Raw genomic sequence first — 72089 nt, 5'->3', positions numbered from 1 at the left:
TGTAAAATTTTGTTAAAGATAATGACAACAATGAGACAACACACCAAAATTCTTCCATTGCAGACAAATTATATATCTCTGAATGCTTATATCAGTAAAAGAGAGGATAAGCAGATAAATGAATTAGACATGCAACAACAACAAAAACTAAAAAAAGAACAAATTTAAATTCCCTATTAAAAGTCAAAATAGAAATCCTGAAAATTAAAAGAGAAATTAATAAAATTGAATAAAAAATTAATCTAATAAATGAAACTGGGATCTGGTATTGTGAAAAATTTTTTTTTCAATGAATAAAATAGAAAAAATGGTTAAAAAAAGAAAACCAAATTATCAATATCAAATATGAATAGGGTAAATCTGCAACCAGTAAACATTATGTTAAAGAAATTATTAAGAGCAATTTCGCCCAATTATATTCCAATAAAACCAACCATCTAAATTACATGGATAAATATTTACAAAAATATAAGTTGTGCATATAACAGAAAGGGAAATAAATACATAAATAATCCTAACTTAGAAAAAGAAATTGAACAAGCCATAAATGATGTTCCTGAGAAAAATATCTGAAGACCAGATGAATTTGCCAATTAATTCTACCAAACATTTGATATGGTAGGACTGGACCACCTTCCTTCACTGTTTTTTTAAATTGATTTCCTTGATATTCTTGAACTTTTGTCATCCCAGAGTATTTTGTTATTATTTTTTTTCTAGCTCTACAAAAATAATTTTTGGTAGTTTGATTGATATGTCACTTAAAAACACTAATTTAGGTAGAATTGTTATATTTATTATATTGGTTTGGTCTACCCATGAATAATCAATATTTTTTCCAATTGTTTAGATTTGACTATTTGTAGGAAAAATGTTTTATAATTGTGTTCATATACTTCCTGGGTTTGTCTAGGCAGGTAGATTGTCAAATAGTTTAGATTGTCTACAGTTATTTTAAATGGAATTTCTCTTTCTGTTGCTTGCTGTTGGACTTTGTTGCTTATGTATAGAAATGCTGATGATTTATGTGAGTTTATTTTATATCCTGCAACTTTGCAAAAGTTATTAATTATTTCAATTAGTTTTTAGTTGGTTCTCTAGGATTCTCTAAGTAAACTATTATATCATCTGCAAAGATTGATAGTTTTATTTCCTAATTGCCTATTCAAATGCCTTCAATTTCTTTTTCTTTTCTTATTGCTTTAGCTAGTATTTCCAGTACAATATTGAATAATGGTGGCAATAATGGACATTCTTGCTTCACCTCTGATTGTATTTGGAAGAGTTCTAACTTATGACCAGGAAAGATAATGCATGTTGATCATTTAAGATGAATATTATTTATCATTTTAATGTAAGCTCCATTTATTCCTGTGTTCTGTAGTGTTGTTTTTTTTTTTTAAGTAGGAATGGGTATTGTATTTTGTCAAAATGGGAGTTGTATTTTTTCTGCATCTATTGAGATATGATTTCTGTTGGCTTTGTTATTGATATAGCCAATTATATTGATATCTTAATATTGAACCAGGCTTGTGTTCCTGGTATAAATCCTATATGGTCATAGTATATGATCCTTGTGATATATTGCTGTAATCTCCTTGCTGGTATTTTATTTATAATTCTTGCATCAATATTTATTGGAGAAATTGACTATAATTTTCCTTGTTTTAGCTCTTCCTGGTTTAGGTATTTGTGTCAAAAAGGAATTTGGTAGGATTCCATCTATTTTTCCAAATAGTTTATATACTATTGGAATTAGTTGTTCTTTAAATGTTTGGTTGAATTCACTTGTGGATCCAACTGGCCATGGGGATTTTTTCTGAGGAAACTCACTGAAGACTTGTTCAATTTCTTTTTCTAAGATTAGGCTATTTAAATATTCTATTTCCTCTTCTGTTAATCTGGGCAAAATATATTTTTGTAGATATTCATCTATTTCATTTAGATTGTCAAATTTAGGGGCATATAATTGGGCAAAATAGCTCCTAAAAATGTTTTAATTTTTTCTTTATTGGTGGTCAATTCACTCATTTCATTTTTGATACTAGCAATATGGTTTTCTTCCTTCCTTTTTTAATCAAATTAACCAATGGTTTATATATTTTATTGACTTTTTTCATAAAACTAGCTTCTAATTTTATATATTAGTTCAATGGTTTTCTTTCAATTTTATTCATCTCTCCTTTGATTTTCAGTGTTTCCAATTTGGTGCTCAATCAAGAATTTTTACTTTAGTCTTTTTCTGGTTTTTTTTTAGTTGCAAGTCCAATTCATTTATCTACTCTTTATCTATTTCATTGATGTAAGCAATTAGAGATATAACTTTCCCCCTAAGTACTGGTTTGGCTGCATCCCATAAATTATGTTGTCTCATTGTTCTCATACTCCTTAATGAAATTATTGATTGTTTCTATGATTTGTTGTTTGATCCACTTATTTTTTAGGATTAGATTATTTAGTTTCCAATTATTTTTAGTCTATCTTTCCATTGCCAGCTATTTAATGTAATTTTTAATGTATTATGATCTGAAAAGGATGCATTTACTATTTCTGCTTTTCTGCATTGCGTTGTGAGGTCTTATGCTCTAAAAGATGGTCAGTTTTTGTGTGGGTGCCATGTTCTCCTAAGAAAAGGTATACTCCTCTCTATTCCCACTCAATTTTCTCCAGAGATCTGTCATATATAACTTTTCCAGAATTCTATTCACCCCTTAACTTTTTTTGTTCATTTTTGTTAGATTTATCTAGCTCTAAGAGGGGCAAGTTGGGGTCCCCCACTAGTATAGTTTTAGTTTCTATTTCATTTTGTAACTCATTCAACTTTCTCAAAACTTTAGATGCTATGCCATATGGTACGTATACGTTTAATATTGATATTACTTCATTGTCTATGATGCCTTTAAGCCAGATATAGTTTCCTCCCATATCTCTTTTAGTTAGATTCAGTTTTGCTTTTGCTTTGTCTGAGATCATGATTGGTACTCCTGTTTTGTTTTGTTTTTTTGCTTTAGCTGAAGTGTCATAGATTCCACTCTAACACTTTACCTTTGCCCTGCATGTGTGTTTCTGTGCTTCAAATGTGTTTTCTGTAAACAACATATTGTAGGATTCTAGTTTTTAATCCATTCTGCTATCTGCTTCCATTTAATGGGTAAGTTCATCCTATTTACATTCAAAGTTATGATAACTATGTGTTTCCCTCCATCCTATTTTTCCCTTGTATATCCTTCTCTCTCTCTTGCCTTCACTCTATCCCTCCTCACAAGTGTTTTACTTCTAATCACTGCCTCCCCCAACCTGCCATCCCTTATATTAGTCTCCCTTCTTCTCTTATCCCTGTTCCTTTTTGATTCTCTATATGGTTAAATAGATTTTTGTATCCTATTGAGCGTATATGTTATTTCCTCTTTGAGCCAATTCTGTTGAGAATATGGTTCAGATTTTGCCCATTGCCTCCCAATTTACCCACCCATTATAATAGCTCTTTCATGCCTCTTTTATGTAAAATAATTTATCCCATTCTATCTCACCCCCTCCTTCTTCTCCCAGTACAATCTTCCTTCTCATCCCTTTATTTTGTTTTTTGGGTATCACCCCATCAAAGTCATTTTATACCATGCCCTCTGCCTACATATACTCCTTCTAATTGTTCTTATGGTAATAAAGTTCCAACAGAATAGCAACAGACTCCTAATAAAATACAGAAAGGCTCATAATTACTTGACAATTGATGATAATTGTTTTGGCCACAACAACCTGTGAAACAAAGAAAAATACAAAGTGTTTCTTGGTTGATGAGAAAGAGATACAAAGACAGAGAAAGACAGAGACAAAAAGCAACAGAGAAGAAAGAAGAAAGAACAAAGGCATGCAATACAGCACTCAGCTAACAGGAAACAGACTGAAGATGGCAAAATCAATTAAATATTGTTTCATCTACTGAATGTCTTAAGTTTGAGCAAGCCTAGTAAGAGCAGAAGTACATACACATGATTGCTGTCCCCAATGGAACCATATCAAAATTAGTGTTTGTCTGAAGTAATCCCTACAAAACTGCAAAATTCCTTTCCTACTCTGACATTCTATAATTCTATTCTCCATTGTGGATTGTGGTATGACATTCTACAATAACTATTAGTAAGTAAGTAGTAACTAAGTAGTTTGAACTTGACTCAGTAGCTAATAGGAAGTTACTTAAGGTTGTGAGCTGAGGAATTAAATGACCAGTTCTATGCATAAGGAATACACACACACACACACACACACACACACACACACACACACGTACATACATATATACATACATATATTCCTATGATGGATGGTTTGGGGGGAATGTGGAACATATAGGTAATAGGGGTAATTAATAGGTGTTTGCTTATATCAGAATTAAAAAGGGCCAGTACTATTATGATAATACTCCAGGTCCCACTTCTACCACTTTCACCTTATGGAAGTTACTTAGTCTTTATGGAGCTCAGATTCTCATTGATAAAATGACTTAGACCATATGTTTTTTTTATTACAGAAATTCTCAGTTTTGGTCAAGACTGTGATTTCATCAACAGAGGGCATTCCTGGTGAGGAATCTTACCTCAGCCAATGCAAATGAGCAACTATTCTGTAATATACAGTCTTGGAGAGCTATCTGTGGTGCTACATATTTTCCCATTTTTGGTTGAATATTCCCTAATTCTAATCTTTTATTAGGTTGGGATCATCATACTATCCTAAATGCTAATCATTTAAAAGTAGTATTTAAAATTGATTTTTTTATTTTTCAAAAAACCTTGTTGTTTGGATTCTGTACAAAACAGAAATTTAATGTTTAATTATGACCATGAGTTTTTCTCTGGTAATTCAAATTTGATCACATCTTTATTTTTATAACTGGGCTTTGATCATGCCCAGGACACATAAGCTGGAGGGACTTGCTTCTGAGAGAAGAAATTCTTCATTTCCCTACCACATGAGTGGAAGCAGCCTCTTCCCATTGGCTGCATAGTTGCAACAGGCAGAATCTAGAAAATTACCAGACTAGGACAGTCTCATTCTTTTGTCCATCTGGGGTCAGAGAAGGTAAAGGTCCTATTCATCCACATCAAGGACACTGTGAATTGAACTGGATGAGTTGAAAAACTACCTCTTTCACTCCCACTTTTAGGCCCTGTAGACCCAAGAAACAGTCTTAAAGCTTTGTTTTGTTCATCTTTTTTTTTAATTCTAGGCTCAAGCAATGGAGTCACAGGACCCAGACCCTAGCTATATTGACCTTGGAGTCATTATTTCAATCTGAATGTCAATGCAATCCCAGTAAGGAAACCCTTAAAACCTGGGTACCTAGGGTCCCAGTCCAAGGGGTGGCTTTGGTCTTGGAACTTGGTGGGGCTAAGCTTTACAGGAACTAAACTAAGCTGTAAACCTAATTCTCTTTCTCCTCCCAGGAATTAAAAGTGTTGAAAGAGGGTGTTATGAATAATATATAGTGAGATGGTGTTGTTTGTATGTGTTCTTGCTATACATTTAAGGTAAGGATTCCTCTGTAAAAGATAATATGACTGTTGTGTTTAAATTAAAATGGTATCTGAAAGATCCCCTAAAATTAAGGGAATACAATGGGTGCAGGCTAGTGTCAAGGGCAGAGAGATTAGATATCTCTAACATCCCTATAAGTTAACTGGAGAATTGTAAAGGGGAGGTGAAATGTAAGCACCTTGCCTTCAGGTAATGGGTAGTCACAGTTATATGTTCATTGCCTGCCATTGTAGGAATGGAAAGTAATTATTGCCTTTTGACAATGGAGAAACTGAGGTCCAGAGAGACCTCAACAAAACCAAATGCCAGGGGGATAAATCATCCCTGTTTACTTGGGATTTTATTTTGGTTTGTGCTCCTCAACTACTAACAGATCTGTGACTTGATTCCTCATGGACCGTGGCACTGGAGTTTGCTTTCATTATATGTCCATAATAGACCTAATCTCATCCTTCCTTCAATAGAACTCTCTTACAGAAAACTCTGAGCACCTACCATGTTGCAATTGCTTGAAAGATTGCATTAACATTTCTAAAACTGTCCCTGATTCCCATTTTAGAAGATCATCATGTACTACCTGAAGAACCTGAATCTTCTTGCCCTTTAAATTACCCTTGTGTTCCCATTCTCTACATTATCTGCACAGAAAGGAAGAGTACAGGCTTCCTCCACTTAGATTATTCAGTTTCATTAGCACTAGCTACAAGGTGCAAAATCTTCCCTATTTCTCCTTTGATAAAGAATTATCCACAGTGCTGAAAGGTATCTGGAGGGTACAGACCTTGTTCTGGAAAGGTTTGCAAGCATACAGTATTCTTTTAATGAAAAGAGAAAATTTCCCAGTAATAGAGAAAAATTCTTACTAGAACAATGGGAAAGTGTGGCTATCTGAACAGGACCTCAAACTGACAACATGATCATATAATTTGGAACTTCTTAAAAAGGTATTGCATGTGATTTTAAAGATTTCTTTCTTTTTTAAAGTCAATGAGTTTTTATTTTATTTTTTCCCAATTATATGTAAGCAAAAATGTTTAGCATTTTTTTTAGCATTTTGAGTTCAAAATTAATTTCCTTCTTCCCCCTACTCAAGAAAGCAAGCAATTTAATATAAACTATAAGTGTATAGTCATGGAAAACATTTTCATATTAGCCATGTTGCAAAAAAAATTCAGACCAAGAAAAAAAAACAAGAATAATACGGAAAGTAAAAAAAAAAAATAATGCTTCAATCTGCATTCAGACTCCATTGATTTTCCTCTAGAGGTGAATAGCATTTTTCATCATAAGTCTTTTGGAATTGTCTTAGATTGTTGTATTGTCCAGAATAGCGAAGTTATTCACAGTTGATCATTGGACAATATTGCTATTACTATGTACAATGTTTTCCTGGTCCTGCTCACTTCATATTGTATCAGTTTGTATATGAATTAAAAAAAAATTTCTTGATGTGCTGAATTTGGACTCTGCCATTCATTTCTTCTCCTCTCACTTTTCAGAATCAAAGCCAAGAAATTTCAAATCTCTATAGATAGAAACACAACCAAGAGAAAGAACAGAAAATATCTTCAGGTAAGACACAAATTCACAAATGTCATTTTTTTTATTTCAAAGAAATGATTAACATTTTTTTAAAATGTTTCCCTTCTATGTGCTACATGCTGTATTAAGAAATAGTCTAGAGTTCAAATCTTGTTTTGATCTTGATTATACTATTTTGGAATTTGATAGTTGGGACTGACCTTGAGAAATCATATGGTCCATCACCTTGGTCTGGATTGGACCTCACTTAAGTTGACCCAGACAGGAGACTCAATCTTGTTTTGAAAATAACCAAATAGAAAGAGAATCTATAATTTCCTTCAAATCTCCCATTTCAAAGTTGAGTGACCCTCTTGGATAGATAATTCTTGCCAATGTATATTAATTTAAATTCTGTGTGTTTATATAAAGAACATTTTTAGCAGATTAAAGATGACTTTTAACTGTTCTCTGTCTAACAAATTTTACCTGATGTGAAGTGTTTATGAAGACTAGGTATATCCTTGGTTCAGGCCTCTGTTTTGATTTTTTAGAATCTTCATTCCTTCTGTTTTCTATATAATTTTTCCTAACCTTTTACCATCTATATGAGAAATCTACAAAATGTTAACTTCTGTAGCCTTTGGACTTTTCAAAATGACTTGAGAGTTCAGGATCATAGGTTTCAAACAGAGAGATAACTTAGAAAGAATGGAGCTCAACCTGCTCACTTTACAGATGAACAAACTGAAGACAAGAGGAGTTAAGTGACTTGACACAGGTCACACAGGTAATTCAGTGGCAGAGATCAAGGTTTTAGCCCAGATCTTTGGACCCCAGGTCAAGTGCTCTTCCCATGTCAATATGATGGTTTAGTAGGAATAAAAGGAGGGTTACTCAGTGAATTTAAAGAAAGGAATGAAATTCACTGCCAAAAAAATATATCTTTCTAAATTTTAAGACTGGTCTTACATTTCAGGGTAGTGGTTGAATTTATGTGTATGATATATCTATATCTATATCTATATCTATATCTATATATACATATATTCGTGTTAGGTAGCCATACATACATGGTGTGTGTGTGTGTGTGTGTGTGTGTGTATGAGAAAGAGAGAGAGAGAGAAAGGGAGAGAGAGATCCTTTCCTCTAAGACAAACAGCTAGTTCTGAGCTTTAGAAAGCAACATATACTTATATACATATATGTTAAACATATATGTACATGTATGCTTAACATACATATGTATATTGTATAATAGACTAGATAACTTCCATCATCCCAGACAAAAGAGACTCCAAAGAAAGAAATTCTTCAACTTCCTCCAATTTTCAGAGTTGCCAACCAGACTCTGAAGGTCTCCATTTTCTATTTGCTGCCTAAAATTTCCCTGCTAGAATGTCTTCCCCTTATAGAGGCAGCAGAGAGAACAAGGGTGACCATTGAATTTGGAATTAAGAGAAACATAGGTATGAATCTAACCTCTGACACTTTCTGTAGGGCTCACAGCTAGTAAGTTTCAAGTGTCTGAGGCTGGATTTGAACTCAGGCCCTCCTGACTCTAAGGTTGGAGCTCTATTGCACCACCTAGCTGTCCCTCAGTCTCCTCTTCTATATAATGGAAATAATATCAACCTCACAGCATAGCAAAGATCAAATGAGATAATGCATTTGAAATGTCACATACATCTCATTTTCTCTTACTTAGCTTAAGGCTTAGATCTCTAGTAAAATGAAAATATCCCTGTACAAAAGCTTATATCAAAATAGCACATTCATCTTACTTAAATTTTGAAAGGATTTTAATAGTCCTAGAGTGGCATTCTGATGTCCTAGAAGGGACAATACTGTGCAATAGCCTGTTATCAGACAATTAACTTCCTTACTCAGGGTACCTTTCAGTTCTTTTTCTGGAAATAGAATCATAGAATATTATGGATGGATGACACTTTAGAGACTGCTTGTTTCAAAACCCTCACTTTACAAAGAAAGAAATTGATACTCAGAAAGATTAAACAATGGTCTATGGATCAAGCCACTCCAGTCCTTCATCAGGATGAATAAATGACAGTCAATGTGTGCCATAAGAATATATGATGTAGTAAAGTAACCCTTCAGTTCAGCAGGTCAACAGACATTATAAAAAAAACAACTATTGGTAAAACTCTGCACTAGGCACTGAGAATGTTATACTATAACCAGTTCTATAAATCCATTAGGAAAAATTTATATATTCCTTAAAGCAAGAAGTTATATTTTCTGGGGATTTGATTGTGTGACTATTAGTAATAATAATTATCATTATGATAATGATAATAATGTTATCTAGCATTTATATAGCACCTAATCGTTGTCAGACATTGTATTAAGTGCTTTAAAAATATTATCTCATCTGATCCTCACAACAATGCTGGTGGTATTATTATCCTTATTTTATAGTTGAGGAAACTGAGGGAACAGTTAAGTGACTTGCCAAGGGTCACACAACTAGTAAATGTCTGAGGCCAGATTTGGACTCAGGTCTTCCTGACTCTAGGCCCAACACTCTATCCTCTGGGCCACCATGATGATGATGGTGATAGTGATGATGATGAAGATGATGATATATTAAAGAAGCTTAGTGCAATGGAAAGAGAGCTGGATTTGAAATTGGATAACTGGCTCTGTCTACACTTGCTACCCATGGGACTTTGGACAAATCACACAGCTGTAAGGACTATAACATATTGGAATCCAAGCCTTCTGATTCCAGGTATGGTGCGATTCCCATTATATCATTTCCCCTTCTTTAGAAAAATTACAAAATGATGGTCATACTAAATATCATCTTTTGAAGTCCCTCCTTTACTTAGGAACTGGCATATTATTATTCAAAGCTCAAAATAGTGACATATCTTTTTTCAGTTCTGTGGAGCTCACTTTATTTTCCCTTGGTTGCATTGATGACCAAGTGAAAGGATCCATAAATTTCTCAGAGACAGGAGTTCTCAACCCTCTTATCTTTAGTCAAAGCAACACCTAATCAGCTTGGAGATTTCCAGTTCTAAAAAAAAGGTGATTCCTTAAACTGTCTTGAGTCCAAACCAGTTTTGGAGTCAGACAACCTGTTTGCAAATCCTGACTTTGTAATTTACATCTTGTCTTTCGTTAGGCAAATTATTTTCTATCACTGGACTCAGTTTCCTCACCTGGTCATTGTACTGAATTATTTCAAATGTTTCTTCCAAGTTAAACCATTGTTTCTGTGTCTCTCTCTCTCCACTGTCTCTCCATCTCTGTGTCAATCTTTTTCTCTGTCTCCATCTTTCTGTGTCTCTGTCTCTCTGCCTCTGTCTCTCTTCATTTTTCTCTCTTGTTTAGTTCTCTCATCTTAACGTTGTCTCCATACTCCTTTTTTTAATCCTCTTCATTTTTCTCTCTTATTTAGTTCTCTCATCTTAACATTGTCTCCATAATTCTTTTTTTTTAATCCTTGGTGTCTAACCTCTAGACCTTTGCAATTTAAGTGCTTACTTCTTTGGTCTTTCTTCTATTTTAAGGTTCAATTCAATTCAACAATTATTTGCTAATCACTTAGTCTTCACAAGGCAACATGTGAGATGCTAAAAACACAAAGATAGAAATAAAACAGTCCCTACCCTCAAGGAGTTTATATTCTATCTGCTGGAATACCATCCTACAGAAGTACATCAACACTAAGTAATGCAAAGTAATTTCACAAGAGAGAGAGAACAAACAGCCAGGAGGATCAGGTAAGTCCTTGTATAGGACATTACATTCAATATATGTTTCAAGGGAAGGGATTCTAAGAAGAGAAAATGCTTTCCAAATAAGGGTGTAAAAGAGTGGAAATAGATAATGTAATGTCAATTATAAGCATGAATGAACAAGCTTGTTTAGCTGCAAAGAAAAATGTATGAAGGTGTATAATATGAATGACTAGAAAGGTAAATGGGTGCCATATTGTGGAAGGACTTAAATGTTAATTTAAATATTTCATATTTTACCTTAGACTGCTTTTGAACATGTTTCAGGAAAGGGATCAAATGGAAAAGGGGATTATTCAAAAGAAAAATTATCATGAAAAATCAATGTTCAAGACAAAAGAGTTTTTTAATTTCTTTTTTTCAACAAAAAAAAATTTTTTTCTCTTTCCAAGATCCACCCACTACCTTGGAAAAAAATAAAAACAAAACTTTTGAAATAAATACACATAGGAAAGACAATCAAACTTCCACATTGGCTACATACAAGGAATATATTACATCTCATTTAGCTCCAAGTTCATTATTTCACTGTCAGGAAGTGGGTAGCTTGTTTTATCATTGTTCAAGAGAACTATTCTTACTAAGGCAAAACAGGAGCATAGGATATGCATAGAGTCACCCTTCTTGGTGAGTTATATGGAGTATTTGCATATATTCTCTATCTTTCTCAAATTAATGCTTTAGAAGCTTTGGGGATCTGTTTCTATCCCTTCATGACTCAGGGGCTTGAAATGAAGATGATGAAGAATTCCTTATGTGGAGCAGCTAGGGGGCACAGTGAATAGAGCATTGACCCTGGAGTCAGGAGGACCTGAGTTCAAATCCGACCTCAGACACATAATACTTCCTAGCTGTGCGACTGTGGGCAGGTGACTTAACCCCAAGTGACTCATTAAAAAAAGAGAATCCCTTATCTGGATGCTAAGGTAGAAGAGCAGATGATTCAGAAAATGCACAAAATAGTTATTGTTTTCTCTGCTTCTACTTTCCTTTCTGGCTTTGAAGTGTGAGCACTATAGGACAACATCTGGAGATTAAGATAGGGAAGAGAGTGGTCCTTCTATCTTTCATCCACCTTCTAAATATCCATAAGCATCTAATTGACTAGACTCCAAGAGAGAAAATCTGCATAAGTTCTTTTTAAAAGGCACCAGAAATGGCCAAGCTGAACATGTTTCATCCCCTAATATAAAGATGCACAATACATAAGTATATAAAAAGTATTAGGCAAATTAAATGAGATGTTGATACGTATTTAGTGGTATTGATTGAATATTTGTCAGTGGTGATGATATCAGAATCCAAAATGAGAATTCATTTCTTGACCTTGCCTTTCAGCAGGTCTCTTCAATGAGTGAGAGGGGGATAAACAACTATTCAGAAGTGAATGAATTCATTCTCATAGGCTTCCAGGTCCGCCCAGAGCTCCAAATCCTCCTTTTCTTCATATTTCTGCTTACCTATAGCATGGTCCTTCTGGGGAACATTGGTATGATTGTCCTCATCCTGACTGCTTCCCGGCTGAACACACCAATGTATTTCTTCCTAGGCAATCTCTCTTTTATTGATCTTTCCTACTCTTCTGCTGTGGCACCCAAAGCCATAGCCAACTTCTTATCTGACAGTAAAACCATCTCCTTTGCAGGCTGTGTGGCCCAGCTCTTCTTCTTTGCTCTCTTTATTGTGACAGAGGGCTTTCTCTTGGCAGCTATGGCCTATGATCGCTTCATAGCCATCTGTTCTCCACTCTTGTATTCTGCCCAGATGTCAAGACACCTCTGCATCCGACTGGTGGCAGGATGCTACTTTTGTGGCTGTATCACGTCCATCCTTCAAGTTAGCATTACCTTCACTATGTCCTTCTGTGCATCTCATGTTATTGACCTTTTTTACTGTGATGTCCGACCACTGCAGAAGATCTCATGTTCCAATGTCTTTATTAACAAGATGTTATCATATTCCTTGTCTGTCATCATCATTTTGCCCAGCATCATAGTCATCATGGTGTCCTACATCTATATTTTGTCTACTATTCTGAAGATTCATTCCACTGAAGGACAAATGAAAGCATTTTCCACCTGTGGATCCCACCTGATGGTCGTGAGTTTACTCTATGGGACAGTTTCTTTTATGTACCTCACACCTGCCAGTAACCCAGAACTGGGTAAAGTGGCCTCTGTGTGTTACACCATTGTCACTCCTATGTTGAACCCTTTGATTTATTCTCTAAGAAACAAGGATGTCAAAGAAGCTCTGAGAAGTATGCTATGGGGGAAAAAAGGTTTTCTCTGAATTCCTTTGTCTTTACTATCTTGCCCCATTTAATTGATATTGATTCTGTATCTGTGAGCTACCTTTAAAAAAAATTCTCCCCCAAGTCATTTAATCTTCATTCTGGAACTTTACTTGAATGATTTCTACTGAAGATCTAATATTCTGTCTATTTTTCTTTCAGTACAGCAATTGCTATATGTCCTGAACCTCAGAAATCAGTTTTATGGGCACAGTAAAAAAAGAAAAAACAACGACAATAGTAACTCTCATTATATGGTGCTTTAAAGTTTATAAGGCACTTTGCGTATATTATTTCATTTTATTCATACAACAGCCCTGGGATATAGATGTTATTATTGTTATTCCCATTTTACAAATGAGGAAACTGAGGCAGAAAGTGGTTAAGTGACTTTCTCAGTGTCACAGAGTTAGACCAGATCTGACCTCAGACCTTTCTGAAGTCTTGGACTTTGTCTACTACCTGCCTATAAACAGACAAGCAAACATTCAAGAAGCACAGGGGGAAAAACAATTGTCACATATGTAACTCATGTCAGAGAATAATTTAAATTCCAGTGGTCATTGCAGCCTAGAGAGGTGAGTTTGGATGATGAGTTGTTGACAATCTATTTTTGAAGGTACATTTTCTATGTATTTGTTTAGATGTACACTTATTCATTTATTTAGGCATCTATATTTATTTGGAAAATTAGCAAAATTGTGGTGTAAGGGGGGGGTGAAGGGGACCAAAATCATTTTGGGGCCCTCTGAATGGACTGATCTCTTAACTATTTGGTGGCTTAATAATGGAAGGTCACCACTACTATTGATAAATAATAAACCATACAAGGAAACAACAAATCTGGTCTCATCAATTATATGAGTATTTGTTATCCTTTGATAAGATATCTGCAATTTTGTCTAAATGGATTTCTTTAACAGATGTCAAACAATTTGGTCTCCTTCCCTTGAACAGGGAATGTTTTCTCATGCTCTCATTCCAAAAGCAAACTTGACCCATAGTCAATCATTTGACCTCCCACTGACAGATATGTCTCCCAAGAGGTCCATTCCTCTTGGTTGAGAGAATTTCCCAACAATGGGTAGGGTGTGGACCTCTGAGTAAAGAAGACTTTACAGTTTTGCCTCTGACACATACTGGCTATATGACCTTAGACCTTTAACCTCAGTATATCAGACAATACTCCCAGGTTCTAAGTTGCAGTACGATAGCAAATACCCATTGGTTGAAAGGGTTTCCTTGGGAATTCTGCTGACTATTCTATCACAGGTCTAGATAGATAGACTAAATAGCTTTCCCAGACTTGTATTTTATTTGATTGGGATACTGAGTGTGGATGGAATTCCTTCTTTAAGTCAGATGTTATTGAATGGGGGAATGGATTTTTAAGTCATATGATCAACAGGATGGAGAACTAGACATTTCTCTAATCCTTATGACCTCTCATACCTCTACAAAACAGAAATTATGCACTAAAGATAAAATAATTGCAGGTGACTTTATGGTCTAGGACAGCCAGAATATAAAAGTCTCAACTGATACTTACTTTGAGTTCACTCAGCACCTCCCCCACCCATGTTACTGGCGGTATGCATGCACTAGCTGACCAAAAGGCCCCAACCTAGAGGCTCATAACAAAACCCAAGCCCATACTCTCGTCCCCCCTCCCTTTTTCCAGGGTGGTGGAGATCTGGGCTCTAGAAGTTTGTAGAATTTTGTTGGGGCTGTGAAAGCTAGTGCCATATGTAGCAATTATGTGCTGCAAAAGATCTCTGTAGGAGAGAGGAGGAACAGAGTGAAAGAGGAATGACACACATCTATAAGATTACAAGTCATTCTCCAATTGATAAATGGGGATATAAACAGTCAGTTTTCAGGTGAAGAAATTAAAGCTATGTATAGTCATATGAAAAAATGCTCTAAGTCACTATTGATTAGAGAAATGTAAATCAAAACAACTCTGAGGTACCACATCACACCTATCAGATTGGCCAACATGACAAAACAGGAAAATGACAGATGTTGGAGAAGATGTAGGAAAATTGAAACACTAATGCATTGTTGGTGGAGTTTTGAAATGATACAACTATTTTGGAGAGCGATTTGGAACTATGCCCAAAGAGCTATAAAAATCTGCATACCTTTTGACCCAGCAATAGCACTTCTAGGGCTATATCCCAAAGAGATCATAAAAATGAGAAAAGGACCCACATGTACAAAAATATTTATAGCAGCTCTTTTTGTGTTGGCAAAGAATTGGAAATTGAGAGGATGTCCATCAATTGCGGAATGGCTGAACAAGTTGTGGTATATGAATGTAATGGAATACTATTATGCTGTAAGAAATGATGAACAGGCTGACTTCAGAAAAACCTGGTAAGACTTACATGGTCTGATGCTGAGTGAAGTGAGTAGAACCAGGAGAACTGAAGTAGAAGACATACAGTGCCCTAAAAGCTAAAAACTTTTTAAAGAAATAAATTCTTATTAAGGGTGGTTTTTCCAGCACTTTGTGAGGCCCCTCCTGAACTTGAGGGCATTGTAGAGTCTCTTTCCCTTATCTTGAGACACCATAAAACTTCCCCCCATCCTGGACCATAAAACTTCCTTGTCTCCCTCATCCTGAGTCATAAAATTTCCCATCTTCCCTGAGTCCCCTTTCCTGTCATCCATCTTCCTCATCCTGTGTCATGACAACCCCTCCCCTTATCTTGTAAGATAAAACAGACCCCTATCCCTCGGTAAGTTGCAAGTTCTCTTTCCAGGGCTAGTCCACTGCTTTTGCCTCAATAAAGCTCCCAATGGTTACAGAGAAGGTGTAAGTGAATTCTTTCACACCTGAACCAGCTCTCCCAACTCTAAACCTCAACATGAAATGGTGCTGAAACCCGGGAGTCCAAATATTAATTGGGCTCTGCTGATCTTCTCCTGGCCACTGGGATAACAGGTAAGCACCCTCTTCTTTGTTCTCTTCCCCAGACCTTTTCTCCTCCTACTGTCTCCCTGGCTGAGAGACCCCTGGAGTGCCCAGACACTGCCAGCAGCATCTGAAGCTCCACTGACCTCTGGGTGGTCAGTCGGACTGTTGATCCTCATATAAGGGGACGCCCTTGCGCTGGGTCGGTCATATTTTTTCCTCTCAAGTGTCTTGGGATGCCAAGACAAGCGAGAGGCTGCTAGGAGACTGCTAGGATGGGAAATTCAGGGAAGGAGATCTTAAAGAAAAGTGCCTAGTGTTCCGTTGTAATACAGCCTGACATCAATGTAATCTAGAAAAATAATTTGTAAAGGGGATTTCTAAACAAGACAAGCTTAGTAAGAAATTTGGTCTCCAAAACTTAAAGAAAAGGCACTTTGCTCTGTTTGAGCAGACTTTTATTCCTCTGCGCCTTAGTTTACCCTATATTGTTCCTTCCCCTCCCCTGAGGGACTTTGGGGAGGCGGGTAGGTGGGCCTTCACTCCTGGTTTTCTTTGGGGGTCCTTGTGCCCTGTTTCAGGGTGTCTATGCCCTGTGGGCCTTTGAGCCTGATTTTCTTTGGGGTTCCCTGCACCCTGGTTTCAAGGTCTCATTTTCTAGTACATGCAGCTCGAAATTCCCAGGAGGATGGGAATGGAGAGCTGGACTGCTTAAGGCTTATCTGATAAGTCTCAAAGGTAAAAGAGATAAGGAACTACAGCTCTTCTCCAGCCGAGACTGGAAGGTATGTAAGCCTCCTCTCTCTCCCTATCCCTTTTCTCACCTGTAGTTGGGGTGTCTCTCCAAGCACCTAGGAAGTCTGACCTCTCAGGTCCAACCAAATGGGTCAGACAGCTACAAGGCTGTCTCACACTCAGCCTGACCTCTTAGGCTCTCAGTCCAGCAGTTCGAGGCCATGGACCTGGGCACACCTTCCACAGCATAGAGGAAAGACTCTCTATCCAGAAGCTTATGTGCAATTCTTTCAAATCTCTGGGTGATAGGGAATTGGGAAAATTGCAATTACTCCCTTCCCTCTGCACCCCAAGACTCTTGTAAACTCCAGTTTAAAGAAGTAAAAAGTTTTTGGAGCTAGAAATTGTCACCATGTGTCTTCGAAAAAAAAGTATATTTATGGCTAATAATCTTTTCTTTTAAAGTGCTAAGAATACTGGGCCTTAGAAATTAAAATGTTACCGTTAGTGATTATGAATCTAGATCTTATTTGCTCATCCAAATAAATTTAAAGTCACTTGATTGGAAATTAACTGGTTCTGTGTCAAGCTTTAAATACATGATAATTGTTTGTGGTATAGTTATACTTCTAAATTTTCTTGTAGTGTGTAATTTGGTTAGCAATTGTACCACCTGTTAGCAATTGTTAGAAAAGCCATTTCTCTTATAACCTAGACGTTGTTAGATCAAGAATTGTACTGTCAGATTATGAGGTTGTTAACTAAGACAAGGGTTTTTGGAACTATCTAGTCATAATTTCTTATCAACTCTGTGCAAGTCTTCTATAGTGGAATTCCTACTGAGTAAATTTTTAAAGGCCTGGTAAACTTTGTTATTGTGGTAAGGCTAATTTAATTGTGTGTGTGTTCTTGACTTAGGGAAAAAGCTGAAACTTTCCAAGGTAAACACCTTTTGGTGCTTAGGAATTTGTGATTATTGAGAATTTTGGTTTTATGGCACTTTGGGGGTTTGTGATACTTAAAAGACGTTTTACATCAACTTGGTTTTGATAAATTCCAATCTTTAAGGTTTCCAGCTGATTAACTTCATGAAAGTTTAGTGATTATTCCTTCTAACATCAGGATAAGCTGTAAGCTTTTTTTGAGAAAGGGAAACACTTTTTACACAGTAATGTTTTGCAAAATCTTTTTGTGTAGTTTTTAGAAGGTCTACTTGTCCCGTCCCGCGGGACATCAAAGGAGGTCCGGACCTGTAAAAGAAGGAGGGGAGCAGGGGACACAGGAAATGGAGACAAGGCAGGCTTTCTGATCAAGTCTCGTTTATTGAAGGCAAGCTCAGGGTAGTTATACACACAGTAAGAGGGAATGGGGGAGTTCCACCAACGGTATAGGGGCGGGGTATTCCAGGAAGAGATACAGCTTTGTCCATAATTTGTTCTTATCACAAGGAGGCCTTGACAACTGCAACCTAGTAATTTTCCAGAGGTTATACTGGGCCTGTGGTCCCTTACAGGGAAACACTTTTTACACAGTAATGTTTTGCAAAATCTTTTTGTGTAGTTTTTAGAAGGCCTACTAAATTTCCTTTTGAAGCTAATTTGTTGCAGTAATTTGATATTGATAATAATTACGTCCAAATCTACTGTGAATTTTCTAAGTTTCATTCCTAGTTTTGTTGTGTCCTTAGATCAGGTGCTTTCAGAGAGACAGAGTCAATGGTTCATGCCTCAGGTACCATAAGAAAGGGCACTAGTCTTCAGAGTGTAGGTCTGAAAGGTTCAATACCCCACTCTAAATTTTGAAGAGGTGGATGTGAAGAGGGGGGGTTTTGGGGTGCTTTTATATGCACAGAGGCACCCCAAGATCATGGGAAAAAGCCCAAATCATGGTGCAGATCTGCCTGAATGAATTCAACTCAGATCTTCTTCCAGCCAGAGAAAGTTTATTAAAGATAAGCATATAGGCCAGACTCCAAAGGAACCCCAAACATCAGTGATCTAAATAGGGTTCAAGGCAGTCAGGTGATGCTCACAAGAAAGAGCAGCATGAGGCAGTCTAGAAAACTCAGAGTCTGAGTGGGGGCTGGGGCTAGGGTGGTCAGGCCAGGTGATGCCCATCAGGGCGGGCATGAGGGGTCTCAGCTTTTAAGCTTGAGAACAGCTCAGCATCAGACTGGGGGAAAGGTGAGCCTTCAGTACAGACTGATTGGGGAGGGCCCAAGCAGCTTGGAGTGATGGGAGGAGGGGTCTAGGGAGATCTGGATGGGGGTGGCCAGCAAGCTGGGGTGAAAGAAACACTGGCGCCTAGCTAGGATTAAGGGTGGGAATGGCCAGGAAGGTAAAACAATGGGAAAGCCAGTTTATTGGGGAGGTGGACCCTTTGGAAAAGGGTCCAGGTGAGAATTTCTGCTTGAAACATCTGAGTGATTTGAACAGACAATGAGAATAGATAATGAAGGGAGCTGGAAGGGGGAGTTTGCTTTCAAAGGGAAATAAGGAAGTTTTTAAAACTTTAAGGGTTTCCTGTAACTGGTAAACAAAACTGAAGCCAGGTTCTTTTTGTCAAAGAGAGATAAGTGAAGTCTACAAGGAATCCAAAAGTTTTAAGGTTTTTCTGGGAATTGTAGGTAAACCTCTTCAGATGTAGAAGTGAAAAAGTTAGGACAGCTGAAATATCTTAGCAGATTCTGGAAATTTTGAGATTGATCATTAAGGAGTTTTTAAGCACCTCATTTTACAATCTTGTCACTCCCTTCCTCACTCCCTCCCCTTGAGTCAAGAGGGTTTCTCTGTGTGGGAATCCCAAATAACCTCAGGTTTTTCTGTTAACCCCTTTCATCCCAGATCAGATTAGGAAGAGAGTGTTGTCTGATGGATCATAAAAATCCATCCATAATCAATAGTCAGTAATCCACCATCTGAGAAAAATGCCACAAGCTACTCAGAGAGAATGTGACTGTTACAGGTGGAGGTCTGCATCTAGAAAAGCTGAGAGGACAGTCTTAGCCTCAGTCTAGGATGGGATCCTCCTGGCTCAATTTCCCCACCGTGTTCCTTTGAAAAGGAAAGTTTCCCACCTGACTATTCCTGAGTCTGGCCATGAGGTGGAATTGATACTACATGGTTGGAAAACTGTGATGTCCTTGCTTTTCCTTTTCAAGGCAAATTTCTGTAATCAAAGCAAATAGATAGTAAAAGATAGGAGCACAATGCAAGTATGTGAAATCTTGCCATTTTCAATCTGAATGTGTAGTCATCCCGTATCTCAAACAGTTAGGTAAATCAGTACTCCTGCATAGTCATGTGAAAGATTAAATCCCTGGAATAGAACATTCTTTCTGAATGATATGGGAATGATTAGACAAAAGTTTGTGAAACGAAGGTACAAACACAATGCTGAATCATTATCCCATAGACTAAGGCTGGGATACGTCTGAGCTACTATATTAAAGTGTGTGTTTAAGATCTGAGCTATTCAGTCTAAGATTATATTCCTTTCCATTTCTTAAGCAACTTAGGAAATGAATCTTTGGCCTAGACATCTGCCTATTACTAGATATGTTTGTATGGAATAAGGTCTTTAAATGTTTCAAAATGATGTAAGAATAATTGGGTATTGGGACAACTGATTGAGGGACCTAGCTGTTATTCTATTATTACTGAAACTAAATCAGAGACATTTTCAGTTTGGGGAAAAGAATTTCAGTGCAATTTTCTTAGAGGGAGGTAATTTATGGAATATTTTTGCGTTAATGGAAAAGTCAATTTCATTTAAAGTTTACTACTATTGTGGAAATAATACCTGTTTATTCTGTGTGTCCTGTGGTACAAACATGTTTTATTGTAAACAGCTTATGGCATGTACTGTTTTGGAATTAATTACTTAGGGATCTTCCCAGGTCTTTTATGGCAACTAGAGTAAAAGTCAGTCTCTTATAAGCAAATTTATTTGTATAACTACTGAACTCAAGAATAGAAAGCTTCTACCTGCAAAAGTGTTGTTACTTATAATTACACGTATAGAGTCGAATCCTCAATAGCATCTGATTCTCCTAAAAGAATTGGAATCATAGTGGAAACTTTTGAGGAAACAACAAGATCAGATAATCCTCTATGTCAAGAGTAAATAATAGTATCATGGGGCTCTTGGTTTCTTTCTTTGTTTTCCTCTTTTCTGACATCATTTTTAATGCTCATTCTATTTGGGCTCTGCCTATTGAACTTGTTTGTCAGATACAAGGATAACTGTTCTACACTCTCCTCATCCACCAGATGCTGCTTCAGCCTCATTTTACTCCCCTCCCCACCCCACTGAGGCAGGGACAGCTCCTTTGTCCTGAACTGGACGCCCGAGAGAAATCAGAGCATCACACCCAATTGACTTTAATTGAGAGCGCGTTTATTTGAGCCGGCCGGCGACGGACCCCAGGCGTGCATCCCAGGGGCCGTCCCACCGACGGTTTCATCTGAGATATTTATACTGTCCGGTTACAAAACAGGGTCCGGTGGGGTGCCAGGAAGGGAACAGGGTCCGGTGGGGTGCCGGGAAGGGAGCAGGGTCCGGTGGGGTGCCGGGAAGACAGATCAGGTCATTTACAGAACAGGATGTTGCACCCCACCCTTGAGGATTTCACCCAGGGTGTTGTAACAGCCGTTAGGGGAAGCTGAGCCAGAGGCCCCGGGGCGTGGTGCCCCTGGGTCCCTAACGGAGAGTCTATCACATTCCCCCCTTTTCAAGAGCAAGTTATACAGAGGACTCAACAGAGTCCAGGGGTGCTGACTCATCCGAATCCAGGGGTGTATAGGATTTGCGTAGGACAAACAGTTTCAGAGACTGTATACGCTGCTGGATGTAGCGGGAGAGACAATTAATGATGCAAGGGGCGACCAATAATCCTAGGAGGAGAAGAACCAAGGGGCCCATTATAGCAGAAAGTAGAGTGGTGAGCCAGGGGGACCAGTTATACAAGTTCTGGTACCAGGAGGAGCCGCGGGCTCGGGCTCGGTCCCTATCATCTAACCGCTGCCTTAATGCCTGCAGGGATTCCCGGATGACACCTGAACGATTGGTATAGAAACAACAGGTCTCTCCCAGGGCCATACACAACCCCCCCTGTTTCAGGAATAACAGGTCAAGGGCGCGGCAGTTCTGAAGCACCACCTCCGCTAGGGAATCCAGGGAAGTCTCCAGGTGGGAGACTAGTCCCTCCAGAGCTCGTAGGTCCTTATCCACCTGGGTACTGAGGGCCGCATAATCTGCCTTTCCCTGCACTAGGGCGGTTGTTCCCAAGGCTGCAGACCCGGCCACCCCGAGCCCCACCAGCAAGGGCACTAAGATAGGGGCTGCCCTTCTGGAGCGGGGTAGGCCAAAGTCTTCGGTGGCCCCCTCCTCGGAATACACATACACCTGTGGGAACACCCTAACTATCACACAGATCTCAGTGGGGCTGAGGAAGTGGTGATCTTGTATACAGGTGGTGAGGCCCAGAGTGCAGGCGAACCAAGTCTCGGGTGGGGTGGTTATCAGGAAGCCGGGCCTATTGGACGAGGGTGTGACTAAGATAACAGAAGTGCAGGTTGAATTAAATGGGGAAGCTCTCAACGGGTAGTCAGGTCCAAGCAAGCACGTCCCTGTGCCCTGGACGTCATCCAACGTCAATTTAGGCCCATTTGGGTTACAGCGGGCGGGGATTGCTGTGGAGGAGGGGTTCTGCATGGACAAGTTCCCCAGAAATGAACTGTTTAACTCCAAAGCGACCCCTACAAAGTATGGGGGAGCCGGGTTTAGGCACAGCCAGCAGGCGGTAGTGACATTGGGGTCGGAGGAATTCAAGAATGCATGGACCGCAGTAAGGGTGTCAAGTATGGAGGCCCCAGGGGCACCGGGTGTTTCCAGAGTCGCCAACCCTGGTGTAGCCGAGGGCTCAGCAGACGGAATCAGGTCTATCTTGGCCCGTGGGTTGAGGACAGGGTTGGGACCTATGGGAAGGGGCTGAACGGGTAGGGCGACCTTTTGTATTGTGAAAAGGACACCGTTGTCCCATCCAGTCATATACAACCTCAACCCCCATGAATGCCCAAGATTCCATGAATCATCCGTGTACTGTTTGACCGTTAAGATCATGGGGTTGCATTTTCCAGGCCAGCAGGAATACGGGAGAGGTGACTGTCTTTCCAAAGTGATGAGCGGGTCTTTTCCACCCCCAGGAATCCAGTCTGCCACTGTCTCACACCCCCATTCTGCGCAGTGGAAACTGCCGTCTCCACGGCAAGAGAGGCTTCCGGTAGCAGGACAGGCATAGAACTGGATGCCCCTGATATTATATTCACCTTGTCCTGCTCCATGTTGGGTGGCTGGTATGGGAATAGTAGGGCAGTGCCCGCCCCCTCCCGTCACAGGGTCCTGCAGGTGCCTATCTCTATTCCATCCCGATCCTAAGAGGGCACAGAGGTCAAACCTGAAGGTAGGAGGGCCATAGCAAGTTAAGGTCTGTATGATGGTGCCATCATTGGTGCGGGATAGAATCCACCTATGTGGCGTGGGGCGGTAGGGGTTACAGACTGCAGGATATTCCTTATAAGCAAACAGGAGAAGCGAAAGAATCAAGTTTTGGAGAGCCGGAGCCTTAGATCCGACACCGCCTCTGCTTTCCATTTCGCGGGCTCAGGCACCGGAGTCTTCTTGACGTGTGACCGATGTATCCAAGCCTTTCGACCCGCGACTTTCACGGCCGATGGGTTGCAGAGGATCACTTGGTAGGGCCCAGTCCACCGCGGTTCCAGAGCCGATCCGGCAGGCAGTTTGCGGGTGAGGACCCAGTCTCCAGGTGTCAAGGCCCCCGAGGTAGCGGCAGGATCTGAACTTCTCCCCGCAGCCTTTAGGACCGATCGTACCGCGTCTTGGACCTCCCGGAGTGCCTGAAAGGACTTAAGAAGAGTGGGGTTAGTAAAATCCGGGGCTGGGGTCGCCCCCGTTACCTTTGGTAGGACAGGTGGGGGCGCCCCGTAAAGAATCTCATACGGGGAGAGAGAGAGAGTGGAAGAGTTAGGAGTACACTTAGCCCGAAGGAGAGCGAAAGGGAGGAGGCTAACCCAGTTATCGCCAGTTTCCAGTCTGAGCTTAGCAATGTGCTCCTTCAAAGTCCTATTCATCCTTTCTACTTGCCCTGAACTCTGAGGCCGGTATGCACAATGTAGCTTCCACTTCAGTCCCAGCATCTTGGATAAATTCTGAATTGTTGCAGATACGAATGACGGCCCATTGTCGGACCCTATCGAAGCTGGCAAGCCGAATCTGGGAATGATTTCAAAGAACAGTTTTTTTGCAACTACCGTGGCGGTTTCGGCTTTTACTGGGAACACTTCTGGCCACCCGGAGAACGTGTCTATGAATACAAGGAGGAATCGGTACCCCCCCTGTCCAGGTCCCATATCGGTGAAATCAACTTCCCAGTGATCCCCGGGGAAGGTCCCCCGCGGTCTATCAGCCGGCACCCTCGTCGCCGGCCGGGGGTTGATCTTTGCACATGTACTGCATCTCCTGGCCACCTCCTCAGCTGCCTGTTTCATCCCTGGGCTGTAGAAATGCCTACTCACCAGGTCGTAGAGCCTGGTTCCGCCTAAATGGGTGAGGTCATGGAGGGTCATCAATAGAGGGGGCAGGAGGGCTTTGGGCAGGATTAACAGACCGTTCGGGTGTCTTCTCCATCCCCCCTTTTCAGGCACGCCATCCGGATCGCCGGACTGGTAAGAAGGTCGTGCGGGCAATAAGTTTTCCGTCTGGACAGCGAAGGCGGGGAGAGGCGTCCTCCTTGCGGCCGCACGGGCGGCTCTATCTGCGGCTGCATTTCCCTGCGACTGGGGGTCCGTCCCACGGGTGTGAGCTGGGACATGGATGACTGCCACCTCTTTGGGAAGCCAGACAGCATCCAGGAGATCCTGAATCTGCCTCTTATTCCTGATCTCCTTCCCTGTTGAGGTTAGCAGGCCGCGCTGCTGGTACACGAATCCGTGAACATGGACAGTCGCGAATGCATACTTGCTGTCAGTGTAGATATTGACTCTCTTGCCCTTCGCGAGCCGGAGTGCCTGCGTCAAGGCAACCAGCTCTGCCCGCTGGGCAGAAGAACCAGGCAGCAGGGCTGCATCCCAGAGGGTCTCAGTCGGGGTCACCACTGCGGCCCTGGCCCTCCGAATCCCATCCTCCACGAAGCTGCTGCCATCTGTGAAGAGGATCATGTCAGGACTGGTCATAGGTACATCGGTAAGGCCGGGCCGGGAAGTGTGGATGGCGTCAAGGACGTCCAGGCAATCATGCAGCGGTGATGCCGGCGGGGAGCTGGGAAGCAGCGTAGTGGGGTTCAAGGTCACGGGCGCAGAGAAGGTTATGCGGGTTGGATCTAACAGGAGGGACTGGTAGTGAGTCAGACGAGAATTAGAGATCCACCGAGTGGGAGGGGTGTGCAGCAACTGCTCCAGGTGGTGAGATGCAGAAATCTCAAGGGGCTGGCCGAAGGTCAGCTTTGTTGCCTCCCTGACCAGGGTCGCGACAGCCGCAACGGTTCGAAGACATGTAGGCCACCCAGCAGCGACCGAGTCAAGCTGCTTGGAAAGATAGGCCACTGGGCGATTCCAGGGCCCCAAAGGCTGGGTTAGCACTCCCTTGGCCACTGCCTGAGATTCTGAGACATAGAGGCGGAACGGCTTAGTCAGGTCCGGCAGGGCAAGAGCGGGGGTACTAGCTAACGCTCCGCGCAGTTTGTTAAAAGCCTCCTCCTGCCTTGGTCCCCACAGGAACTTGGCAGGCTCACCTGACAGTGCCTCATACAGTGGTTTAGTGATTTCCGCAAATCCTAAGATCCACAGTCGGCAGTACCCGGACATTCCCAAAAATTCACGGAGCCCGCGGCGGGTTGCTGGGGCCCGCATGCCCAGGATGGCTGACACACGTTCCCGCGAAAGCAGCCTTTGTCCGGACTGCAGGGTGAATCCTAGATAGATAACAGACTGTAAGCACAGCTGAGCTTTCTTACCCGAAACCCGATAGCCCGACTTGTCCAATAGCTGCAGGAGGTGCAGCGTAGCATCTCGGCAGGTCGTCTCGGATGAAGCGGCCAACAGCAGGTCATCCACATACTGGAGGAGTGTGACCTCGGGGTGGGATACGCGAAACCTGGCTAGGTCCGAGGCCAGGGCTGAGCCAAAAAGAGTAGGAGAGTTCTTGTACCCTTGAGGCAATCGAGTCCAGGTTAGTTGGGAGGACGTTCCGGTTGAGGGGTTGGTCCATGTGAAAGAGAATATAGGCTGGCTGATAGGGGCCAGCGGGATGGAAAAGAAAGTGTCCTTCAAGTCCAAGACAGTGTACCATGTGCGGGTTGGAGTCAAAGAGGACAACAAGGTATATGGATTAGGCACAGTGGGATGGACCGTCTCCACCCTGGCATTCACCTCCCGCAAGTCCTGGACTGGGCAAAAATCTCCGGATCCGGGCTTACGGACCGGCAACAGGGGAGTGTTCCAAGGACTTTGACATGGCTGTAGTATGCCAGCCTGAAGAAGTCGGTCGATATGGGGTTTGATTCCCAGAAGAGCAGGCCGGGATACCTGATACTGTTGGACCTGCACAGGAGTAGCAGTGGACAGGAGTTGGACCACCACAGGGGCCTGGTGGGCAGCTAGCCCAAAAGGGTTTAACTCAGCCCACACTCCTGGCACTAAACTCCTGTACTGACTCAGCAGTGGGGACGGGGCATCAACCCACGGTCGCCCGGGAGAAAGGAGGCGGGACTCCTCGGAGAGGGGACAGGTCAAGACAAGCTGGGGCACGCTGACCCCCAGGGTGGGAGTAGGTCCCTTAAAAGAAATTACAGCTTGGAGTTTATGCAAGAGGTCTCGACCCAGGAGGGGGTAGGGACAGTCGGGCATGACCAGAAAAGAGTGAGACACCGAGCCTTCCCCTAGCCGGACCTCACGGGCGGTGGTGAAAGGCACTGCTTGGATACGGCCTGTAGCCCCCTGGACCTGTATTTTAGAGGAGGACAGGGGACCTAGTGGAGAGTTCAGAACTGATGCAGCCGCCCCTGAGTCTACGAGGAAAGAGATTGGCCGACCCCCAACAGTGAGTGTCACCCTTGGCTCCAGGGGGTCCAGGGTCATAGTAGACTTGGAGCCAGGGCACCCCTAATCATCCATGTCCAAGGTTAGGACTGGCTCTGGTCTAGTCTTTTGCTGCCGATTTGGGCATTCAGACTTCCAGTGCCCAGTAGCTTTGCAATATGCACATTGGTCTCGGCCTAAGGGGGGCCTGCCCGTATTTCTCCCACGAGGCCGGGGACCAGGTCTTCCCCCTTTCCCGCTTTGCCTGTCCCCCGGGATTTGTGCCAGAGCTGCCACGACCGCCCGTGTCATGGAGCGTGCCTGTTTTTCTTGCAGTTCCTCCCGGGAGTCATAAACCAGCTTGGCTACTTCCATGAGTTCAGTAAGAGTCTTACCCTCGAATCCATCCAATTTTTGCAGTTTTTGCCGGATGTCAGGAGCCGAATTAGACACAAAGTCTATCACCACTGCTCTCCAGTTGTTAGGATCCTCTGGGTCAATGGGGGTATAAGTGCGGTAGGCCTCATACAATCTTTCCAAATAAGCAGCTGGAGATTCACTTTTCCCTTGCCTGATCTCACTAACCTTAGACATATTGGTGGGTTTCCGCGCTGCTGCCCTCAACCCCCCTAACAGTAACTGGAGATACCTGTCCAAAGCCTCTCGCCCTCGATCAGAATTTGGGTCCCAGTCAGGGCGACTTTCGGGAAAAACATGATTCCGGCGGCCTGGATCAGTTGAGGGACGGCCGTCGGGGTCCATAACCCTTTTCCTGGCTTCCAATATGATCTTATCACGCTCCTCAGTGGTGAAAAGAACTCGCAGGAGCTGCTGACAGTCATCCCAACTAGGCTGATGTGTATAGAAGACTGTCTCCAAAAGGGAAATCAGACTTTGGGGCTTGTCCGAAAAGGACGGATTCTGTTGTTTCCAATTGTATAAATCACTGGTTGAAAAGGGGACATAGACCATGAAGGGTCTCCCGGACTCCCCGGGGGCCGTGGGGACCTGTCGCAGGGGAAAGGCAGATACAGTGGAGTCAGGGGAAAACCCGGACCCGGAGGAGCCGTAAGGCGTCCCTGTTTGAGTATGAGGAGGACTTGTCAGAAGCGGGGCCGAAGGGTGGCCCGACCCCTGAACAGGATATGGTGGGGGTCGAGGCTCAGCCGGGTCCAGGGGGTCAGAATCGGAAGGGGGTAAGACCTTGGCTCCTACTTGCGTAGTCCCGGGAACCTTTTGGCCGGATGTTGGCCCCGAGTGCACCCCGACTTTGGACAAAGCTTGAACCCGGAGTGGCTTTGATGGGGGTTTAAAATCTATTCATGCAGTTATATATGGGATCTGATCGGGATGGCCAGGGGTCCCATAAGCAATCTTCCTGACCCTCCCAGTAATGGTCACATCAAATGTCCCTTCCGGGGGCCACCCAACCCCAAATGTAGGCCATTCTTGTTGACAAAAAGTGGACAAATTTTCTTTGGTAACCTGAAACCCATATCCCTTGGCAATACACTGAAACTGTTTGAAATTCTGTAGGACAACTGAGAGAGGGGTCCCCAGTGTGGGGCTTGACGGCCCCTGACCCATCACGGACAGGAAGAGGCGAATCAATTAGGACAATCACAGACGGATAAAACATATAAGACAGACATAAACAGTTAAGACAACACTCCAGACATTAACATGCGGCGCCAGACTGCAGATAATCAGGACTCTCACACGGCGTCCCGTGGAGGTCAGTAAGGGCGTTACAGCTGTGTCCAGCCAGGCCACTTACTTCCGTTGAGTACTCACCGATCAGACTGAGACCAGAGCGCTCGGTGCCCAATTAAGAAATTTAGAGGAAGAATACGGGGTGGGCTGGTTCGCACGGGATAAGTCAGTGTTCGGGGCCGGGGCACATCTTCCCGGTGGCCATCCCCTGAACACGTCCCACCCCAGCCTTCCAGCAACGCCGAAGCAGCTGGCCCAAAGGGCGATCTCGGTGGGACCTCCAAATGAACTGGACGCCCGAGAGAAATCAGAGCATCACACCCAATTGACATTAATTGAGAGCGCGTTTATTTGAGCCGGCCGGCGACGGACCCCAGGCGTGCATCCCAGGGGCCGTCCACCGAGGGTTTTATCTGAAATATTTATACTGTCCGGTTACAAAACAGGGTCCGGTGGGGTGCCGGGAAGAGAACAGGGTCCAGTGGGGTGCCGGGAAGCCAGATCAGGTTATTTACAGAACAGGATGTTGCACCCCACCCTTGAGGATTTCACCCTGGACGTTGCAACAGCCTTTAGGGGAAGCTGAGCCAGAGGCCCCGGGGCGTGGTGCCCCTGGGTCCCTAACGGAGGGTCTATCACAGTCCCTCTCCCAAGAGCATTTGGGTGAATGGTGAGGCAGACAGGAGTGCTGGAGGCAGATGAAGCAAGCAGGTTGTGAGATATGGGATAACATGCAGGGTGGGACCAGCCAGAAAAGTGATTAAAGAAGACTATGCATTGAAGCCCCTCACTGTGGACTTATCTTTGCACTTTCTAGCTATGCTTTGTTCTGGGCCCCACTTTGAACCACTTCTGTTCCTAGCTCACCCTGTGCCTAGGGTTGGGCCTGCTTCCCTGGGACTGGAATTCTAATGCCTTAATTCAACTAGGGAACTCTGTGGCAGAGTATGTGATTGCTGGGTATGACAACTAGCTTACTCCCCCAGCTCTCCCCTTATTCCCTGAAAACCAAGCATGGAATTTATCCTTTGAACATTAGAACTCTACACCCACAGGATACTACAGGCAGCCTCTCGGATGCAGGACATCCACTCCAGCCTGATATCTCCCCCTGTGTCTTCCTGGGGGTGGTAGTGCCTCTATGATTTACTCGCTCTTATATTTGGTCCATGTTTGTTTAACTCTTGGTTTGCTTTGTGTATTATTGCCAGCAGAAATTCTACTTTCAACTCTTGAGATATCAGCCCCTACCCTTGGTGTCCCCGAGTGGTTTGTCTTTCTCCACATTGGACTCAGCTGGCAATGCACCCCACACCTTCACACTGAACTCCCCTCCTCAACCTACTCTAGGCCCTTGAAATGGACTCTTTGCCCCTATTCAACAGGAAGCAGCTACTGAAGATAATGACCTTCCTCCCTTTTTCCCCAAAAGATTTCTCCTGCCTAGTGTTTGAGTGGGAAACGAAGTAGAAGACATACAGTGCCCTAAAAGCTAAAAGCTTTTTAAAGAAACAAATTTTAATTAAGGGTGGTTTTTCCAGCATCTTGTGAGGCCCCTCCTGAACTTGAAGGCATAGTAGAGTCTCTTTCCCTTATCTTGAGACACCATAAAACTTCCCCCCGTCCTGGATCATAAAACCTCCTTGTCTCCCTCATCCTGAGTCATAAAATTTCCCATCTTCCTTATCCTGAGTCCCCTTTCCTGCCATCCATCTTCCTTATCCTGTGTCATGACAACCCCTCCCCTTATCTTGTAAGATAAAACAGACCCCTATCCCTTGGTAAGTTGCAAGTTCTCTTTCCAGAGCTAGTCTGTTGCTTTTGCCTCAGTAAAGCTCTCCATGGTTACAGGGAAGGTCTAAGTGAATTCTTTCACACCTGAACCAGCTCTCCCAACTCTAAACCTCAACAGAACATTGTATACAATAACAGCCACATTGTGTGATGACTAGTATTGATAAACTTAACCCTTCTCAGCAATACAAGGGTCTAAGACCTCTCCAAAGGCCATGTAATGGAAAATGCTATCCAGAAAGGAGAAAGAACTATGGAGTTTGAATGCAGATTGAAGCACGCTAGTTGCTATTTCTATTTTCTTCTCTTGTGTTTTGTTTCCTCTTTCTGGTGGTTCCTCTTATTGATTCTAATTCTTACTTACAACATCACTAATGTGAAAACATGTTTAATAGTAATGCATATGTATAGCCTATATCAGATTGGGGGGGATGTGGGAAAAATTTAAAACTCAAAAGCTTATGGAAGTGATTGTTGATAATTCAAAATAGATTAATTAAAAAAACAAAGAACAACAGCTCAGAGGGGATTAGGTGCTTCCTGACTGAAGACAAGAGGCTTGAATATGAGTTGCCCTTAGGGGTAGTTTAAATTTGCCCTTAGGAGCAGATTAAATTTGAGTACTAACTGAGCCAAGAGTCAGGAGGACCTGAATTCAAATCTGGCCTCAGACACTTTCTAGCTGTGTGACTATGGGAAAGTCATGACCTCTATGTTTCTCAGTTTCATATCTGTAAACTGGGGATAATATAGTACTTACCTCACTTTTTCCTATCTATGCTCTTCTCTCCATTCCCATTGTCATTAACCTAGTTTGGTCACTCATTGTATGAATAAAGCAGATTAGAATATAAACTCATTGAGGTCAGAGACTGTTTGATTTTATGTTTTTATCCCAGTACATCACCCAGTGACTGACACATAATAGGTGCTTGATAAATATAGGTTGAATTTCATTGGATGAAATACATTATTGAATAATCTCTTAACTGACTTCCTGTATTCTCAGTCTCTCCTTAACCTTAATCCATATCAGTCTCCCTAAAAGCATACTTCTAGCTACATTGCTGAAAAACTTTCATTGGCGGGGCAGCTAGGTGGCACAGTGGATACAGCACCAATCCTGAAGTCAGGAGGATGTGAGTTCAAATCCTGACCTCAGACTGAACACTTGACACTTACTAGCTGTGTGACTCTGGGCAAGTCACTTAACCCCAACTGCCTAAGCAAAAAAAAAAAAATTCATTGGCTCCCCACTGCTTATTTCCTTATGTCCTCTCATTATCTCCTTCATTTCCCCTCTACTCCAACTAAACAGGAATGTACACCCACCATTCCTTGAATATCTTCCAATCCCCAGCTATTCTGCCTTTTCTTGATTTTGGATTATAATCTTTTCCTACCTCTCCCACTCTCCATTCCCCTTTATTTTCTATTTGCTTTTTCCTTCAAGACTCAACTTAATTACAATTTCTTCCACAAATTTTTTTTCTAATCTTACACCTGAGAGAGATATCTCATTCTCTGAACATCCAGAGCACTTTGCATCTCTCCTAATTTTACATTTTTCCTACCTTGTATTTATCTGTTAAAGTGTCTTATCTACTGTATTAGCCTATATGACCCATGAAATCAAGGAGTATGTCTTCTTTTTCCTCTTTAACATTCATTCATTCCTTTTATATCCACAATTTTGTTGATATGTGAAAATAATAATATCTGACTATTTTATTTATTTTTTCCTCCAATCATTGTAATCTCTTCTTTCTTTTTTATTTTGGTAACCTAATTTTTTCCTCCCTTTAAAACTCAAATTTGCCAATTTGGGAATCAATTTTAATAGTATTTAAAACTAGTTTTTTGATGTCTTAATTTGTTCCTTGTTTTCTATTTTGTTAAAATTAATTCAAATGATTTGGTTTCATGCTGTCTTTCATATATCAATTTCTTCATTTCCTAATTCCTGATCAATTGAAAGCAATGTATTAAATTGCTCTCTATAGCTTTTATTAATTCAAGGATATAAATTCACCTCTGAGAACTGACTTATCCCATCAATATTGATATGTATTTATTTTTATCCTTATCTTTAACATTTTAATTGTTTCTATTATTTTTATCTTTTACCAAGGAATTATTCAAAAATGCATTTCTAGTCTGCATCATTGACTACATCTTTCAAACATTAGGCCTATTATAAAGTGATGACATTTCTGCCTCCTGAATTTATTTATAGGATTAAAAGATTTTATATATATATGTATGTGTGTGCATACACACACACACACACACAGAGTTTTAGTATGTGAGCACAGATTACAGTATCATAAATTCATAACTAGAAGGTACCTCAAACATCATCTAGCCCAACTCATTGTTTGGTGAGGAAACTGCCATCTATTGTCATTTTAACAAGGCCAGACAGATCTCAAACATTAAAAAAAAGTCAGAATTTTCTGCTAGGTCTTCTGAATAAAAAATCCACCTTTTTTTTCAGTATATCTTAGCCTACTTTTCTAGCCTACTTTGTTTCACAGTACTTTATGTACTCAATATTTAAGTCAGAACAGACAATGAGCTATTTTTCAGTCTTGACATGCTTTCTTCTACCTCCAAGCAGATCATTCCTCATATTTAGATGATACATCCTTGTCTCCACCTGTTGAAACTCTTATTTCTCTATTACTAATTATTATTACTAATAATAGTAAAATCAACAACGATAATAAAATCTTTTAATTTAGTTCAATACTTATGACTTATTTATGTTTGGAAAATGCATAAAATAGACCCAAGTATAGTAAGAATGCTAGAATATTTGATGGCCATGTGGAAAACTGTTTTCTACTTAAAACATATCACCAACTTAATAACATCAATAACAACTTAAATAAAATGCATTATTTTTCTTTTTTGTTTCGTTTTTTAGTGAGGCAATCGGGGTTAAGTGACTTGCCCAAGGACACACAGCTAGCATGTGTCAAGTGTTTGGTCTGAGGCCAGATTTGAACTCAGGTCCACCTGACTTCAGGGCTGGTGCTCTATCCACTGCACCACCTAGCTGCCCCCAAAATGCAGTATTTTTCAAGGAGATAGTTTCAACCTATTATCATTTTGTCTAGGCTTAAATCTACAATCATATCTCTTAAACAGAACCAACTATGGCTTCCAAATTAAAGAGGGTATCAAACTAAAGCATCTTATCAATCATTGCATGCAAAAGAATAGGATTAAACTATGTAACTCAACTGAAAAATGTGCTAGAAAATTGTTATACTCCATGAAATATTTTTCTAATAGTATAAACGTATTATTTACTCACTAAGTGTAAAATTTTCAAGATATATCAGGGACACAGAACCCAAAGGTTTTAAGCTTGTATCTAGAGGTTTCATTGAACCAGTAGATACAGTGCATGTCTGCATATACCTTCGTCTTCTACAGGTAAGACACATCAAACATAAATATGTCAAAGAGAACATTGTGACTAAATGTATAAGAGAAATATTGGTGTCCTGAAATCACAGCTGAGTGATAGGGACTTATTTGTAGATAGAAATACTTGTGCAATGCTGCTCTTAATGTACACATTTTATAAGTTTTACTTTTATTATTAATCTACCCATTGAGGAGGCAAGAAATACAGTTCACACATACACACCTATACATATGTATATATATAGATATATATATACACACATATATATATCATGCAAATCATTTCTACATCAGACATATTGCCCCTCCCCCCAGCCCCCCCCCCAAAAAACCCAGACAAACAAAGTGAAAAAAAAATCTTTCTGTCTATACTCTGAATCCATCATTTCTTTATCTGGAGGTGGATAACATTTTACATCATGAATCCTTTGAAGTTGTATTGGATTGTGATATTGATCAGAATCACTAAGTCTTTCACAGTTGATTATCTGCTGCTATTATGTAGATTGTTCTCCTAGTTCTGTTCACTTCACTTGGCATAAGCTAATATAAGCCTTACCTTTCATTATATCTTATACATTATATCCATCACATTCATGTACCATAACTTGTTCAACTATTCCCCAATTGATGGTCATTCCCTAGGTTTCCAATTCTTTGCCAAAACAAAAAGAGCTGCTATGAATATTTTTGTGTATATATGTAGATATTTTCCCTTTTTCTTTTATTCCTTTGGGGTATAGACCCAGTAGCAGTATTATTAAGTCAAAGGGTATAGACAGTTTTTTAGCCTTTTGGCATAGTTCTATATTTTTCTTCAGAATGGTTCACCACTTCACACCTCCAGTAACAGTGATTAGTGTACCTATTTTCCCACATCCCTTCCAAAATTTAACATTTTCCTTTTCTGTCATCTTCACCAATAAGATGATGTGGTGAGGTGGTACCACAATTATTTCATTAGTATTTCTATAAGTATTAATGATTTTCAGCTTTGATAGCTCTGATTTATTCCTCTGAAGACTGCCTATTCATATCTTTTGATGATTTATCAGTTGGGGAATGGGTACTATTTTTGTAAATTTCATTCATTTTTATAAATTTTGAGAAGACCTTGACTAGGGAAATTAGTTACAAAGTTTTGTCTCCTATGTCCTGCTTTTCTTTTAATTTTATCTTCATTGGTATTATTTGTGAAAAGCCTTTTTAATTTAATGCAATAAAAATTTTTCACTTTACTTCCCATAAACTTCTCTATCTCTTCTTTGGTCATATATTCCTCCATAGATCTGACAGGTAAGTTCTTCTATGCTCCCCTAATTTGCTTAAGATATCACCCTTTATGTCTAAATTATGTACCCATTTTTGAGCTTATGTAGTGTGTGAGTATACAGTGTGAGAAATTGGTCTATGTCTACTTTTTGCCAGACTACATTCTAGTTTTCCAAGCTTTGTCAAATACTCAGTACTTATCCTAATAGGTTAGATCTTTGGGTTTATGAAACATTAGGTTTCATCAGGAAAATTGGTCTATGATTTTCTTTCTCTGTTTTGGCTCTCCCTGGTTTAGATATCAAAACTACATTTCTGTTATAGAAGGGATTTGTCAAGATTGCTTCTTTACTGATTTTTTTCAAACAATTCATATAATATTTGTGTTAAAATTGTATCTCATTCTGGTTTCCCTGACCACAATCCACCTTCTAGTTAGTACAGTTAGTTTTATTAGTAAGTTTATAACTAGCTGGTATAAATCAACAATAGTAGGAAATAAGATTGCAAAGGGGAACCTAGAAATCACTTACAGACTATCTCATAAATTAAGGGAGCATTATGGTCACTTGTAAACTGTTCCATAAATTAGGAGAGCATAAGAGCCATTGGAAACTCTCTCACAAATTACCTAAGGCCACATCCTGAGACTATATACTTGCTAAATCGGGAGAAGCCAGCCAGGCCTTACTCTAAGGGCCCCTGAATTCTGCTAACTGCCCATGGTCTATAAGCCTCAGATAAACTCCACATATGCACAATAAGACCAGCAGAACATCAGGGAATGTTATGCTAATAAGTTAAACCTAAGGTACTGCTGATAACTTTGAGATGATGCAGATACTTTAAGGACCTAACCTTAAGGTGGCATAGATAAGAATTATTCCTTCCCCAACCAAAACCTTATAAAAATAAGACCTCAAACTCTTTCTCCTGCCCATCCCTAGAATTCCATTATCTTCTAAAAGTCCATACTGCCCAAGTGTTCCCAAGTCCAATTCATGCTTATATAGGGGATAATTTATGCCCCTCCTGTCTCCCCATTCTCTTCCTCATGATGCCTGCCTCCCTCTACCACCCTATCCCCTGAATGAATGCCATCTGCCTCTGTAACCCTGTGCTGTTTCTTTCAGTATTTTTTGTGCTTTGCTTCTATACTCTTTGTACCTTATTAAAATGTGATTAAAGTATTACTCCCCACTAGCTTCCATCATGGTCTTTCCTAGCAAGTATCCAAAGAACTTGGAATGCCTACCCTTCACATTACCCAGACAGAACTCTCTGTGGTCTCATTTCCTTAGTCACAATTAATAATTCCATGCATTAATTAACAATTCAAGATTTGAATTAATTGTTCTTTAAATGCTTGGTAGAGGGGACAGAATAAAGATAGTGGAGTAAAGTAAGCATTTTTGTGGAACTCTCTCAACGTTCTCCTCTAAACAACTTTTAAAAGGGCATCAAAACAAATACTATGCAGCATAACCAACAAAAACTCATAATCAGTCATTTTTCCAACCCAAGTAGGTTGAGGAGGACAGAGAGTACTACAGACAATGGAGTGGATGTTTTACAGGGATGTGGCTCAGTGGAAGCAATACCAGTTCTGGACCTTGGAGTTGGCAACAGCAGCAGTACCAGGAAGGCTCAGCACCTAGAGAAAATAATAGGATTGAAAACCTGGTCAGAAAGAGATAACAGAGGATTTCTATGCTAGTACTAGCATACAGTTGTGTAGGTACCAACTGGCAACTCCATTATCCATTACCCGATTCCAGGTTTCAGTTCCAGGGCAAGAAAAAACACTTGCAGTCACAAGAGAACATAAGCCTTGCCTGGAAGTTGTGACTATGAGAGAGTAAGGTCTCTAACTGGGTAAAGACCAAAATGAAGACCAAGAAGACAGTGACCACACTTGTCTCCAGATGACACAATCTTTGAAGCATCAAAAAGTTACAAACCACCAGACCTAGCAGCAAAAACAGTGCAACATAATAGCCTGAAGCTCAATATAATCACCACCCCCAAAGGTAAGTAGACCCCAACTATGACATAAAGTACTGTCAAGAAAAAGGCTGCTAAAATGAGCAAACAACAACAAAAAGAGTTTAACCATAAAAAAAACTACTCTGGTGACAGGCAAGCTCAAGACACAAACTTACAAAAAGACAATGATTTGCAAGCAAAATTTCAAAAATCCCTGCCAATTGGGCACAAGACCAACAAGAATTCCTGGAAAAGTTTTAAAAACAGCAAAAAAAAGATTTATAAAGTCTATAATTTTGTAAAAGATAATGATAACAATGAGACTACACACCAAAATTTGTAGAATGTAGCCAAGTCACATATTTCTAAATGCTTTTATCATTAAAAGAGAATAGAAGCAGATTAATGAATTGGACATGCAACAACAATAACAACAAAAAAAAACTTAAAAAGAACAAATTTTAAATCCCCAATTAAAAGTCAAAATAGAAATTGTGAAAAGCAAAGGAAAAATTAATAAAAACAAAAGTTAAAATAATTAAACTACTAAATAAAACTAAGATCTGGCTTTATGAATAATATATTTTTCAGTGAATTAAATAGAAAAATCATTGGTTAAAAAAAAGAAGCAAACCAAATTACCAATATCAACTATGAAAAGGGAAAATGTACAACCAATAAAGATAAAATTAAAGCAATTATTAGGAGCTATTTTGCCCAATTACTTGCCAGTAAAACTGATCATCTAAATGACATAGATGAATATTTACAAAAATATAAATTGCCCAGATAACAGAAAAGGTAATAGAATACTCAAATAATTTGAACATAGAAAAAAGAAATTGAACAAGCCTTAATTGAACTTTCGGAGTCAGGGGGGAAGAATCTGAAGATCAGATGGACTTGCAAATGAATTCTACCAAACATTTGATCTAGTATGGCTAGACCACCTTTCTTCACATTTTTTCCCATTTATTTCCTTGATGTTCTTGACCTTTTATTTTTCCAGATGTATTTTGTTATTATTTTTTCTAGCTCTATAAAAGCATTATTTTTTGGTAGTTTTATTGGCATGGCACTGAATAAATAGATTAATTTCGGTAGAATTATCATTTTTATCATATTGGCTTCTCCCAACCAGAGTAAATAAAATTTTCCAATTGTATAGCTCTGACTCTATTTGTGTGAAAAGTGTTTCGTAATTGTATTCACATAATTCTTGGGTTTGTCTTGGCAGGTAGCCTTCCATGTAGTTTCTTTTCTTTTCTTTTTTTTAAATTTTCTTTCTATTACTTGCTGCTGGGCTTTGTTGGTTAAATATAGAAATGCTGTTTTTTTTTTTATGTGGGATTATTCATACCCTGCAACTTTGCTAAAGTTATTAATTATTTCAATTAGTTCTTTAGTTGGTTCTCTAGGATCTCTAAGTATACCATCATATCATCTGCAAAGAGTGATACATTTGTTTCCTCATTGTCTATTCTAATGCCTTTGATTTATTTTTCTTCTCTTACTGCTTTAGCCAGCATTTCCAGTACAATATTGAATAATAGTGGTGATTATGGACATTCTTGCTTCACCTCTGATTGTATTTGGAAGGCTTCTAGCTTATGTCCATTATTCATAATGATTGCTGATGATTTTAGATAAATATTTCTTATCACTTTAAGGTAAGCTCCATTTATTCCTATGTTTTCTAGTACTTTTAATACAGGTGTTGCATTTTGTAGAAGATCTTTTCTGTATCTATGGAGATAATCATGTGATTTCGGTATTGATTTATACTAATAGTTTTCCTAATATTGAACCAGCCCTGTGTTTCTGATATAAATTTCATCTGGTATATGATCCTTGTGATGTATTGCTGTAACCTTCTTGCCAATATTTTACTTAAAATTCTTGCATCAGTATTCATTAGGGAAATTGGCTTAATTACTTTTCTCTGTTTTGGCTCTTCCTGGTTTAGGTATCACCGTATTTGTGTCATAAAAAGAATTTGATAGGACTCTACCTATTTTTCCAGATAGTTTATATATTATTGGGATTAATTGTCTTTTAAAGATTTTGGTTGAATTCACTTATGAATCTATCTGGCCATGGGAATATTTTTCTGAAAGAGGTCACTAATAGCTTGTTCAGTTTCTTTTTCTGAAATTGGGTTGTTTAAATATTCTATTTCCTCTTCTGCTAATATAGGCATATTATATTTTTGTAGGTATTTATCCATTTCATATAGATTGTCAAATTTAGTGGCATATAATTGGGCAAAATACTGCCTAATAATTACTTTAATTCCCTCCTCATTGGTGGTCAGTTCACTCATTTCATTTTTGATACCAGCAATTTGTTTTTCTTCTTTTTTTAATCAAATTAACTAATGGTTTATATATGTTATTGACTTTTTCGTAAAAGCAGCTTCTAGATATTTTTATTAGCTTAATGATTTTCTTTCAATTTTACTCATCTCTCCTTTGCTTTTCAGAATTTCCAATTTCATATTCAATGGAGGATTTTTACTTTGTTCTTTTTCTAGTTTTTTTCTTTTTTTTAGTTGCATTCCCAATTCATTGATCTACTCTTTATCTATTTTATTGATGTAAGCAATTAGAGATATAACTTTCTGTCTAAGTACTGCTTCCCCTAAGTATATCCCATAAATCTTTATGGTGTGTCATTGCTGTCATTCTCTTTAATTCTCTTTAATATTCACTATTTCTGTGATTTGTTCTTTGACCCACTTATTTTTTAGGATTAGATTAGGTTCCAATTTTTTAGTCTATTGTTCTACTGCCCATTATTGAATGCAATTTTTATTGTATTATGATATAAAAAGGCTGCATTTATTATTTCTATTTTTCTGCATTGGGTTAGGAGGTTTTTACATCCTAAAACATGGTCAATTTTTGTGTAGGTGCCTTGTATTGCTGAGAAAAGGAATATTCCTTTCTATTCCTACTCAGTTTTCTCCAGAGATCTATCATATCTAACTTTTCCAGAGTTCTATTCACTTCAACTTTTTTGTTTATTTTTTTTGTTAGATTTATCCAGTTCTGAGAGGGGAAAGTTGAGGTCCCACACTAGTATTGTTTTATTGTCTATTTCCTTTTGTAACTCATCAACTTCTTCAGAAATTTAAGGTTTATATAAATATAATATAAATATAATATATATAATATAATATATTATAATATATAATATATAATATAATATATAATATATAATATAATAATATATATAATATATAAATATAATATAAATTTAGGGTTTATAGAAATGCTATACCATTTGGTGCATATGTTTGGTATTGATATTACTTCATTGTCTATGATGCCTTTCAGCAAAATATAGTTTCCTCCTTCATCTCTTTTAATTAGATCTAATTTTCCTTTTGCTTTGTCTGAGATCATTATTGCTTCCCCTGATTTTTTTGCTTCAGCTGAAGCATAATAGATTCTGCTCTAGCTACTTACCTTTACTAAGCAAGTGTTTCTCTGTGCTTCAAATATGTTTCTTGCAAACAACATAGTGTAGGATTTTTAATCCATTCTGCTTTCTGCTTCTGTTTTATGGATGAGTTCATCCTATTCACATTTAAAGTTATGATGACTAACTGTGTAGTTTCCCTTCATCCTATTTTCCCTTATTTATCCTTCTCTCTCTTACCTTTACTCTATCCCTCCTCACAAGTGTTTTACTTTTGATCACTACGTCCTCCAATCTGCGATCCCTTCTATCAATCTTCCTCCTTCTCTTATCCCTGTCCCTTTTCATTTCCCTATATGATAAAATAGATTTCCGTATCCTATGAGTGTTTATGTTATTCCCTCTTTGAGCCAATCCTGATGAAAGTGAGTTTCAAGCTTTGCCCATGACCTCCCCATTTACCCATCTATAATATATGCATGTATGTATGTATGTATGTATATGCCCACATATATAATATATCTCTAATAAAACATATACTTATATATGTAAATATTTTATTATAGGTTATACATTATATATGTACATTATATATAAATATACATATATGTATTCATGCTTCTTTTATGTGAGATAATTTACTTCATTTTATCTCCTTCCCCTCCTTCTCCCAGTGCAATTTTCTTTCTCACCCCTTTATTTTATTTTGGGGAGTATCATCCTATCAAAGTCATCTTATAGACACACCCTCTGTCTACATATACTCCTTCTAATTTTCCTTATAGTAATTCTTAAGAGTAATAAATGTCTTGCCATATAGAAATATAAACAGTTTTACCTTATTGAATCTTTTATGTTTTCTCTTTCTTATCTTTTTATGTTTCCCTTGAGTCCTGTCTTTGAAGATCAAATTTTTTTATTTACCTCTGGTCCTTTAATTAGGAATGCTTGAAACTTCTGTGTTTTACTAAACATCCATTTCATTTCTCTGAAGGATTATTCTCAGTTTTGATGGGTAAGTGATTCTTGATTTTAATCCTAACTCCTTTGCCTTCCAGAATATCATATTCCAAAACCTCTGTTTCTTTAATGTGAAAGCTGCTGGAGCTCCACAGTGTTTGAATTATTTCTTTCTGGCTGCTCACAGTATTTTCTCCTTGACCTAGGAACTCTGAAATTTGGCTATGGTGTTCCTGGGAGTTTTCATTTTGGTGTTTCTTTCAGGTGGTGATCAGTGGATTCTTTCAATTTCTATCTGGACCTTTGTTTCTGGAATATCAGGGCAATTTTCCTTGATAATTTCTTGAAAGATTTTGTCCAGGCTCTTTTTGTTTTTAATCATGGCTTTCAGGTAGTCCAATAAGTCTTAAGTCATATCTCTTGAATCTGTTTTCCAGGTCAACTGTTTTTCCAATGAAAAATTTCATATTTTCTTCTATTTTTTTAAATTCTTTTGATTTTGTTTTTATAATAACTTGATGTATCATGGAGTTGTTAGCTTCCACTTGCTCAGTTCTAATTTTTAAGGAACTGTTTTCTTCAGAGAGCTGTTGTACCTCCTTTACCATTTGATCAATTCTATTTTTTAAGGATTTTTTAAATTTTCTTCAGTGAATTCATCTTTTTTGTTGTTTATTTTCTTCAGTGGTTTTTTGTATCTTTTTTTTATCACTTTTTTGTTTTTCTTTTACCAAGCTGTTGACTCTTTTTTCATGATTCTCTTGCATTATCCTCATTTCTTTTACCAATCTGCTTCTTCTTCTCTAATTTGCTTTATAAAATTCTTTTAAATCTTTACTAGGAGTTTTTTTGATCCTGAAACCAAATTATGTTTTTCTATGAGGCTTCACATGCAGTCATTTTGACACTGTTGTCCTCTTCTAAGTTTGTGCCTTCATCCTCCCTATCACCATAGCAACTTTCTGTAGTCAAAGGTCTTTTTGCTTGTTTGGTTTTTTTGCTCATTTTTCTGCCTATTTCGTGACTCAGTATTTTTATATGAGATTCGGGCTCTGTCTCAAGCTTCTTTGCTGGGGCTAAGGGCCTTGCTGCTGGCTTTCACTGGGCTTCAGGGCCTAGCTTCTGACTTGTACTGGGGTCTGGGGGAGACCACCCTGTTGGCATCCCTTGGATGCGTAGTTTTGTTGCTGATCTTCCCAAAGGGAGGGGCCTTGCTGCTGCGTTTCTATGGAGGCAAAGGCTGTTTGCTGGCCAGCCCTGGGTATGCATCTTGCTATTGGCTGGCCCCAGGGTCATGGTCTCACTGCTGGTCATGAATGTGGGCCAGACCTCACTGGTGACCTGAGGTGGGGGTGTGACCATTGGGGTGGGGCCTTGCTGTCCTGCCCAGACTGCCAGCTTTCCTCCAGGGTGTCTGGTTTACAGGAGGGTAGGGGTTCACTGGTGAATTACCCCAGGGCTTGGGCTGTTGCTGTAGGCCTCTTGCTATACAGCTTGTTTTCTCTTGGACCTTGTTCCCCTCCCACCCCAATGAGACAGACCTTTCCTGCTGAGTTGTTAAGTTGCTTCCCACTCCTAAATCAATTTTGAGGTCATTTTCAAGTTTTTTTGGAGGGGAATTTGGGAGGGATCCAGGGAGTTCCTGCCTCTCTGCCACCTTGTCACTAGAAGTCCAATTTCAATATCTTTTAAGGAAAAACTAGACTATGAATGGTAGATGTGATTGTTATTGCAGGACCATAGCTCTTACAGTTTTCACTATGTTGGAAAGGCTTTAAGTTTAGCCTTAGCAACAGAATCCTAATTAAATATGGAAAGACTCGTAATCACCGGACAATTGGTGATAAATTTTTTTGGCTACAGCAACCCATGGAAAAGAAAGAAAAAAGCCAAATGTGTCTTGGCCACAGAAAGACAGACACAGAGACAGGGAAAGACAAAGACAAAGAGCAACAGAGAAACTCGTTTGTGTGTCTGTCAGCTCTCAGCTGACAGCAAAGAAATTGAAGGTGGTGAAACCAAATCAATACTGTTTCATCTACTGAGCGAGCTATGTTTTGAGCAAGCCTAGTGAGAGTTGAAATACATACATATGATTACTGTCACCAATGAAACAATATCACAATTATTGTTTATCTCAAGTAATCCCAACAAAGCTGCAAATGTTGATTAAATTTCTTTCTTACTCTGACATTCTATAATTCTATTCTCCATGGTGGATTGTGGTAGTTTCCAGGCTATGACATTCTACAATAACTGTTGTGCTCAGTAGTTGAAACTTGACTCAGTAGCTAATAGAAAGTTACTCTGAGCTGAGAAATTAAATGACCAGATCAATGCATAAGGAATATATATATATATATATACACACATATGTATGAATATATGTACACACACATAAATACATATATACACATGTACCTATATAAACATATATGTATATGTATATATACATGCATACACACACATATACATATACAGTCCTATGATGGATGGTTTGGGGAGAGTATGGAGAGTGAAGGCAAGAGAGCTAGTTAATAGGCATTTGCTTATATCAGAAATATAGTAAGAAGGGCCAATACTATTATGCTAATACTCTGGGAACCACTTCTACCACTTTCACCTTATGGAAGTTACTGAGTCTTTATGGAGCTCAGAATCTAATAAATAAAATTACTTGTTTGGATTACATGAATTTTTTTTTATTACAGAAATGTTTGGTTTTGGTTGAGACTATGACTTCTTCAATGGAGTAAACTCCTGGTAAGGAAACCCACCTCGGCCAAGGCAAATGAAAAACTCTTCTGCAATATGTGGTCTTGGAAAGCTCTGTGCAGTGCTACATATCTTCCCTATTTTGGTTGAATATTCCTTAATTCTAATCTTTTACTAAGTTGGGATCATCATACTTTTTTAAATATGAATCACATAAAAGTAGCATTTAAAATTGATTTTTTTTGTTTTTCAAATGATCTTATTTTTTTGGATTCTATACAAATACAAATTTAATGTTTAATTATGACCATGAGTTTTTTTCTACTACTCAAAATTTGATCACATCTTTATTTTTGCAACTGTCTTGATCATGTCCAGATAACTCAAGCTGGAAGGACTTGCTTCTGGGAGAAGAATTTTTGCATTTCCTTACCACATGAGTGGAAGCAGCCTCTTCCCATTGGCTGCATAACTGTAACCGTTAGCACCCAGAAAACTACTAGACTAGGACAGTCTCACTCTTTTGTCCATCTGGGCCAAAGGAGGTAAAGGTCCTGTTCATCCACATCAAGGGCACTGTGAACTGAACTGGATGAGTTGGAAAACTCTCTCTCCATTTCCCTTTTAGGCCCTGTAGCCCCAAGAAACAGACTCAAAGTTTTGTTTTGTTCATTCTCTTTCAGTTCTAGGCTCAAGCAATGGAGTCTCTGGACCTAGACTCTAACTATTTTCACCTTGGAGTCCTGACTTCAAGCTGAATGTCATTGTCACCCCAACAGGGAAGCAAAAATAAAAACAGGTTCAAGCCCAAGGGTTGGCCTTGGGCTTGGAACTTGGGGGGACTAAGCTGTACAAGAACTGTGCCAAGCAACAAACCTAATCCTCTTCTTCTTCCCATAAATTTAAGGTAGTGAAAGAGAGAATTATGGCCCCATATATGAGGATGGTGATTTTGTGTCTGTTGTTGCTATGCTTTTGAGGTAAGAATCCTAATATGACTGTTAAATGTTTAAATGACAATGGCATTTAAGAGAGGCAGCTAGGTGGTACAGTGGATAGAGCACCGGCCCTGAAGTCAGGAGGACCTGAGCTCAAATCCGGTCTCAGACCAGACACTTGACACTTGCTAGCTGTGTGACCCTAGGCAAGTCACTTAACCCCAACTGCCTTAAAAAATAGCATTTAAAAGACCCCCGAAAATTAAGAGAATACAATTGATGCAGGCTGGTGTCAATGGCAGAAAGACTGGATAACTCTAATGTCTCCATAAGTTTAGTGGAGAATTGTAAAGGAGAGGTGAAATGTAATGTACCTTGCCTTCAGGTAACAAAGGCCAGAGTAGTCTGGCCTATTACATTTCTATTGCCTGTCATGATAAGAATAGAAAGGAATTATCTATTCCCTTTTGACAATGGAGAAACTGAGGCCCAGAGAAACCTCAACAAAACCAAATGTCAGGGGGATAAATTATACCTGTTTACTTGTGTTTCTTTATTTTATTATGTGCTTCTCAGCTACTAACAGATCTTTGTCTTGATTCCTCATGGACCATGGCACTGGAGCCTGCTCTCATTAAATCTCCATAATTGACCTAATCTCAACCTTCCTTCAATAGAAGCCCCTTATGGAAAACTGAGAACCCACCATGTTGCAATTACTTTAAAGATTGCATTGACATTTTTAAAACTGCCACTGATTCCCATTTTAGAAGATTATCATGTGCCACCTGAAGAAACTGAATCTTCTTGCCCTTTAAATTGGCCCCGTGTTCCTATTCTCTACATTCTAAGACCTAAAAATGACCCAGATTGGAAGAGAATAGACTTCCTCCACTTAAATTACTCAGGTTCATTAGTACTAGCTGTAAGGTCCAAAATCTTCCCTACTACTGCTTTGATAAAGAATTATCCACAATGCTAGAAGAGATTGGGAAGGTCCAGAACTTTTTCTGGAAAGGGGTATAAATTTACAGTATTCTTTAAAGGAAAAGAGAAAATTTCCTAGGAAAAGAGAAGAATACTAATTAGAACAATGGGAAAGTGTGGCTACATGGGCAGGACTTCAAACTGAAAACATGATCATATAATTTAGAACTTCTGAAAAGGGTATTACATGTGACTTAACTGATTTTTTTCATTTTAAAAAATTCAATGAATTTTTATTTTATTTTCCCCCCAATTATATGTAAAATTTTTTAGCATTTATTTTTTAATATTTTGAGTTTCAATTTTTTTTCCTTCTTCTCCCTCCTTGAGAAGGCAAACAATTTGATATACATTACAAATGTGCAGTCATAAAAAACATTTTCATATATGTATAAAATGCTTCAATCTACTTTCAGACTCCATCAGTTCTTTCTCTGGAGGTGAATAGCATTTTTCATTATAAATCCTTTGAAATTGTCTTGGATTATTGTATTCCTCAGAATATCTAAGTTATTCACAGCTGGTCACTGGACAATGTTGCTGTTATTGTGTATAATGCTCTCCTGGTCCTGCTCAATTCATATTACATCAGTTTGTGTATAACTTAAATGATTTCTTGATGTAGTAAATTTGGACTCTGCTACTCATTTCTTCTCCTCCCTCTTTTCAGAATCAAGAGATTTCAAATTTCTGTGGGTAGAAACATAACCAAGAAAAGGAAGAGAAAATATCTTCAGGTAAGAGACAAATAAACAAATGTCATTTTTATTTCAGTCTAATGATTAACTTTTTTAAAAAAATGTTGTCTCCTTTCTATATGCCATGCACTGTATTAGGAGATAGTCGAGTTCAAATCTTGCTTTAATCTTGAATATATTATTTGAAATTTGAGAATTGGGACAGACCTTGAGAAAGCATGTGGTCCATCACCTTGCTTTGGCCTAGACCTCATTTAAGTTGACCCAGATAGAAGACTCAATCTTGTTTTGAAATAACCAAAGAAAAGGAGATTCTACAACTTCCATGAAATCTCCCATGTCAAAGTTGAGTCACCCTCTTGGCTAGAAAATTCTTACCACTGCATGTTAATCTAAATCCTGTGTGTTTATATAAAGAACATTTTTAGCAGAACAAAAATGACTTTTAACCATTCTCTGTCCAATAATCCTTTCACTGATTTGAAGTCTTTATTAAGTTTAGGCAGGGGGAGAGAGGGAGAAATAGAAGGAGAGGCAGAGAGAGAGAGAGACGGAGACAGAGACAGAGAGACAGAGAGCTATTCCTCTAAGACAAAAAGCTAGTTCTGGGCTTTCAGAAGCAATATATACATACATACATACATACATACATATGTGTATATACATATATGTGTGTGTTTGAACACATCAACTATATATATACATACATATATATATACATATATATATATACACACACATATGTATATTATACAATGGACAAGATAACTTCCAACATCCCAGACAAAAGAATCTCCAAAAAAGAAAATTCTTCAACTTCTTTTAATTTTCAGAGTGCCAAGCAGGAACACTGGACCTTCAGAGTCACCTCCATCTTCTGTTTGCTGCCCAAAATTTCCCTGATAGAATTCCTTCCCTTTATAGAGACAGCAGAGAGAACTGGAGTGAGCATAGAAATTGGAATTAGGAGAAACCTAGGTATGAATCTAACCTTCTGACACTTTCTGTAGGACTATAGGGAAACTTTAACTTCTCTATGCCTCAGTGTCCTCTTCTGTCAAATGGAGATAATATCAACCTCACAGCATGGCAAAGATCAAATGACATAATCCATTCAAGACGTCATATGCATCTCATTTTCTATCACTTCGTTTAGGCCTTAGCTTTCTGTTAAAATGAAAATATCCCTGCACAAAATTAGCTCATACCAAAATAGCACATTCATCTTAATGAAATTTTGAAAGGATTTTAATAGTCCTAGAATGGCATTCTGATGCCCTAGAAGGGGCCATACTGTGCAATAGCCTGTTATCAGACAATTAAACTTCCTTACTCTGGGTACCTTTCAGTTCTTTTTCTGAGAATAGAATCAGAGAGGACTATGGATAAATGACACCACAGAGACTGCCTGTTTCAAAACTCTCACTTTACAAAGAAAGAAATTGATACTCAGAAAGATTAAATGATGGTTTAAGTATCAAGCCACTCCAGTCCTTCATCAGGATGAATAAATGAGAGTCAATGTGTGCCATAAGAATATATGATGTAGAAAAGTCACCCTTCAGTTCAGCAGTTCAACAGACATTATAAATACAACTATGGGTAAAGCTGTGCACTAGGCACTGAGAACTTCATACTAAAACCAGCTCTCTAAATTCATTAGGAAAAATTTACATATCTCTTAAAGCAAGAAGTTATATTTTCTGGGGATTTGACTATGTGACTATTAGTAGTAGTAATAATAATATTAATAACTAGAATTTATATAGCACCTAATACTTGCTAGATGCCATGTGAAGTCCTTTAAAGATATTATCTCATCTGATCCTCACAACAATGCTGGTGCTATTATTATCCTTATTTTATAGTTGAACAAACTGAGGCAACAGAGATAAGTGACTTGCCCAGGGTCACACAACTAATAAGTGTCTGAGGCCAGATTTGGACTCAGGTCTTCCTGACTCTAGGCTCAACACTGTGTCACCATCATGATGATGGTGATAGTGATGATGATGATGATGATGATGATGATGATGATGATGATGATAATGATACATTAAAGAAGCTTGGTGCAATGGGAAGAGAGCTAGATTTGAAGTTGGATAACTGGCTCTGTCTACACTCTCTTTCCATGTGACTTTGGACAGATCACACGGCTGTAACATATTGGAATCCAAGCCTTCTGAGTCCAGGTATGGTGCTATTTCCATTATATTATTTCCCCTGCTTTAGAAAAAATACAAAATGATGGTCATACTAAATACCATCTTTTAAAGTCCTTCCTTTACATAGGAATTGGCATATTATTATTCAAAGCTCAAAATAGTGACGTGTCTTTATTTTAGTACTATGGAGCTTATTTTCCCTTTGGCTGCGTTGATGATGAAGTGAAAAGATCCATAAACTTCTCAGAGACAGGAGGTCTCACCTCGCTTGTGTTTAGTCAAAGCAGCACCTAATCAGTTTCAAGATGGTACTCATGATCTTATCTTTCCAGTTCTAAAGACAAGGTGATTTCATAAACTGTCTTGAGTGCAAACCAGTTTTGGAGTCAGACAACCTGCTTGTAAATCCTGACTTTGTAATTTGCAATTTGTCTGTCATTAGGCAAGTTATTTTCTATCACTGGACTCAGTTTCCTCACCTGGTCATTATACTGAATTATTTCAAATGTTTCTTTCAAGTTAAATCATCATTTCTCTGTCTCTCTCACCACTGACTGTCTCTGTGTCAGTCCTTCTCTGACTGTCTCCATCTCTCTATCTCTGCCTCTGTCTCTCTTTGTTTCTCTCTCTTGCTCTACCTTTATCATCTTGATGTTGTCTCCATACTCTTCTCTTTTTTTCATTCTTGGTGTCTAACTTCTAAGAGACTTGCAGTTTTAGTGCCTACTTCTTTGGCCTTGCTTCTATTTTAAGGTTCAATTCAATTCAACAATTATTTACTAATCACTTGCTCTTTACAAGGCAATGTTTGAGATGCTAGAAACACAAAGATAGAAATGAAACAGTCCCTGCCCTAACTGAATGTATATTCTGTTTGGCAGAATATCATCTCTACAGACATTCAGCAACACCAAGTAATGCAAAGTAATTTCACAAGAGAGAGAGAACAAACAGCCAGGAGGATCAGGTAATGCCTTGTACAGGACATTGCATCAGATATGTATTTTGAGGGAGGAGATTCTAAGATGACAAAATGCTTACCAAACAAGGGTACAAAAGTGTGGGAATAGATGATGGAATGTCAATTATAGGCACCAGTGAACAGTCTTGTTTAGCTGCAAAGTAGACTGCATGAATGAGTAAATGAATGACTAAGAAAGGCAAATGAGTGTCATTTTGTGGAAGGACTTAAATGTCAATTTGAGTATTTCATGTTTTACCTTAGACCACTTCTGAAGATTTTTCAGGAAAGGGATCAGATGGAAAAGGGGGTTATTCAAGAGAAAAATTATCATAAAACACCAATGATCAAGAGAAAAGAGCTTTTTTTATTTCTTTTACTAAATAAAAAAATTCCTCTTTCCAGATCCACCCACTACTCTGAAAAAAACAAAAGCAAAAGCAAAAAACCTCTGAAACAAATATACATTGTGAACCAAATCAAATTTCTGCATTGGCCATATACATGTCATTTAGCAACGAGTCCATCATTTCACTGTCAGGAAGTGGGTAGCTTACTTTATTATATTAGTCAAGTAAAGCAAAACATAGCATGAGGTATGTATAGAGTTGCCCTTCTTGGTGGATTTTACAGAATATTAGCTTATATTCTCTATCTCCTTCAAATTAATGCTGTAGAAGCTTTGGAGATTTGTTTCCATCCCTCCATGACTCAGGGGCTTGAAATGAAGGTGATGCAGAATCCTCTAACTGGATGCTAAGGTAGAAGAACAGATGATTCAAAAAATGTACAAAGTAGTTACTATTCTCTCTGCCTCTACTTTCCTTTCTGGCTTTGAAGTGTGAGCACTGTAGGGCAACATCTGGAGATTAAGATAGGGAAGAGAGTGATCCTCCTTTCTCCCATCCACTTTCTAAATATCCATGAGCATCTAATTGACTGGACTTCAGCAAAGAAATATCTGAATATGCTCTTTAAAAGGCACCAGAAATGGCCAAACTGAACATGTTCCATCCCCTAATACAAAGATGCACAATATATAAATATATAAAAATGTTATGCAAATTAAATGATATGTTTGACAGGTATTTAGTGGTATCGATTGAATATTTGTCAGTGGTGATGATATCAGGATCCAAAATGAGAATTCATTTCTTGACCTTGCCTTTCAGCAGTTCTCTTCAATGGGTGAGAGGGGGATAAACAACCACTCAGAAGTGAATGAATTCATTCTTGTAGGCTTCCAGGTCCGCCCAGAGCTCCAAATCCTCCTTTTCTTCATATTTCTGCTTACCTATAGCATGGTCCTTCTGGGGAACATTGGTATGATTGTCCTCATCCTGACTGCTTCCCGGCTGAACACACCAATGTATTTCTTCCTAGGCAATCTCTCTTTTATTGATCTTTCCTACTCCTCTGCTGTGACACCCAAAGCCATAGCCAACTTCTTATCTGACAGTAAAACCATCTCCTTTGCAGGCTGTGTGGCCCAGCTCTTTTTCTTTGCTCTCTTTATTGTGGCTGAGGGCCTTCTCTTGGCAGCTATGGCCTATGATCGCTTCATAGCCATCTGTTCTCCACTCTTGTATTCTGCCCAGATGTCAAGACGCCTCTGCATCCAACTGGTGGCGGGATGCTACTTTTGTGGCTGCATCACTTCCATCCTTCAAGTCAGCATTACCTTTACTATGTCCTTCTGTGCATCTCATGTTATTGACCTTTTTTACTGTGACACTCGTCCAATACAGAAGATTTCATGTTCTAATGTCTTTATTAACAAGGTGGTATCATATTCCTTGTCTGTTATCATTATTTTGCCCACCATAATAGTCATCATAGTGTCCTACATCTATATCTTGTCTACTATTCTGAAGATCCATTCCATTGAAGGACAAATGAAAGCATTTTCCACCTGTGGATCCCACCTGATGGTGGTGAGTTTGCTCTATGGGACAGTTTCTTTTATGTACCTCACACCTGCCAGTAGCCCAGAACTGGTTAAAGTGGCCTCTCTGTGTTACACTATTGTCACTCCTATGTTGAACCCTTTGATTTATTCTCTAAGAAACAAGGATGTCAAAGAAGCTCTGAAAAGTATGTTATGGGGGAAAAAAGGTTTTCTCTAAATTCCTTTGTCTTTACTATCTTGCCCCATTTAATAGATGTTGATTCTGTATCTGTGAGCTACTTTTAAAAAAATTTCTCCCCCAAGTCATCGAATCGTCCTTCTGGAAGCTTACTTGAATGATTTCTACTGAATATCCAATATTCTTTCTGCTTTTCTTTCAGTACAGCAATTGCTATAAGTCCTGAACCTCAGAAATCAGTTTTATGGGTAGAATAAACAAAGAAAAAACAACAACAACAATAGTAACTCTCACTTATAAGGTGCTTTAAAGTTTATAAGGCACTTTGTATATATTATCTCATTTTATTCGTACAACAGCCCTGGGATATAGATGTTATTATTGTTATTCCCATTTTACAAATGAGGAAACTGAGGCATAAAGTGGTTAAGTGACTTTCCCAGTGTCTCATAGCTAGACCAGATCTGATCTCAGACCTTCCTGAAGTTTTGTACTGTATCTACTACTTGCCTTTAAACAGACAGACAAACATTCAAGAACCACAGGTGGAAAAACAATTGTCACATATGTAACTCATGTCAAAGAATACTTTAAATTCCAGTGGTTGTTGCAGCCTAGAGAGTTGAGTTATGAGTGGCTGACAATCTATTTTTGAAGGTATATTTTCTATGTATTTGTTTAGATGTACATTTATTTACTTATTTGGAAAGTTAGCTAAATTGTGGTGTAAGGGTGTGGGAGTGAAGGAGACCAAAATCATTTTGGGACACTCTGAAAGGCCTGATCTCCTAATTATTTGGTGGTTTAATAGTGGAAGGACACCACTACTATTGAAGGATAAATAAAATATAAAAAGCCATACAAGGAAAGAATAGATCTGATGGTCTCCTCAATTGTAATAACTATTTGTTATCCTTTGATAAGATATCTGCAATTTTGTCCAAATGGATTTCTTTAATAAATGTCAAAGTATTTGGTCTCCTCTCCTTGTCTCCTGCCCTTGAACAGGGAATGTTTTCTCATACTCTCATTCCAAAAGCAAACTTGGCCCGTAGTCAGTCATTTGACCTCCTTCTGACAGATATCTCTCCCAAGAGGTCCCATTCCTCTTGGTTTAACCTCAGTGCATCAGGCAACATTCTCAACTTCTAAGTTGCAGTACAATAGCAAATCTCCATTAGTTGAAAGGGTTTCCTCTGGAAATTCTGCTGACTATTCCATCACAGGTCTAGATAGATAGACTAAATATCTTTCCCAGACTTGTATCATCTTTGGTTGGGATACTGAGTGTGGATGGAATTCCTTCATTAAGTCAGGCGTTATTGAATGGGGGGATGGATTTTTAAGTCATATGATCAACAAGATGGAGAACTAGACATTTCTCTGATCCTTATGACCTCTCATACCTCTACAAAACAGAAATTATGCACTAAAGATAAGACAATTGCAGGTGACTTTATGGTCTAGGACAGCCAGAATACAAAAGTTTCAACTGATACTTACCTTGAGTTCACTCAGCACCTCTCCTTGCCGATGTTACTGGCAGTGAACATGCACTAGCTGATCAAAAGGCCCCAACCTAGAGATTCATAACAAAATGCAGCCCCATACCCTGGTCCCCCCTCCCTCTTTCCAGTGTTGTGGAGATCTGGGCTCTAGAAGTTTGTAGAATTTTGTTGGGGCTGTGACAGCTAGTGCCATTTGTAGCAATTAGGTGCTGTGAAAGATCTCTGTAGGAGAGGGGAGGAACAGAGTGAAAGAGGAAGGACACACATCTGGACTTGAAATAGATCTCAACCCACACCTCAATTCCCCCTCTCCTCCCAGAGGCTTGGAAATCCAAACTATACAAATCAACCAAAGCCTTTAGCTCTGTCAAATGGTTCAACAGCAGAAACACATGTAATTTTATCAATGGAAATGAGATTTAAAATGATATGTTACCATTTGCTTTGTTGTCACCCCATAAGGAACACTAGGTCTTTCTACACTACCCTGCCATTTTAACCAGAAGTTGAAAAATCCTTCTAATTGGTCTCCCTGACTCAAGTCATCCCCACCACACTTGATAGACCTCTTCACAATTGTCAAGTTAATTTTCCTTGCATCCAAATCTGACTATATCACTTCATTACTCAATAAATTCCATTGAATCCCAGTTGCTCCTTGAAGTAAAGATAAAATTATTTAGCATTTAACATCTTTTGCAACCTTCCCCAAGTTACCTTTCCAACCTTATGACACAACATTCCTTTTCACATACTCTATGGCAGATCTGACCTGTTCCTTATGTACATTCTTATCTCTGTGCTTTTGCAATGGAAATCTCACATGCTTGAACCCCATCCCCATTTTTTTGGAAGTCCACCTTCATCTCATAGAACCCCCATGTTTTGTTCAAACTCAATTCAAGTTCCATCTTCAACATAAAGGATAACCTTTCATTTGTAGCCAGGTATTATGGATCCGAGACACTTGTAAACTATGCCTCAGCCTACCATTTGACTTGTTTTCTTTTTTTAATAAGATCACCCCAAGTTCTAGAGAAATCCAATGAGACGTTTTAATGTTTTCTTCTAGTCAATCAAATTGGAATCTTTCTTATTAATTAATTAGCCTGAGCCTCCATTCAAGTTCATGAAATATGAGTTGTTAAATAAATTGAAGTAGTAATTACTCTTATTTCTCAATATTAATCAATCAGTAAACATTTGTTAAGTGCCTACTAGGTACCAAACACTATGCTAAATGCTGGTAGAAAACCTTGTCTTATGATAAGCAAATATTAAAATTAATGGATTTGTAGAATTAACAAATGAAATTACAATAAAGAAATATGTAGATAATTATTTACAATATTGTTATTGTACAAGAGATTGCATCCAGGGTCACTTCAAATTCTCACTTTAATGCCAGTTGATTTCTCTTCCCTTGTGAAAAAGTCTTATACTATTCAGTTTCTCTAAAAATGTTAAGGAAATCCTCTTCACAAATCCTCTGCAAGGTAAAAGGTAAAACAACTACGTCAGAAAAAAAATCATTTCTCTCTTCTCTCTACATCTTCTTTGACTTCTTTCTATCTTGAACAGGAAACACTCTCTTTTGCTTCTCTCAAGCGCCATATCTTTCTTTAGCAATGACCATTTAGATTCCTTTCTGGTAATGAGAAAGCAATGTGGTCTCTCTGTCTCTGTCTCTGTCTCCCTCTTTCTCACTTCCCATCCCTCCTCCCTTCTCTCTCTGTCTCTCTCTCTCTCACACACATACACACATTATTATATCTTAGACCACTAAAATACCTAAGTTTCTACCATAGTCTGTTAAATTATAAAATTATAGGATATATGTAGGGGTATATTTATTAAATTATTCAAGAAAATTTTTAAAAAGGTTAAACTTATTTTTCACTCAGCATTTAGGAAGACAAAATAAATCCCCATGAAATCATATTTAAAGACATGTTATACAGAAAGATAGCTATTGAAAATAATCTTTGGTTTTAATACATGTTCTTTTTATGTCACTTTCTTATTTCTTCTTGGAATTAAAGTTTTGACCACAGATGTAAAGAACAATGCCAGCCAGACATTGGCTGAATTTTTTTCTTTGAATTTATTGTCAGCTTAAAAAAAATATTGTGTCCCATAAGTTAGCTGGAGTTGATGGTTCTGTTTGACAAACCATCTGCAATGAAAATGTGTATAATTATGCCAAACTCTCCACCAGTCTAGACCAAACAAAACGTCCAATTTTTCAGCAATAGATCATAAAACCTCTAAACAAAGTATAATCATTTCTCTTTATGTCAACAAATTCTTGTTTGTTTTAGCACATCATATAGGAAAATAAGAAGTATATCTTCCTTTATCAATTTCATAACACTTTTACAAAAATATCGTTGCATTTTTCTACTTATTTGAAAATCATTCTTCTATTTCTTTATTATTTCTGTTAATTACATGTATATAATTAACAAATCTCTAAAACCAAGATTATGTGAATAGACAGATGATCTATTATTTTGTCAGCATGGTAAATTCCTAGTGTGAGAACTCCAGAGACACGTGACAAATGATCTCTGACTGAGAAGGAAAAGTTGAAGTGATTTGCCCAGTGTCATATAGCTACTAAGTGTCAAAGTCAGGATTTGAACCCAATGGGTCTTCTTGACTCTAAGTATAGAAAGGGCATGCCCCATGTGTTGAAAAGGGGTCCACCAGTGGTGAAGGTTGTTGTTGTGTGGCTTAAAGGGAGGCAGAATAGACATCTCTAGCCCCTCCCTTTCTCCAACAAAGACTTTAATTCACCAGGAGGTGAAACAGGAAGTTGAGGTAGGAGGCAATTCTGTTCTCATCAAAGAGAGGGGTTACTGAGCCGGAATTATATCTATCTGCTCCCTTAAACATTGTTAGTCTAGGAGATATGATTAGGTTTGATTTAACTTCTGATTTCCTTGTCATTATTAAGGGGAAGATGGACCACAAGCTTTATATCCAAGGCATGACCCCTTTCCCACCAAATATCTGTTCCTCAGTGAACACATATCATGCATAGTAAATTATAGGAAAACAGAAATCAGAGAAGGTATACATAGGAGAATCCCAAAGAGGAACAACTCTTGAAGAGTCCAGAAGAGAACTAACCTTGAAGAATCTCAAAGATTGGAACTCTTTTGTCTCTCACCAGCTTTGCCCCAACACTGTCAGGGCAGGGCCTTTCTCTCCATCAATAAGGAAAGATACATTGGAACATGAGTTACACAAGTCTAGCTCTTTATTTAGCCATCATACCATGCTGCCTCTAAAACCAACATTACATTAATTAGCTGCACCCCATAACAAAAATTAAGATCACAGTATAATAAGAAATTGCTGTATACAGAGTATCTCAAAAGTCTTAGTGCAGTGTTTAGGGTTCTATAGTTCCAAATTGAAAACTGGTTCAACTGCCCCAGAGAATTTCACAAAATTTCCTCATCCGTAGAATGAGTCGACTGAATAATATTTACTCTTAAATTTCCTTGCAACTTTAAAGCCTAGGTCATATGACTTGGATCAAATAAATCTTTTAATTAATTATCTTGAACCACATTTATAGACATAGTTGCTTTTCTCATAGAACATATAGTTTAGTCATACCTAACACTGGTACTCCCAATCATATGATGTTGTTTCAATGGGAAAATATGTGTTCACATTAATTCATCACAACAACCTTGTGAGATTGGTAATATAAGTATTATCCCATTTTACAGAAGATGAAAACTGACTCTGAGAGGTTAAATGACTTTCTGTCACTTCTGTACTAGTAGAGTTAGGATTCAAACCTAGGTGTCTTTCATTTTATGGGTATGAAGATGCACCTGAGCCATCCATCAATTTTCCCTTACTCATTCTTTGTTTTAGATTTTCTCAGTCTAAAGTATAAAAATCAAATATTTCCCTATTATTTATATTTTAATAAAATATTAAATTACCATCTAGCTGAATTACATAAAACACAGTTCATCCTCTCCTTGTGACTCCATTAAACTGGAGCATGGAGGTTGAAAAATCCTCCTTTTGCTTTCCTGTGAGTTTACATCAGCCTAGCAAAGATGAAATAGCACTCAGATCTTAGGATCTCTGTTATAGAGCTTCTGCCATAACCCTCTAGGTATTCCACAGAAACTTTTTATTTCTGAAAACAAAATAATAAGATTTGTTTTAGTTAAAAAAGTTTTAATAAAAACATAAGAAAAGGAGATCCTTAATAAGAAAATATAACTTGACTGAGGTGACTCCTGGTTGAAGAAAAATGAGCTTCACATTCTTTGGACCTGAACACCACAAGTTTCTGTGAGTTTCTTTTTCATTAGATATTGGTGATAAGAATGGAATAAGGAGCAAATATCCTATCAAGGAGATGATGCAAACAATAGACTGGGTAGAGGATGGAGGCTGACTAAAGTCAAGACAAGTGTAGGGCTGAAAGGAACCTTGGACATTGCCTAGAGAAGTCTCTTCATTTTAACAGATCAGAAACTATCTTATTGAGGAGAAATAGGTTGGACAAGGTCAGAGATCTGGTCAATGACAAAGCTGGAACTAGACTTCAGATCTCCTGACAATTTGTAAAATGTCTCTCTACATAACATACAATTAATATACACCTACTATGGTCCAGGCACTATTCTGGAGTCTCTTAAATACATATGGGCCTTAGAGAAATGAAAGTAAGTAAAAAGAAAGTATAATGTTTCAGAAATGGGCAGAACTTAGAATTAAGCATTGTAAAGGACTTCCTGGGCAGTTAGGTGGCACAGTGGTTTGAGCACTGGACTTGAAATCAGGAAGATTCATTTTCAAGAGTTCAAATCAGGCCTCCAATTTTTACTAGCTGTGTGAGCCTCAGCAAGTTACTTAATCCTGTTTACCTCAGTTTCAAGTTCTGTAAAATGAGTTGGAGAAGGAAATGGCAAACCTCTCCAGTATGTCTGCTGAGAAAACCCCAAATAAGGTCATGAAAAGTTAGACATGACTCAACAACAACAGAAGAACTTCTTGAGTTCTGTCCAAAATTTTGAGACTCTTTAACAAGGTTATTATGGGCTGGATACTGGAAGCTTTTTCTCCAGAGATTAAATCAAAGGGATCAACATGAGAGCGACAAAAGTGTAACACAGAGAGGCCACTTTACCCAGCTCTGGATTATTGATGGGTCTGAAATACATAAAGGATACAGTTCTTGGAATCAAGACAGTTTGTGAAATAAATCTGTCTATAAAACCTGAACAAAAAAAAGATCAAGAGTAACTGCTCAGCAATCATCAAAACTGCTTGGTAATGACTAAGAAATAAGAGTGATGGATCAGTGGAATAGGTTAAGTATGCAAGACACAGTAGGCAATGACTATAGTAATCTATTATTTGATAAACCCAAAGACCCCAGCTTCAGGGACAAAAACTTACTGTTTGACAAAAACTGCTGGGAAAACTGGAAAAGAGTATGGCAGAAACTAGGAATAGATCAAAATCTCACACCATATACCAAAATAAAGTCAAACTGGGTTCATGATTTAGATACAAAGGATGATACTGTAAGCAAACTGGGAGAGCAAGGAATAGTTTACCTACCAGATTTTATAGAGAACAGAAGAATTCATGACCAAGCAGGAGATAGAGAACATTACAAAAAGCAAAATGGATAACTTCGATTACATTAAATTGAAAAGTTTTTTGCACAAACAAAGCCAATGAAACCAAGATTAGAAGGAAGGTAGAAAATTGGGAAAGAATTTTTACAATCAGTCTCTCTGTTAAGGGCATCTTTCCAAAAATATATAGAGAATTAAGTCAAATCTATAGGAATACAAGTCATTCCCTAATTGATAAGAGGACAAAGGATATAAACAGGCAGATTTCAGATGAAGAAATTAAAGCCATCTATACTCATATGAAAAAATGCTCTAAATCACTATTGATTAGAGAAATGCAAATCAAAACAACTCTGAGGTAGCACGTCATACCTATCAGATTGGCCAACATGACAAAACAGGAAAATGATAAATGTTGGAGAAGATGTGGGAAGATTGGAACACTAATGCATTGTTGGTGGAGTTGTAAAATGATCCAACCATTCTGGAGAGCAATTTGGAACTATGCCCAAAGGGCTATAAAAATGTGCATACCTTTTGACCCAGCAATAGCACTTCTAGGGCAATGTCCCAAATTGGTCATAGAAAGGGAAAAGGACCACATGTTCAAAGATATTTATAGCAGCTCTTTTTGTGGTGTCAAAGAATTGGAAATTGAGAGGATGCCCATCAACTGGGTATATGAATGTAGTGGAATACTATTGTGCTATAAGAAATGATGAACAGGCTGGCTTCAGAAAAACTTGGAAAGACTTGTGTGGTCTGATGATGAGTGAAGTGAGTAGAATCAAAAGAACATTGTACACAATAACAGTCATGTTGTGCAATGACTAATATTGATAAACTTAACCCTTCTCAGCAATACAAGGATCTAAGACATCTCCAAAGGCCACGTGATGGAAAATGTTATCCACGAAGGAGAAAGAACTATGGAGTTTGAATGCAGATTGAAGCATACTATTTGCTATTTTTATTTTCTTCCCTTGTGTTTTGTTTCCTCTTTCTGGTGGTTCCTCATATTGGTTCTAATTCTTACATACAACATCACTAATGTGAAAATATGTTTAATAGTAATGCATATGTATAGCCTATATCAGATTGCACAGTGTCTTGGGCAGGGAGGTGGGGAGGGACAGGGGAGAAAAATTTAAAACTCAAAAGCTTATGCAAGTGATTGTTGATAATTCAAAATAGATTAATCAAAAAAAAAAGAGCAGCTGCTCAGAGGGGATTAGGTGCTTCCTGACTGAAGACAAGAGGCTTGAATATGAGTTGCCCTTAGGGGTAGATAGGTGGCAGACTAAATTTGAGTACTAACTGAGCCAAGAGTCAGGAAGACCTGAATTCATATCTGGCCTCAGACACTTTCTAGCTGTGTGACTATGGGAAAGTCATGACCTCTATGTTCCTCAGTTTCTTCTCTGTAAACTGGAGATAATATAGTACTTACTTCACTTTCTTATATCTATGCTTTTCTCTCCATTCGCATTGTCATTAACCTAGTTTGGTCACTCATTGTGTGAATAAAGCAGATTAGAATATAAATTCATTGAGGGCAGAGACTGTTTGATTTTATGTTTTTATCCCAGTACATTACCCAGTGACTGACACATAATAGGTGCTTAAAAATATATGTTGAATTTCAATGGATGAAATACATTACTGAATAATCTTTTAACTGACTTCCTCTATTTTCAGTTTCTCCTTAACCTAAATCCAGATCAATCTCCCTAAAAGCATACTTCTAGCTATGTTGCTGAAAAAACTTTCATTGGCTCCCCACTATTTATTTCCTTATGTCCTCTGATAATCTCATTCATTTCCTCTCTACTCCAACTGAACAGGACTATACACCATTCCCTGAATATTTTCCAATCCCCAGATATTCTGCTTTTTCTTGATTTTGGATTATAATCTTTTTCTACCTCTCCCACTCCTCATTTCCCTTTATTTTATTTCTTTTTTCCTTCAACACTAACTTAATTACAATTTCTTCCACATATTTTTTTCTAATCTTACACCTGAGAGAGATATCTCATTCTCTGAACATCTAGAGCACTTTGCATCTCTCTTAATTTTACATTTTTCCTACCCTGTATTTATCTGTTGAAGTGTCTGTATTAGCCTATATGACCCATGAAGGCAGGGAGTATGTCTTCTTATCCCTCTTTAACATTCATTCATTACTTTTATATCCACAATTTTGTTGATGTATGTAAATAACAATATCTGACTATTTTATTTATTTTTTTCTCCAATCATTGTAATCTCTTCTTATTTTTTTTTCATTTTGACAATCTAATTTTTCCCTCCCTTTATTTAAAAATCAAGTTTGCCAATTTGGGGATCAATTTTAATAGTATTTAAAACTAGTTCTTTGATGTCTTAATTTGTTCCTTGTTTTCTATTTTGTTAAAATTAATTCAAATGATTTCCTTTAATGCTGTCTTTCATGTATTAATTTCTTCATTTCCCAATTCTTGATCAATTGAAAGCAATGTATTAAATTGCTCTCTATAGCTCTTATTAATTCAAGCATATGAATTTCCCTTTGAGAACTGGCTTATCCCATCAATATTGATATGTATTTATTTTTATCATTATCTTTAATATTTTAATGGTTTCTATTATTTTATCTTTGACCAAGGAATTATTCAACAATACATTTCTAGTCTCCATCATGGACTACATCTTTCAAATATTAGGCCTATTATAAAGTGATGACATTTCTGCCTTCTGAATTTATTTATAGGATTAAAAGATTTTATATGTTTATGTATGTGTGTGCATACAGACACACACATACACAGAGTTTTGTATGTGAGCATGGATTGTAGTATCATAAATTCATAACTAGAAGGTACCTCAAACATCATCTAACTCAACTCATTGTTTGGTGAGGAAACTGCCAGCTAAAGAGGCTGTCATTCGACCAAGGTCAGATAGATCACACACATTAAAAAAAATAAAGTCAGAATTTTCTGCCAGGTCTTTTGAATAAAAAATCCACCTTTTCTCCCCCAGTATACCTTAGCCTACTTTTCTAGCCTGCCTTGTTTCACATTACTTTATGTACTCAACATTTAAGTCAGAACAGACAACGAGCTATTTTTCAGTCTTGATATACTTTCTTCTACCTCTAAGCAAGCCATTCCTCACTTTTAAATGATACATCCTTATCTCCACCTGTTGAACTCTCATTTCTCTATTATTAATTATTATTACTTATAATAGTAACATCAGAAAAAATAATAAAATCTTTCAATTTAGTTTGATACTAATGGCTTATTTATGTTCTGCAAATATATAAAATAGACCCAAGTACAGTAAGAATGCTGGAGTATGAGGCGGAGCCAAGATGGTGGAGTAAAAGCAGTGACTTGCTTGAGCTCTCCCCCAAATCCCTCCAAAAACCTATAAAAAATGGCTCTAAACAAATTCTAAAGCAGCAGAACCCACAAAAAGACAAAGTGAAACAAATTTCCAGTCCAAGACAACCTGAATGGTTGATAGGAAAGGCATATCACGCCAGGCTGGGAGAGGAGCGCAGTTCAGTGTGGGCATGTAGGCCATAGTGAATCTGAAGCAGGCCTCAGAGGACTGAATCACAGGCATCTGTGATGATTTCCAGACTTCTAAACCCACAAACACCAAAGACAACTTAGAAGGTCAGTGGGAAAAGCATGTATCTGCAGTGAGAGAGAGAAACACAGTGGTCTCAGCTCCAGTCCCAGAGCGCAGCCTCAGAGTGGCGGTTGCCACCTAAGCTTCTGGCCCACAGACTGAGAGGGAATCAAGTGACTGATCAGAGGGGGATTACAGGGATATATCTGCTAGTGTGGGATTCTTTTGTTTTGCCTGTGCTTGGATCTAGGTCACAGTTCTGGGTGGTGGTCTTTGGGCGAAGAAGAGCGCTGGCGCAGTGGAGCTTTAAGTGGAGGTGGAGAGGAAATCCTCCTCATAGTTCCAAGACAGAAAAGAGTGCTTGTGGGCACTCAGAGACCAGTGCACAGCCCAGGAAAGGAGTAAATACCTCGCCCTTCATCATAGTACCTTGGAAGAACTGAAAATTTACAGGTCCCTAGAAGTATCTCAGAAAATAGCTGCACAAAACCCCTGAAGCTTGGGACAGTACATTCTCCACACTGGAAGCAGACCCCTACCTTAACAAAGAGTTTATAACTCCAGTAATTGACTGGGATCATGCACAAGCAGCACAAAAAGAGTCAGACTATATTATCTTACTTTGGTGACAAAGATCAAAACATACAACCAGAAGAAGACAACAAAGCCAAAGCTTCTGCATCTAAAGCCCCCAAGAAAAAAATATGAATTGGTCTTAGGCCATGGAAGAGCTCAAAAAGGATTTTGAGAAGCAAGTAAGAGAAGTAGAGGAAAAACTGAGAGTGGTGCAAGAAAATCATGAAAAACAAGTCAACGGCTTGCCAATGGAGACCCAAAAAAATAATGAAGAAAATAACACCTTAAAAAATAGGCACAGGGTGAGTTGAAGATGAAAGAGTGATATCTGGAAAATAAAATTAAGGGGTGAGAGAGGATTATACTGGGAGAACGAGAAAGGGAGAGGTAGAGTGGGGTAAATTATCTCATATGAAACAGACAAGAAAAGGCTTTTACAGTGGAAGGGAAATGGGGGAAGGTGAGAGAGAATGAGTGAATCTCATTCCCATAGGATTTGGCTTAAGGAGAGAATAACATACAAAATAGGGTATGGAAATCAATCTTACCCTACAGGAAAATAAAGGGGGAAGGGGACAAGAGAGCAGAGGCATGATAGAGGGGAGGGCAGATTGGGGGAGGGGATAATCAGAAGCAAACACTTCTGAGGAGGGACAGGGTCAAAAGAGAGAATAGAATAAATGGGGGGTAGGATAGGATGAAGGGAAATATACTTAGTTTTTCACAACATGACTACTATGGAAGTGTTTTGCATGACTACACATCTATAACCTGTATAGAGTTGCTTGCCTTTTCAATAAGGGTGGGTGCGGAGGGAGGACGGGAGAAAATTTGCAACCCAAAGTTTTAAAAACACATGTTAAAAAATTGTTTATGAAAGAAAGAATGAATGAATGAAAAAGAAATTGAATGAACCATAAATGACCTCCCCAAAGAAAGCAAAAACTATATAAATATAGATTTGCTTTTCATTTTCAAAAATTTGTGAGATGGGAATGGGAGGTTCAGATTAATAAAAAAATTAGTGAGACAAAACCAAGTAGAGAGAGGGAAGGAGAGAGAGAAGGAAAGAGTGAGTGGGGAAGAGAGAGAGAGACAGAGAGACAAAGAGACAGAGAGACAGAGACAGAGAAACAGAGACAGACAGAGACTGAAAATAAAAGAATGCTAGAGTATTTGTTGGACATGTGGAAAACTGTTTTCTACTTAAAACATCACCAACATAATAACATCAATGACAGCTTATATATTTTTAAAGGAGATAGTTTCAACCTACTATCATTTTGTCTAGACTTAAATCTATAATCATCTCTCTTAAACAGAACTAACTATGGCTTCCAAATTAAAGAGAGTGTCAAACTAAAGCATCTTATCAATCATTGGATACACATGAATAGGATTAAGCTATGTAACTCAATGGAAAAATGTGTGATACAATTGTTATACTCCATGAAATATTTTTCCAATAGTATAAACATATTACTTACTCAATAAGTGTTAAATTTTCAAGATGTATCAGGGACACACAGAGCTCAAAGGGTTTAAGCTGGTATCTAGAGGTTTCATTGAACCGGTAAAAACAGTGCATGTCTGCATATACCTTAGTCTCCTACATGCAAGATATATCAAGCATAAATATGTTAAAGAGAACATTGTGACTGAATGTATAAGAGAAGTATTGGTGTCCTGAAATCACAGTTGAGTGATAGGCACATATTTGTAGCAATAAATACTTGTGCGCTGCTGCTCTTAATGTACACATTTTATGTTTAACTTTTATTTGTAGTCTTCCCATTAAGGAGGCAAGAAATACAGTTCACACATACACATATAAATATATATATATATACATATATATATATATATATATAAAACCACACACATATGTGATATGCAAAACATTTCCACATCAGCCATGTCCCCACCCCCAAACAAACCTAGAAAAACAAAGTAAAAAAAATCCTTGTATTTATACTCTGAGTCCATCACTTCTCTATCTGGAGGTAGATAACATTTTACATCATGAATCCTTTGGAGTTGTAGTGGATTGTGATATTGGTCAGAATCACTAAGTCTTTCATCGTTGATTATCTGCTGCTATTATGTATATTGTTCTCCTGGTTCTGTTTTCTTCATTTGGCATAAGATAATGTAAGTCTTCCGAGGTTTTTTTTTAAAGCTATCCCTTTCATTATATCTTACACATTATATCCATCACATTCATATACCAAAACTTGTTCTACTATTTCCCAATTGATGGTCATTCCCAAGGTTTCCAATTCATTGCCAAGAGAAAAAAAGCAGTTATGAATATCTTTTTGTATATATGTAGATACTCTCCCTTTTTCTTTTATCTCTTTGGGGTATAGACTTAGAAGCACTATTGTTGAGTCAAAGGGTATAGATTAGCCTTTTGGCATAGTTCTGTAGTTGCTTGACCACTTCACACCTCCAATAACAGTGATTAGTGGACCTATTTTCCCACATACCTCCCAGAGACATTTTCCTTTTCTGTCATCTTCACCAATAAGATGAGGTGGTACCACAATTATTTCATTAGCATTTCTATAAGTATTAATGATTTTCAGCATTGGTAGCTCTGATTTATTCCTCTGAAGACTGCCTATTCATATCTTTTGATGACTTATCAGTTGGAGAATGGGTCCTATTTTTGTAAATTTGATTCATTTTTATAAATTTTGAGAAGACCTTTACCAGGGAAATTCGCTACAAAGTTTTGTCTCCCGTGTCCTGCTTTTCTTTTAATTTTATCTTCATTGGTATTATTTGTGCAAAGCCTATTTAATTTGATGTAATAAAAAATTTTCACTTTATCTCCCATGAACCTTTCTATATCTTGTTTGGTCATAAAATCCTCCATAGATCTGACAGGTAAGTTCTTCCATGCTCCCCTAACTTGCTTAACATATCACCCTTTATGTCTAAATCACGTACCCATTTTTGAGCTTATGTAGTGTGTGAGTATACAGTGTGAGAAATTGGTCTATGTCTACTTTTTGCCAGACTACATTCTAGTTTTCCAAGCTTTGTCAAATACTCAGTACTTATCCTAATAGGTCAGATCTTTGGGTTTATGAAACATTAGGTTTCATCAGGAAAATTGGTCTATGATTTTCTTTCTCTGTTTTGGCTCTCCCTGATTTAGATATCAAAACTACATTTCTGTTATAGAAGGGATTTGTCAAGATTGCTTCTTTACTGATTTTTTTCAAACAATTTATATAATATTTGTGTTAAAATTGTATCTCATTCTGGTTTCCCTGACCACAATCCACCTTCTAGTTAGTACAGTTAGTTTTATTAGTAAGTTTAGCCAGTATAAATCAACAATAGTAGGAAATAAGATTGCAAAGGGGAACCTAGAAATCACTTACAGACTATCTCATAAATTAAGGGAGCATTATGGTCACTTGTAAACTGTTTCATAAATTAGGAGAGCATAGGAGCCATTGGAAACTCTCTCACAAATTACCTAAGGCCACATCCTGAGACTATATACTTGCTAAATCGGGAGAAGCCAGCTAGGCCTTACTCTAAGGGCCCCTGAATTCTGCTAACTGCCCATGGTCTATAAGCCTCAGATAAACTCCACATATGCACAATAAGACCAGCAGAACATCAGGGAATGTTATGCTAATAAGTTAAACCTAAGGTACTGCTGATAACTTTGAGATGATGCAGATACTTTAAGGACCTAACCTTAAGGTGGCATAGATAAGAATTATTCCTTCCCCAACCAAAACCTTATAAAAGTAAGACCTCAAACTCTTTCTCCTGCCCATCCCTAGCATTCCATTATCTTCTAAAAGTCCATACTGCCCAAGTGTTCTCAAGTCCAATTCATGCTTATATAGGGGATAATTTATGCCCCTCCTGTCTCCCCATTCTCTTCCTCATGATGCCTGCCTCTCTCTACCACCCTATCCCCTGACTGAATGCATCTGCTTCTGCAACCCTGTGCTGTTTCTTTCAGTATTTTTTGTGCTTTGCTTCTATACTCTTTGTACCTTATTAAAATGTGATTAAAGTATTACTCCCCACTAGCTTCCATCATGGTCTTTCCTAGCAAATATCCAAAGAACTTGGAATGCCTACCCTCCACATTACCCAGACAGAACTCTCTGTGGTCTCATTTCCTTAGTCACAATTAATAATTCTATACATTAATTAGCAATTCAAGATTTGAATTAATTGTTCTTTAAATGTTTGCTAGAGGGGACAGAATAAAAATAGCGGAGTAAAGTAAGCATTTTTGTGGAACTTTCTCAACATTCTCCTCTAAACAACTTTTAAAAGGGCATCAAAACAAACTCTATGCAGCATACTCAACAAAAACTCACAGTTAGTCATTTTTCCAATCCAAGTGGGCTGAGGAGGACAGAAATGACTACAGACAATGGAGTGGATGTTTTATAGGAGTGTGGCTCAATGGAAGCAATACCAGTTCTGGGCCTTGGAGTTGGTAGCAGCAACAGTACCAGGAAGGCTCAGCACCTAGAGAAAATAATAGGATTGAAAACCTGGTCAGAAAGAAATACCAGAGCACCTCTGTGTTAGCACTGGCATACAGTTGTGTGGGTACCAACTGGCAACTCCATTATCCATTACATAATTCCAGGTTTCAGTTCCAGGGAAGAGGAAAATACTTGCAGTCACAAGGGAACATAGACCTTGCTAGGAAGTTGTGATTATGAGAGAGTAAAGTCTCTAACTGGGTAAAGACCAAAGTGAAGACCAAGAAGACAATGACCACCCTTTTCCCCAGATGATACAATCTTGGAAGTATCAAAAACTTACAAACCACCAGACCTAGCAGCAAAAACAGTGTAGCATAATAGCCTGAAGCTCAATATAATCACCATCCCCAGAGTTAAGTAGACTCCAACTGTGACATAAAGTACTGTCAAGAAAAAGGCTGTTAAAATGAACAAATAACAACAAAAAGAGCTTAATCATAAAAAAAAACTACTCTGGTGACAGGGAAGCTCAAGACACAAACTTACAAAAAGACAATGATCTACAAGCAAAATTTCAAAAAACCCTGCCAATTAGGCACAAGACCAGCAAGAATTCCTGGAAAAGTTTTAACAGCAGCAAAAAAAAAGGCTTATAAAATCTATAATTTTATTAAAGATAAAGATAACAATGAGTCAACACACCAAAATTTGTGGAATGCAGCCAAGTCACATATTTCTAAATCTTTTTATCAACAAAAGAGAGTATAAGCAGATCAATGAATTGGATGTGCAACAACAATAACAACAAAAAAAAACTTAAAAAGAACAAATTTTAAATCCCCAATTGAAAACCAAAATAGAAATTATGAAAAGCAAAGGAAAAATTAATAAAATTGAAAGTTAAAATAGTTAAACTAATAAATAAAAGTAGGATCTGGTTTTATGAAAAATATATTTTTCAGTGAATAAAATAGAAAAATCATTGGTTAAAAAACAAACAAACCAAATTACCAATATCAGCTATGAAAATGGTAAATGTATAACCAATAAAGATAAAATTAAAGCAATTATTAGGAGCTATTTTGCCCAATTACATGCCAATAAAACTGATCATCTAAATGACATAGATGAATATTTACAAAAATATAAATTGCCCTGATAACAGAAAGGGAAATAGAATACTCAAATACTCTGAACATAGAAAACAGAAATTGAACAAACCTTAATTCAAGTTCCTGAGTGGGGGAAAAATCTGAAGACCAGATGGATTTGCAAATGAATTCTACCAAACATCTAATGTAGTATGGCTAGACCACCTTTCTTCACATTTTTTCCCATTTATTTCCTTGACATTCTTGACTTTTTATTCTTCCAGTTGTATTTTGTTATTGTTTTTTCTAGATCTATAAAAGGGTTATTTTTTGGTAGTTTTATTGGTATGGCACTGAATAAATAGATTAATTTTGGTAGAATTATCATTTTTGTCATACAGGCTTGTCCTAACCAGAGTAAATAAAACTTTCCAATTGTTTAAATCTGACTCTATTTGTGTTAAAAATGTTTTGTAATTGTATTCACATAATTTTTGGGTTTGTCTTGGCAGGTAGACTTCCAAGTAGTTTATTTCCATTTTTTAAATTTTCTGTCTATTACTTGCTGCTGCGCTTTGTTGGTTATATATAGAAATGATCTTCTTTTATGTGGGTTTATTCATATCCTGCAACTTTGCTAAAGTTATTAATTATTTCACTTAGTTCTTTAGTTGGTTCTCTAGGATTCTCTATGCATACCATCATATCATCTGCAAAGATTGATACGTTTGTTTTCTCATTGTCTATTCTAATGCCTCCAATTTCTTTTTTCTTCTCTTATTGCTTTAGCTAGCATTTCCAGTACAATATTGAATAATAGTGGTGATGATGGACACTCTTGCTTCACCTCTGATTTTATTTGGAAGGCTTCCAGCATATGCCCATTACCGATAATGCTTGCTGATGATTTTAGATAAATATTTCTTATCATTTTAAGGTAAACTCCATTTATTCCTATGCTTTCTAGTGTTTTTAATATGGATGTTGTATTTTATCAAAGGTCTTTTCTGTATCTATTGAGATAATCATGTGATATCTGTATTAACTGAAAAGGTCAATTATACTAATCATTGTCCTAATATTGAACCAGGCCTGTGTTTCTGTTATCAGTTCCATCTGGTCATAATATGATCCTTGTGACGTATTGCTGTAACCTTCTTGCTAATATTTTACTTAAAATTTATGTATCAGTATTCATTAGGGAAATTGACTTAATTACCTTTCTCTGTTTTGGCTCTTCCTCGTTTAGGTATCACTGTATTTGTGTCATAAAAGGAATTTGATAAGGCTTCACCTATTTTTCCAAATAGTTTATACATTATTGGGATTAGTTGTCTTTTAAAGGTTTTGGTTGAATTCACTTGTGAATCTATCTGGCCATGTGGATATTTTTCTCAAAGACATCACTGATGGCTTGTTCAATTTCTTTTTCTGAAATTGGATTGTTGAACTATTCTATTTCCTCTTCTGCTAATCTGGGCAAATTGTATTTTTGTAGGTATTCATCCATTTCATTTAGATTGTCAAATTTAGTGGCATATAATTGGGCAAAATAGGTGGTCAGTTCACTCATTTCATTTTTGATACTAGCAATTTGTTTTTCTTCCTTCCTTTTTTAATCAAATTAATTAATGGTTTATATATTTTATTGACTTTTTTCATAAAAGCTGCTTCTAGTTTTATTTATTAGCTTAGTGATCTTCTTTCAATTTTATTCATCTCTCCTTTGATTTTCAGAATTTCCAATTTCATATTCAATGGAGGATTTTTACTTTGTTCTTTTTCTAGTTTTTCTTTTTTTTAGTTACGTGGCCAATTCATTGATCTGCTCTTTCTCTATTTTATTGATGTAAGCAATGAGAGATATAACTTTCTGTCTAAGTACTGCTTCCCCTAAGTATATCCCACAAATCTTTATGGTGTCTCATTGTTGTCATTCTCTTTAATGAAATTATTGACTATGACCTTGATTTGTTCTTTGATCCACTTATTTTTTAGGATTTAGATTAGTTTCTAATTTTTCAAATCTATCATTCTACTGCCAATTATTGAATGTAATTTTTATTGTATCCTGTTATGAAAAGGCTGCATTTATTATTTCTGATTTTCTACATTGGATTAGGAGGTTTTTACATCCTAAAACATGGTCAATTTTTGTGTAGGTGCCTTGTATTGCTGAGAAAAGGAATATTTCTTTCTATTCCTATTCAGTTTTCTCCAGAGATCTATTGTATCTAACTTTTCCAGAATTCTATTCACCTCCTCAACTTTTTTGTTTATTTTTTTGTTAGATTTATCTAGTTCTGACAAGGGAAAGTTGAGGTCCCACATTGGTATTGTTTTATTGTCTATTTCCTTTTGTAATTCATCAACTTCTTCAGAAATTTCGATGCTATACCATTTGGTGTTTGGTATTGATTATCTATGATGCCTTTCTTCATTGTCTATGATGCCTTTCTTCATTGTCTATGATGTTTTTCAGCAAAATATAGTTTCCTCCCTTATCTCTTTTAATTATATTTAGTTTTCCTTTTGCTTTGTCTGAGTTTGTGATTGCTTCCCCTGCTTTTTTTTTTTGCTTCAGCTGAAACATAATAGATTCTGCTCTAGCTACCTACCTTTACTATGCAAGTGTGTCTCTGTGCTTCAAATGTGTTTCTTGTAAACAATGTATTGTAGGATTCTTAATCCATTCTGCTATCTGCTTCTGTTTTATGGATGAGTTCATCCTATTCACATTTAAAGTTATGATGATTAGCTATGTGTTTTCCCTGCATCCTATTTTCCCTTGTTTATCCTTCTCTCTCTCTTACCTTTACTCTATCCCTTCTCACAAGTGTTTTACTTTTGATCACCACATCCTCCAATCTGCCTTCCCTTCTATCAATCTTCCTCCTTCTCTCATTCCTGTCCCTTCTCATTTCCCTGTATGGTAAAATAGATTTCTGTATCCTATGAGTGTGTATGTTATTCCCTCTTTCAGTCAATCCTGATAAGAGTAACTTTCAAGCTTTGCCCATGATCTCCCCTTTTACCCATCTATAATATATATATGTGTGTGTGTGTATATGTATATATTTGTATATATATATTTCCACATATAATATATCTATAACAAAATATATACATATACATATATGTATATATTTTATTATGTCATATATTATATGTATATATATACAT

The 72089-nt window shown here is 38.1% G+C and overlaps 2 protein-coding genes across 2 annotated transcripts; both read left to right on the top strand.

Moving 5' to 3' along the window:
* Nucleotides 1-12164: 12164 nt before the first annotated feature.
* On the top strand, nt 12165-22774 carry LOC114040104 (olfactory receptor 9K2-like). Its single transcript, XM_027858097.1, has 4 exons — nt 12165-13104; nt 16547-16821; nt 22062-22211; nt 22559-22774. The coding sequence occupies exons 1-4, from the start codon at nt 12174-12176 to the stop codon at nt 22772-22774; spliced, it is 1572 nt and encodes a 523-aa protein (XP_027713898.1). The 5' UTR covers nt 12165-12173.
* Nucleotides 22775-51090: 28316 nt separating this feature from the next.
* LOC114040103 (olfactory receptor 9K2-like) lies at nt 51091-52041 on the top strand. Its single transcript, XM_027858096.1, has one exon. The coding sequence runs from the start codon at nt 51100-51102 to the stop codon at nt 52039-52041; it is 942 nt and encodes a 313-aa protein (XP_027713897.1). The 5' UTR covers nt 51091-51099.
* The last annotated feature ends 20048 nt before the right edge of the window (nt 52042-72089 follow it).

This window comes from Vombatus ursinus, unplaced genomic scaffold, assembly GCF_900497805.2.
Source record: "Vombatus ursinus unplaced genomic scaffold, bare-nosed wombat genome assembly UNPS02012709.1, whole genome shotgun sequence".
Taxonomy (NCBI): Eukaryota; Metazoa; Chordata; class Mammalia; order Diprotodontia; family Vombatidae; genus Vombatus; species Vombatus ursinus.
The sequence above is the reverse complement of the archived record's forward strand: the minus strand, read 5'-3'. Positions and strand labels throughout refer to the sequence as shown.

Coding starts and splice junctions, on each gene's coding strand:
- LOC114040104 (XM_027858097.1), top strand. CDS start 12,174: ATGAGTGAGAGGGGGATAAACAACTATTCAGAAGTGAATGAATTCATT. Junction 13,105..16,546: donor TATGCTATGGGGGAAAAAAG/GTTTTCTCTGAA, acceptor CCCTCCCCTGAG/GGACTTTGGGGAGGCGGGTA. Junction 16,822..22,061: donor TCTCCAGCCGAGACTGGAAG/GTATGTAAGCCT, acceptor GTTGTTCCCAAG/GCTGCAGACCCGGCCACCCC.
- LOC114040103 (XM_027858096.1), top strand. CDS start 51,100: ATGGGTGAGAGGGGGATAAACAACCACTCAGAAGTGAATGAATTCATT.